General features: G+C 47.0%; 1 protein-coding gene and 1 long non-coding RNA gene across 3 annotated transcripts; one reads left to right on the top strand and one right to left on the bottom strand.

Moving 5' to 3' along the window:
* Positions 1–1650: 1650 nt before the first annotated feature.
* On the bottom strand, positions 1651–10437 carry LOC103658530. The gene is made up of 3 exons (XR_567199.2): positions 9913–10437; positions 2763–2872; positions 1651–1863 (listed from the first exon to the last, which is right to left on the bottom strand). It is a non-coding gene; the product is annotated as an uncharacterized LOC103658530 (long non-coding RNA).
* A 10692-nt stretch (positions 10438–21129) lies between these two features.
* On the top strand, positions 21130–59424 carry CDRT4 (CMT1A duplicated region transcript 4). Of its 2 annotated transcripts, XM_040630061.1 has the most exons (4): positions 21130–21210; positions 44409–44490; positions 55203–55277; positions 57255–59424. In XM_040630061.1, exons 2-4 carry the CDS (start codon positions 44421–44423, stop codon positions 57710–57712), a joined length of 603 nt encoding a protein of 200 aa, XP_040485995.1. In that variant the 5' UTR covers positions 21130–21210; positions 44409–44420; the 3' UTR covers positions 57713–59424. The 2 variants fall into 2 exon arrangements, with proteins under 2 accessions (XP_040485995.1, XP_040485996.1); XM_040630062.1 differs by lacking the exon at positions 55203–55277.
* Positions 59425–71576: the final 12152 nt, after the last annotated feature.

Raw genomic sequence — 71576 nt, 5'->3', positions numbered from 1 at the left:
ATCTCCCATGTTCCTTCCCGCTGACAGCACCGGCTCTGGAGACAGTGTCTGAGGTCAAGTCCCATCCCTGCCCCTGTGTGATTTGGGGGCAGGTTATTTAATCTCTCTGAGCTTTGGTTTTTCTATAGGAAAAATGGGGATAATAATAGCATCAACCTCTTTGGATCGTTGGTTGGATTCAATGAGTTAGTACATGTAAATTGCTCAGTGAGGGCTGGATACAGGGTGGGTGTTCAGTAATATTAGTTAGTATTCACATCTTCCTATGTTACCCTAATCTGGCTCTCCTCTGGGAGTCCTGTTCTGTGGGAGAGGGAATGGAGGTGACAGGGTCATTTTTCACCTAGACCTCTAGACCGATGGTTTCCAAAGTGGGGTACCCCTGAGGGTGGGCAACCACTCTTTGGGGATAAGGAGGGAGTGGGGAGACTTGAACTTCTGTGTCAGAGTTTGTTATGTGTTCCCCAAACCCCATTGCCTTTTCTTCCCAGGCACAAGCCAGACTACACTTCCCAGCTCCCCTTGCAGTTAGCTGGGACCACGTGACTGCATTTGGACCCATGGAATCAGGGCAGCCTTGCCGCCACGATGCTGCCCCTTCCAGGTCTGGTTCTTACCCCCAACCTCTACCCCAATGTGCAATCTTCAAGGCTCCCTCTCTCTCCCCATCTGTTGGTAGAATGAAGAGGATCTCAAGGCCCCAGAGGAGGGAATGTAGTGGCTCCAGCTGGTCTTAAGGGTTAACTTGCTTCAAGGTCATACACTCCTTGCTTGATGACTTAAGGCCCTTGATCTGTAACGGAACTAATTTACTTTCTTTGAGGTTTGCAGACCACTGGCCTTGGGGAATGAAGGACCGAAACGTCCCCAAGCCACAGAGGCCAGCAAGTCTGTTTGAAGACCCCTTAGCTTTCTGATTGGCTTAGCAATCTTTCAGCAGAATGTTTTTCTTTTTTAAGGTCACACAAATGACTTTACTGACCTTCCTTTGCGCATCTGGAGAACTTGCCAGATTTCTGCTCTGCAGAAAGGACAGAGTACTTCTGCACAAAGTCCTGGGTGCCAAGCAACCAGACCTTCTTGCAACCCCCCACTCTGGGCACCAAGGAACTAGAACTTCTTGCACAACCTCGAGCACCAAGGTTTCTGTAGCTGGCATCATAGGCTCTGCACGGAATCAAGAAATGTCACCACGGCCCTCCCTTAACGGATGAAACCCTTTAAAAATCTCTGGGCCAGAGTCAGGGCCTTTGGACAAGAATGTGCCTTCTCCCCAGGTGGCCGGCCTCCTGAATCAAGCTCACATTCCTTTCCAGTCAAAACTCATCCCTTGAGTATTGGCCCTTTGAGCCACGGGGCAGCTGAACTTGGGTTTTGGGGACAGGAAGAGCCATGAGATAGAAGGATCCTGAATCCTCAGATGAACGCAAGGAGCAGAGCCCTCTTGACCAACCAACGCTGGACCCTGACATGAGCGAGGAGCAAACTTCTTGCGCCGCCAAGCCAGTGAAATTCGGCGGATATTTGGTATAATGTTAGACTATACTAAGTCAACTTCTCTTCGGATTTATTGTTTAGAAATATCAACTTAGAAAAATGTCTATCTTTTGGTGCACCTTCTTCAATATATATAATATACCAGTACAGTAGTATGTGTCTATAATTTAATGCTCAAAATTTTAATGGTAGCTGATCAAAAACCTTTGGAAGCCCGTGATCCAGCTTATAGGGACCAGTTCTCTTTCTCATCTGGGGCCAGTGCCCCCCAGACTGGATCCCCTCGCCCCCTTCCCACCTTCTGGATCACACCGTTGTGCTTTCTTTCCTTGCTCTGTCCTGCTGTCATCCCGGAGGAGGTCAGTCCTGGAAAAAAAAACACACAAAAAAACACAAAAAACAAAACAGCAAAAAACAAATTCGACATTTGCTTTGTTTTTAAAAAGGGTTAGCAAAGAGGAAAAAACGATTCTGCACTAGGACTCAGAGGACCGGGGTTTTATTCCCAATACCTCCCTTGGTCACAAAGATTAGGGCATGTCATCTCTGGGTCTCCGAGCTCTTATTTGCAGAATGAGGTCGCCAGACTGGATAATTTTGGAAGCACGTCTCCGCTCTCACATTTGGTGAGCATGTTGTCTGTTGTTTTATGGGGGCGTGCGCCTCATTTGGGAGTAAGCTTTAAAGGTTGGCTTCGGAAATCACTGTGATTGTATCCTTACGCCCGTCCCTTCCCGCTCGCCCAGAGGGAAGGAGCCGTTTTGGTGGCGGCCAGGCAGTGGTCAGGGTGAACCTGACGCTTTCTGGGGATTTATGCGTGGATGGCAATTCCAGGACAGGATTTTGAGACTGCCTGCTTTTGACTGTTGAGAGGAACCCATAGACTCCTTGGAACTACTCTTTTCCAGCGACTGGTTTCTGTAAAGGAAATCCTAGCATTTCTGAGGACCCCAACGCCCAAATAATCTGTTCCAAGGAAATGTTCTAAATTACAGATGTTTTTTCTCAGTGCTGTCCAGTTGTCTCCGGGGCCAGAGCACTCCTAGCACAAGGCGGGGAGCATGTGATTGTGTGGTGGTGGAGAGGAGAGCCAAGCCCAGAAGAGCTGTCCCCAGCTTTAGGTTTTTAATTGTCTGTCATGGTCAGTGCCTCGAGGCAAGTATTCCCTCTCTGGAACCTTCTTCTCCCCACCCATCGGAACGAAATCCACACCTTCCTTTGAGCTGCTTCATTTCCACCAAGCTGGGAGGCCCAGGGGAACTCACGTTTTCCATCTTTGTCCTTGGCTTTGCAAACAAGGGAGCTCTGCATATTATAACCATTATATCAGTGTTATTAACGTCATTAGATTCTGGAAACCAAGGTTCAATTCCACCTGAGCATAGAAAACACAACCGTCACATCAGGAATTTTCTGTTTTTTTTTTTTTTTTTTTTTTTTTTTTTTTTTTTTTTGCTGAAGTTCAAATCTAAGGTTCTCCCACCTCCTTTGTCCTTCCGGAAAGGTGTCCGTCATCTGTTATCTAACATGGGCGGGGGGGCGGTGGGGAGAGGCATCAGTCCTAGGGATATTGTAGTCTGCACTGGTACCTATCTTTATCCCTATCCAGTTGCAAGTCACACAGTCCCTTGACGTGTGCTTTGGTGTCCTGACCCTTAGACCTCAGGGCTGCTGGTCCTCAGTCCCCTTCCTGCTCCCCTGGAGGCATATGGCTGCTTCCCTGGCCCCGCGGTGTGCAGGACTCTAGGAGGAGCTCGGCTGACTGGGCACCCCATGCAGGAGTGACTACTCAAGTCTCCCGGCAGCCACTCCCCCACTGGGGAATGGAAGTACTCTCACTGAAGGGGAGACTAGAAACTCTCTTTGGTATGGAGGAGAGAGATGAAGGAGAAAGCAGCCCGTTGCCCTCTTCCACAAGATTAACTCCACAGCATGGGATGGTGGGGGGTAAGGGAACCCCCAGATGGGTTTGGAAATCCAACGGGAGACAGCCCTCCCTGTGCTGGCCATCTGGGACCCTGGCAGGCAGCAAACCCACTTCGAAACCCTATTTGCTCCAGTGGAGATGTAGCTTTTGCCCTGAAAATCCATTCTCGACAAATCAGTGAACTACACCACCCTCTCAAGCCAACTGGCATCCCCAAAATGGCCTTTCCTAATGTAATTTTTTCATCAAATTTTAACTTCAGCACTCCTTTCCAAACCTCAAGAAAGTACTCTCCCCACCGAGTGCCTCTGATTTGCAGGGGTGGAGAAGGAGAACCAGGCACTTGGGCTCATCTCCTCGAGAGACGAGCTTAAAAGATGAACTTTCAGTGACCACAAGTTGACCGTATTCACAGTGTTCATGATTTATTTCAACACTGAGTCATGATGGGAGGAGACCTGTTGGCCTCTGTGCTTAATCAAGTAGGATGGCCACACAGACGTCCGATCCCTCATCATAAGGACGCCGAGATGCTGCGTGAACACCATGAATCCGAAAATAATCGTTAACCACATATCTTCTCCCAAAGCATGGATTTTCAAGGAAGGACAGAAGGAAAAGTCTTTAAGCTCTTGATGTTTCTCCCCTCCCCTCCCCTCTCCTCTAATTCCTTCCTCTCCCCTTCCCTCCCCTCCCATTCCTTTTTCTCTCTATCTTTCTATCCGTATAGCTGATTCCTATTCTGCACATGAGTGGTTTAGACCAGAGTTTCTCAACTTCAGCCCTACTGACATTCCGGGCCAGATAAGTCTTGGTGGTGGGGGACTATCTCTGCTTTGTAAGGTCTCCGGGTAGCATCCTTGGCCTCTACACATGGACGCCAGTAGCCCTCCCACTCTTCCTCCCTTCCCAGCCATAACAACCAAAAATATTTGCAGATATTTCCCAATGTCCCCTTGCTGTGTGTGTGGGGGGAGCAAAATTGACCTCCAGTCGAGAACGACTGATTCAGACAAATTACAAATGGAAATATCAATTGCTCCTATGCATTGATATTATGGTGTCCAACAGTAATATCATAAAGGAATTTACTAATACATTAAAATAAAAGCGTGCGATGTTATTCTAAGCCCAACACTTGTCATGATCCATAAGTCCTTCCCCACCCCCACCAGGATCTTAGAAATAGTGTGAACTGTTTTTGCTGCTCCAGTATAATTTAGAATGATTCCTCGACATTTGGTTTCCTGTTCACCTTTAGTGACAAAATCGTTTCTTTCCCCCTTTGGAAAATATGATATTGCACTTGCTCTATAAAATTCAGTCGATTTCTTTGTGAGTGATTTAATCGTTTCTTAACTGACAAGCCCTAGAGATTTGGGTGGATCTTCACACTGTTCCAGTGAAATTTAATTTTAAGACGCAAATTGCCATAATTCCTATTCATGGGTTTCCTTTTCTGGCAGTATATAAGAGATTAGTGAATTTGCAGATTTCCTAGTCATGGTACCTCTAAATTCTCAGCCCGTATTCCCATTGAGGCCATACTGGTAGTTAGTGATTATTATTTTATGCTATAATGTGGTCTGTGTTCCCATCACGTTATTCTGAGTATACTCTATGTCCCTGCTTCCATCACTATTTTTATTCCGCAGTGAATTGCTTTTGAACGCTTGGTCCATTTTTGTGTCTTGGGGGTATGCTGTGAGACAGTAGCAAGACAACAACAACAAAAAAGAAACTTACACCTGATAAAAAATAACCTGCAAATAATGAGAAAATGTTAGCCGAGCTGAACTACACCTTATCGAATGTAAGTTAGCCAAGATGAATAAGCAACAACAAAAGAAATCTACACCTTATCAGAAATAACCTGCAAATAATGAGAAAGTGTTAGCCGAGCTTAAACCACACCTTATCAAATGAAAGTGAGCCAAGATGAATAACCTTAACGCAGTCTGTGTAAGTCGTACCCAGACTTTGGGTTTCGCCATTTCGGTTGTAACAATGACTAGGAACATACCCTTAATTTTACCTTTTAAATATGTGGGAGGTGGTGAATGATCAGTTTCGTTACATTTTCCCAGGATAGCACCAGTAGCTTGGCCATCTTCTGGTTCCTAGCAGCTGGCCTCCAGGAGGGTCACTGGTTTTCAATGCCCATGTTAAGAAATGCTGAGTGAGTGTCTGTAATGTTAACAGCTATGAGAATGGTAGAGCTCAGGAGAGACAGCACTTTATTCTGCAATGGGCCCCTGCTCCAGGCTAGACAGCAAGCTCTCTGCAGGCAGGGGCTGGCTTTCTGATTCCCGTGGATCTCTCCACTGCCCCCAGCACAGGGCTCTGGCCTGACCCACACAAAACTCTTGGCATAAAAGGGTGAGATTGTGTATTGCTGCGTCCGCTCTGGATGCCTGTGAGACTGGAGGATCCCTTTCAGCAGAGCGTGAAGCCCGGTGTTGAAATGCAGACAGACAGGTCCACAATGCCCGAGCCCTGTGGGGTCTGAGCTGCACAAATCCGTTCTTTTGACAAAGACTAGTGCTCTCGGGCGCAGGACAGCTCAGCAGGGGAAGCTGGCCCCCCGCATTGTCTGTGGCAGCCACCCAGGGGCAGTCTCTGGACCCCATGCCCTGCTCCCTGGTGCCTGGGAGGGCACAGGCTGTCTGCCCCAGTCAGCTGCTGTCCCTTTTCCAGCTGATTAGTTTCTAAGCCAGGACCAGGCTTGGGTGGGGGTGGTCTGCTCCCTCCTGGGAAGGTCTTCAAAAACCCTTGTCTCCATTCCCCTCAGGCCCTTTGCTGTCTGGTCACACTACCATGCCCATTTCTCTTTCAGAATTTGGGGGTCCATTTGTGGGGGGCTCCAACATTGCTGTTCCTTTGAAGGACCCCCATGGTGACACCCCCAGAAGGGGCAGGGTCGTGATTGATGGTTTTCCATCTTTACCACAGTGGGTCTGATGAAATAGGCATGTGACAAATTGAGATTAGGTTCATGTAAGAATGGTTTTGTATTCTTCTGGTTTTGAAACCTCTTACAGAAGGGCATAGAGTGTTGGTTAGGAGGATGATTTCGTTGTGGTTCTGGGAGAAGGAGTTGTTGGGACATCAGGGTGGCATTATTATTACTGTTATTGTTATTATTTTGATGCTACCATTTATTGCAGGCTTACAATTGCCAGACATGGTGAGGCGCCTGGGTGGCTCAGTTGGTTAAGTGTCTGACTCATGATTTTGGCTCAGGTCATGATTTCAGGGTTGTGAGATCATGCCCCACTTCGGGCTCCATACTCAGTGCAGAGCCTGCTTGGGATTCTCCTTCCCTCTCCCTCTGCCCCTTCCCTCGATTGTGCTCTCTCTCTCTCTAAACTAAATAAATAGATAAAATCTTAAAAAAACCCTATTAAACAATTGCCAGACATGACATATATGGTCTCCTTTATTCCTCGTTGCCCTTCCGTCATCCCCACTTGATAGCTGAGGGAACGGAGACTCACGGGGTTGCGTGGCTTGCCCAATGTCATGAGCTGTTAAGCGGAGATACCAGACAACAGTTCTGGCTTTGGAAACTTTGGTGAGACTCTGAAGTCGTGGTCTTCCAAGATCAAGGGTGGAATCAAGGGTGGATTAGTTGGCTTCCAGTGACTGCTTTGCTCTAACACTTGTTTCTGTGTGTCACAATCTCTGAAAGTCCCTTCAGTGAGGCCACATCCTAAGAAACATGTGAAGAAGTGAGATCTCTCCATGCTCCCTCCCTTTCCTAGTCTTTCCGTGGCTTCCGCCATCCCCCGGAGGGAACCAGTGTTTTTGTGTACTTTACTGTTGGGTCTGCTTCCATCAGAAATCTCCTTGGATCCTTCACTTACGCCAGGAGTATGGGGATGATGGTAACTTAAACTATTTCTTTTCCACCTGATGATGGAATGACACGCATTAGCCAGCAAATCGTTGCAGGAAGTATAAAGGTCCTCATATCATTCCAGGTCTAAAAGTCTGTTCCATCTTACTCCTCACCCCTAATTAGGTATATGAGGAAATCAAGGTTCAGAGAGTGGCTTTGACCCGACGGTCAGTCGTTTGTAGGCCTGGAGCAGAATTCAGGACTCTGGATCCTCCGTTGGGAAATCACATGGAGGAATGAGTAACTTGAAGCCTCTCCCACCCTGGAATGTTCAGATGCCTGGCACAGGGTGATACGAGGGGCTTGGAACATTCCAGAGGAAACAAATGCAAGATGAGCAGAGACAAAGACCTGTTAACACCAGACTCACACAGTGCATGGGTGAGGGTGGCCGGAAACTTCCCAGGGGTGGTGGCCGCCCAGGTCAAAGGACACCAACAGGAAATGCTGACTCCCAGGGCCCCCAGGCTGGGAGGAAGCACTGGCTTTGCTTCCAGGCTGCGCTGCTGTGAGGTCTTCATGCTTTGAGAGTCAGCCCAAGGTGACTCAGACTTCCTGAGAAGCCTCTTATCTCAGCCAGCACAGACATCTGTGCCTTTCCTTGCTTGGGATGTCACCCATCCAGGGCCACTCCCTCCCCCTAGCCAGATCAATGGCCCTTCACTGCTCTATAGGGAGGGTCCTACCAATGGCCCCATGACAAATGCTCAGTGATTGTCTCACTAGGATTTCCATTCCCTGTCCTCCTCCCTCTGCTCCGAGGCTCCTGAAAGCCCAGGAAGAATGAACTCATTCTCCCCACGAACTTCTTGCTGCAGGAGAAACAGAGCCATCATTCTAGCGACCATTTTTTTCCAAACTAAATAGGGACAAGATGCCTGGATGGAGATAGGGTTCTAGTTGGTGGGACATGAAGATCACGTGTTTTCAATTAGCCTTATGAATGGGTTCTCTGGGTAGGGTTTAAACACAGGGAGGCCATATAGGGTAGGTGTGAGTCACAGTCAAGCTTTCTCCAACCTGATCACCAATGTGATACCCAACTGGGAGATTACTGCACATGTCCTCAAAGACCACCTTGAAGGGGTTTTTAAAGGGGGTTGACAATCTTGTCAGACTCTTCTTGCTGATGGTGATGGAGATTATGGAGCTTTACTGCATGAGACACCACTGTATGGTCTTTAGACTGTTTTAAAATAAAGTTCTCAGCAAATAGATACTGCGAAGGCTATTCCTTTTAAGTTGATCTTTAGTCTTAGAGCTGTTAAGGATCTCAGAGACCCTTTCATTTTGGAATTGAAGAAATAGTGTCTCAGAAGAGTTAAATGATTGATGCAAACCCTTACAATATTGGAAATGTTCAGACACAAACAGAAGCTTTCCATCTCCCATTTCGGTGCTTTGCCCAGCAGGTCAAGTCTCCTCCCACAGGGCAGGCAGTTTTTAATTTTCTAAACAGCTCCTTTGCTCACTAATACTTTAGTAGAAGATGTCAGGCTCAATATGACACAATCCTAGCCAGACCAGGTTAATTTCAGAATCCAGATCCTCTGATTTAAAAACAGCCCTTCTGTATGAATGGACAACAGGTATAGGAAAAAGTGCATCACTCATCATCAGGGAAATGCAAATCCAAACCACAATGAGAGATCACCTCACACCTGGAAGGATGGCTATTATCAAAAAGAACAAGAGATGAATGTTGGCGAGGACGTGGGGAAAGGGGATCCCTTGTGCACTGCAGGTGGGAATGTGAATTGGTGCAGCCACTATGGAAACCCGTGGGAAGGTTCCTCGAAAAGTTAAAACTGGAACTACCTTATGATCCAGCAATCCCACGTCTGGGTGTATATCAGAAGGAAATAAACACTAATCAAAAAGAGATCTGCACGCCCATGTTCATTGCAGCATTACGTACAATAACCAAGATATGGGAACAACCCGAGCGTCCGCTGATGGATGAATGGATAAAGAAGTTGTGAGATATATATATATATATATATATACATATATAAAATAATATTATTCATCCAGGAAAAAGAAGAGAATCCTGCCATTTGTGACAACACGAATGGCCATTTAGGGCATGCAATAAGGCAGCCAGAGAAAGATAAATACTGTATGATCTCATAGATGGAATCTGAGAAAAAGGAACTCATAAATACAGACAACAGATAGGCAGTTGTCAGAGGATGGGGGTGGGGAGTGGAAGAAGTGCGTGAAGGGGGTCAAAGGTACAAAGTTCCAGTTATACGATAATTCAGTCCTGGGGATGTCATGACTGCATGGTGACTATAGTTACCAATAGTATATTGCACATTTGAAAGTTATTAAGAGAATAGATCTTTAAAGTTCTCATCAGAAGAGAAAAATCATAACTATGTGAGGTGCTGGGTGTTACCTAGGCTTATTGTGATCATTCCACAACACATACAAATATCGAATCGTTATGTTGTACGCCTAAAACGAATACGATGTTATGCATCAATTATATCTCAATAAAACTGGGCCCAACCTCCCGCCTTTTTAAGAAATGCCAAAGACAAGGAAAGAGAACAGCTAAGAAAAAGATTTCTGGGACACTCACCCTTGAGTTGCCAGAGACACTCAGGAAAGGATGGACATGTGGCGTTCTTCTCCAGACTGCTTCCCGCTGTTCTGCTCACCACACAGGAGGTCCGCCTGCCTCCAAGACTCAGTTCCAGGAGCAAAGACACTGCCAGAGCCCAATGTCATGCTGGGCCCCTGGGAATCCCAGGCAGGGGAGACATCACTGCTGCCCTCCAGGGACTCATGGTCTTGGTGTTGGAGATGGACACTTGAATAGTTGCTTAGAGCTCAAGCAAGGACTATGATCTGAGCTTTCGTCATATAATAAAGTTCTGCAGAAACGAAGGGGAGCGAGACTTTAACTTAGAGCAGGAGATGGGGGAAGACTTCACAGGTAAGGCGTTGCGCCACTGGGTTCTGAAGCAACAGTAGGGTCTCTGCCCCCAGAGAAGGGTTGAGGATTCTGACATCATCATCTGGGGAGAGCATGAGATGCTTCTGGATTGCCACGAGTCCTGTTTGACTAGGGCGGTGTTCCTAAGACTTGTTCCAGGGAACTCTAATCCTTAGAGACGAGCCAGCAGAAAAAGGGCTGGTAGGTCATCTGTGACAGGGAGTGTCGCTGGCTCTATGGCCTCGTTAGGGTTCCGCCATGCTCGGAAGGATATTGAAAGCCCTTAGCAAAACAAAAAAAATGAAACAAACCGCAACTCGTTTAACCGTTTTTAAGCAAAGGAAACCTCCTCTTTTTCTTTTCTTTTTTTTTTTGGGAAAACTTTTACTTTCATTTTGGGGAACCAGAGCCACACAGGACTCATTCTGGCTTAGGGCAAGGAGGGGATGGGGAGTTGGGCATTTAGAAAAGCCAGGATCTGCTAAGGACTTTAGAATTTCATCCCGTGAGCAGTAGAGAGAAGTGGCAGGATTTTTTTCTTCCTTGTTAACATTCCTCTCCGCCCCTGACTATGTAAGTAAAGCATATCCATTGTAGAAATCTTGCAGGGGGGAAAACACCCCGGAAAAGAAATCTGAAGGTACACAGAAGGCGGCACCCAGAGATAGTCATTTCTTCACTGCAGACATATTTGTTTGTTGACTGCCTTCTGGATGCCCAGCTCCGTTCTAAGTCCTGTGTGTTCAGCAGTGAACAAAACCAAGGCTAATCCCCACCCTTGTGGGAGCTCACTATCCAGTTGGGACACGGGCAATAGAAAAATGGATAAGGACGTAGGGGGCTCGATGGTGAGAAGGATAATGAAGAAAAACGAAGCAAGATAATTGGTTAAGGGAGCGGAGTCCCCTGTCACCATAGGAAGGTGTGGGGTGTCAAGGAAGACCTGGCTGGCAAGCTGACAAGGTGATGTCTGAATGAGGACTTGAGTGGAGTGAGGTGGTGAATTATGCAGATGAATGGAGGAAGAAGGGATAGCAGGTGCAAAGAGCTGGCGTGTGCATACAGGAGGGACAGCAAGAAGGCTGGGGCAGGAGGGTCGAGGGCAGGGTGAGAGGTGTAGAGATCAGAAAGTAGACCGTGTGAGCTGGATCGGGGACCTTGAACACCTTGGCTTCTGTCTGCATGACAGGCAGCCATGGCAGGGCTTCTAAATGGCCACGGAGGCTATAATTTATGTACCATAGAATTCACCCATTTAAAATTTACCATTCAATGGTTTTGAGTGTATTCAGAGTTATGCAACATGACCACTATGTGATTTCTGGAACCCCTTCCCTGTCAGCAATCGCTGACCATTCCTTCCTCCCTCCAAACCTCGGCATCCATCAGTCCACTTTCTGTCCCTGTGGCTTTGTCTATTCTGGCCACATTATACACAAGGAACACATAATATGGGGTCTTTGGTGATGGGCTTTCTTTCCCTTAGCACCGTGTTTGCAAGTTTCATCCACGTTATGGCGCATATCCGCACTTCGATCGTTTTTATTTCTGAAAAATATTCCATTGTATGGGCACGCCACATTTTGCTTATCCATTTGTCCCATGATGGTCATCTTGGTTGTTCTCCACGGCAGTGTTTTTGAGCATAGGAGGAGCAGGACCTGACTTTAATTGGACCACGCTCGCCACTGCGTGGAGAATCAGCCGAAGGTGGGCAGGTGTGGGACCTGGGAGGCTGGCTGGGGGGCTGTTGAAATGCAGGTGATGGTTGGTTCTGGAGCTGGGTGTAGCAGTGGAGGTAGTAAAGGGTGATGGTTGGAGGACCCCTGGGCTACATCCAGGTTCTCTTCTCCATCTGTACTTGCTAGGCCATCTTGGTCAGCCTTATGACTTCCAGTATCTTCTCTATACTAAGACTCCCAACTATATCTCCAGCCCAGACTCCTCCAGCTGCCTACCTGACATCTCTGTTCATTAGCTCTCTAGTGGGCATCTCCGACTTGACACCTCTCACACCTAATTCCAGATCCATCTCACCTTGGACCTGCACCCCCCGCATCCTTCTATGCAACATGGGGCTTGAACTCAAGACCCTGAGATCAAGACCTGAGCTGAGATTGAGAGTCAGTTGCTCAACCGACTGAGCCACCCAGGCACCCCACATCCTTCTATATTTCAGCTGATTACAAGTCCAGGCTTCCAGGTGTTTAGGACAAAAACCTTGAAGTCATCTTCGATTATTCCTCTCTTTTGCTCACCATGGCCAATCTGTCAACAGGAAAACCTGTTGATTCCATCTCCAGCATATATCTACAATGATGCTGCTATCACAGCTTGTTGAATCACTGTAGTCATTGGCTAAATCTCCTTCCTTTCAGCCTTCTCAACAGACGAGAGGGATTCTTTCAAAATGCAAGGGAGATCATGTCACTCCTTCACTCAAAACCTGTAACAGTTCCCTATTCCATTCAAGAAAAGTCCAAGTCCACACCTTAGTTGACAGGACCTTATGGGATTTGCCCTCCTATCACCTAGGACCTCATTTCTTACTCCTTTCTCCCTTGCTCTTTCTCTGTTCCAGCTGCTTAGCCTCTTTGCTGTTTTTCAAACTTTCTAGGAACTTGCCTACCTCAGGACCTTTGCACTGGCTGTTCCCTCTCCCTGGGATGCTCTTCCCCTGCTATCCACATGGCTATTCCCTCCTGCCCTTCAATCTTTGCTTAAATGTCACTCACCAAAGAAACATGCCATGGCCTTCCATTTAACATCACAAACTGGACACTTTGCTCACCTTACTTTACATTTTCTTTTCCCCTAGACCTTTTTAGCATCCAATATAATTTACTTGTCATGTTTGTATTTTATTCACTATTTCCTCCTCCCAGGATATAAGGCCGAGGGGGCAGTAATCTTAGTCTGTTTTGTTCACAACAACAACTACAGTGCCTGGCACATAATAGTAAATCATGAAATATATTTTTAATCAATCAATGAATTTATCGTGTGGCTTTTTATATAAATGCCACAACACAGCATATTAGCCCTTTGATTCATTTACTCAACAGATATTGATTAAACACATATTTAACTCCAGGAACTGGATTAAACCCTGAGATGTGACTTGCTCCAGACAAAGGAATATGATTCAGTGATAAAAAGAAATGAGCTCTCAAGCCACATGTAAGAAACTTACACACACATGGTTTAAGTGAAAGAAGCTGGTCTGAGAAGGCTAGCTTGGTTGCCATGATTCCAATTATATGATATTCCAGAAAAGGCAAAACTAGGGGGCATTAAAGAGATCAGGGGTTGGCAGGGGTTTGGAGGGAGAGAAGGAGGATGAATAGTTGAAACACAGGGTACCTTTAGGGCAACAGAACTATTCTGTATGGTGCTCCAGTGTTGGATACGTGATGTTACACATTTGTCAAAACCCCTAGAAATATACAACACCAAGAGTGAGCCCTAATGCAGACTATGGATCTCAGTTAATAATAATGTTTCAGTATTGGTTCATCAATTGCAACAAATACACCACACAAGTGCATGGTGTTAAAGATGGGAAACTGTGGGAGATGAGTGTATTGGAGCTCACCGTACTTTCTTCTCAGCTTTTGTGTAAAACTAGCACTGCTGCTGCTGAAAAAGAGTCTTTTATTAAAACAACAGGACCAACACTCACCAGCTAACTGCTCCTTAAAACCTGCTGTTTTACCAGTGTGCGTGTCTCAGTTGGTGTCATTGAACATCTAGTTATGCCAGGGATCCGGGAGTTGACCTTGATACCTTCTCACACTTGATTCTGAGTGTCATGTGCTGCTTTGATCTCCTAAGCAGTTCTGAAGTCACTGTCTTCATCTCCTTCAGCATCCCAGGTCATCAGCCTTCACATGGACTACCATAACAGCCTCCTCCATGGTCTACCTGCTGCCATCTTGACCCTTCCATCCTTTTCCACTGGATCTACCATGACTTCAAAACACAACTCTGAGAGTGTCAGTGCCTGCTTAAAACCTTGATACCTTCCTATTCCTCTTAGGATGAAGACAATGCTTCTTCATGTGGCTTCTCTTCAATGTCTGCCCCTGGCAACTCTTCCAGGCTCATTTCCCACTGCAACCCCATGTGTATTTCAGGCATGTCGAGGGTCTCTCTTTTTCACGACTAACCATTCTGTCCCTTCCCCTAATGATTCCTTCTCCTTTCTCTTCACTGGATGGCTCCTACTCAATCCTTTCAATTTCAGTGGGATTATCACTTCTTCAGAGAAGTCTTCTCTAACCTTGGATCAAGTCTCCACCTTGTTGCTCCTAGCAACTTGAGAGTGTATGGTTATTTGTGATTGATGCCAGGCTGTAGGCTGTACAAACCATACCCACACTCCCTGAGGGTAGAACAGAGCCTGCTTTTCTGATCATTGTTTCTCATGTTGACCACAGCCGCTCAAATACTATTTGTTGATGAGTGAATAAAGAAGCAAACAAAACGTCAAAACATCACTGATGATTTTGAAGTAGGTGAATATCCACTCAAGCTTTCACCCTTGGCCGCCATCTTTGCCTTTGGCTGAAGGCAAACAGAGAGACTGTGTCCTTCACTTGGGGAACAGGGACCTGTTGGGATGATTCAGAATTTCAGAGGGAGCTACATGTGTTGAATCTGTTATTTTAGAATTCTGCTTTTTCGGAAAGCTCACCAACTCAGCTGCAAGTACTCACTCCATCCGTGATCTCATTCAGGGAGGGAGCATTTTGGATTTAAACACATTTGGCTGTTGAAGAATACTGATTGCAAAACACGGTGACTTCATGCTCTTCATCCCCCCCTTAGAAGCAGCACAGTTTTCTTTACACTGGGCAAGCCTGGTGAGAAGTTCCCTGAAGGAACAGAAAAACAGCATTTAAGAGACATCCAGTTTTAGCTTCATAAAAGGACCATTGTAATAGGGGTTTTACATGTCCATTTGTAATGAAATTTCCATGTGTCTGCTAGAGAACGTCACATCATTAGGCATTAGGTTTTCCAGTATGGTTGAGGTTGTTTATTTTCCCCTTCCTGGGGTTCAGAGATCCACCTGCCTCTTTTCCTACTGAAGTCCTGTCCCGCATAGCATTTGGGAGCCTCACGATCCCCTCCGTGCACTTCCAGAGGTAGCTGGAGTTCAGCTGGCAGATCCATTTGTTCCTACTTCCATTTATTTATTCACTCAACAAACATTCAGTGCCCACAAGATGGCATTGGCACTGCATGTGCCACAGTGATTTCCTTGGCTTTCAGTGGCTTACTCTTCCTCCTACTAGGGTACAAGCTCCAGGAGGGCAGGGATCTTTGTTTTGCTCACCGTGTGTCTCAAGTACCTCAAATAATGCCTGGTGCTCAGTGAACACTTGTTGGTTGAATGAATGCATGACTCTCTTATGTCAAAATGTATTCCAGATTGTTTTCTATGTTTTTTACCTGTTTAGCATTCAGCATCCATTTCTTCCTTTTTGGGGGATTAGAACCCTGGTTTTCCATGGGGGGGAAATCCCCATCTCACTCTCAGACCCTGGGGTGGGGGTGGAGGCCAACCCGACGGCCAAGATTCAAGTCACTGGGACTGGCTTCCATGTCTTCTGTTGGAATTCCTGAGAAGGGAGCTTGAAGCAAGAAAGTTGTATGTCTGTTGTGTCTGAGGGCCACTGTAGACTGACAGCTTGCCTGGGAGTGGAGCCCAGACTGGGAAAAGCAACGCGTAGAGAAATCGAGAAAAAATGAGTTCTGATGACATTGCTTTTTCGGCTGCAGCTAGTGTCTATCTGTATTAGTTTCCCAGAGCAGTTGTAACAAAGTCCCACCAACTGCGTGGCTTAAAAATCCAGTCATTTGGGCTTAAGGCCCACCCTAATGACCTAATTTTAACTCGATTACCTCTGTAAAGACTCTGTTTGCGAATAAGGTCACATACGCAGGTGCGGGCGGTTCGGACTTCCAACATTTCTTCTTTATTTGGAACACAGGTCAGCTCATATCATACTTCTTGCAGCTGAGAGATTTACATGTTTCAGTTCCATAGAGCAAATCCTGTATTTTGCGGGAAGCCATCCAAAAACAGAACAGACATTTCCATTTATTTTCATGTAATTTTTCTATGTAGTTGGGAGGATAGAGGCTGGAAACAAAACAACAAAACAAGAAGCTGGATTTGAGGGAAAGAAGGCAGCATATATATATATATTTTAAAGATTTTATTTATTTATTCGGCAGAGATAGAGACAGCCAGCGAGAGAGGAAACACAAGCAGGGGGAGTGGGAGAGGAAGAAGCAGGCTCATAGTGGAGGAGCCTGATGTGGGGCTCGATCCCGTAATGCCAGGATCACGCCCTGAGCCGAAGGCAGACGCTTTAACCGCTGTGCCACCCAGGCGCCCCGCAGCATATATTTCTTGATAAAAAAAATATATGTATACACATATAAACACACACACACATATATTTATATAAATTCTATATAATTCTATCATCTCTGTATCTCTGTATCTATCTATCTATGTATCTATGTATTTATCTATCATCTATCTATCTATCTATCTATCTATCTATCATCAATCATCTATCACATCCATGCTTATGGTACAGAATGTTTCAGAGTGTCTATGCTTTCTTTCTCGTGTGTTAACCCCAGGATAAAAAACAACAGCAGAACGACATTTTTTTTTTAAAGATTTTATTTATTTATTTGACAGAGATAGAGACAGCCAGCGAGAGAGGGAACACAAGCAGGGGGAGTGGGAAAGGAAGAAGCAGGCTCACAGCGGAGGAGCCTGATGTGGGGCTCGATTCCAGAACGCTGGGATCATGCCCTGAGCCGAAGGCAGACGCTTAACCACTGTGCCACCCAGGTGCCCCAGCAGAACGACATTTAACCTGACTAGTATTCCCCCCCACTCCAAAGGGATTCTCCTTATTTCCCTGAATGCTATTAAAGTCTCCCCCCGAGACTGCTGGTCACCCGGCCCGGCAGCTTGAGATCTGGGAAGGGAGGGGCAGAAGCTGGAGTTGGGGGCTACCCCAGCATGGGGGAGTTGATGTCACTTTCATGTCAGGCACTGTTCTAGGAGCTGAGGACACAAAAGTAAACGAGAGAAACACAGCCTTGGATGTTAAGGAGATTACATTCTAGTGGGATTGGTGGCCTCTCCATGTCATCCTGGGGAAGCCTGCCTGATACAATAAGCCCCTGGCCCACGTTTTGTGAGCACGCAAGGCGGAGAAAGGTCTTATTTTCATGTTACCTTTGCGGACTGTGCCCACGCTCTTCAGCGTCTCTCACCAGGCTTCCTTGGGGTTTTATGTCACTTATTTCCCCTTCTAAAAGGATACCAAGTCCACCAATGAGTCTGATTTTTAGTTGTAGTTTTTGCTGCTGTTGTTCCTATAATATCAATATATCTCCAGTACTTTCTGCACCTCGAACCAGCATATACTGCGAGAGCCTCTATCCTTCTAGGCTGAGCAGTTTTAAGCTCCATTGTGAAGGAAAATTTTTCAGTCATTAAATGGACTACATCCGACGCGTCCCATGCAGGGAGTTTTGAAATTTTTTTGGACTTTTCCGGTTGGGCTCTCAGGAAGATGGAACTGAGCTCTGCTCTGTCCCAGGAAATGAGAGTTCAGAGTGGCTTCTCACCGAGAGTTGACCAAGTGAATGGATGTCCCCAGGAATCTCAAAGATACTCTCTGGGGTGCAGGTGAAGTCAGGCCGGAAAGACTGTGGCCCCGGAGGGGGGAGAGGTGGGGCAGCTGGACTTGGGTCTCAGTCTGGCTGCTTCACAGCTGTATTGTTCGGGGGCAGGTCCACTGGACTCAGTTTCCTCATCTAAGAACATTGAAAAAAAAAAACCCCAATTTCACGGGATCCTTTAGAGGTGACGCAGGAGGACTCCATGGGGCTTGGAGTGGGTACCAGCAGGGGGCGTCTGAGACCCAGTGCCCCCAGAGCGGCTATTTTGTGGGGACTTGCTGCCTCATTCTGTGCCCGGGGTGGGCTTCCTATTTCAGAATTTTGGTCTACAGACGTTCCAAAAGGTTAATCCATGGTTGAATGAAAACGAAATTGAACTTGATTCAAACAACCAGTGCTGTGTTAGGGGGTTGGTTAAACCTATCAGAATTGAGGGACTCAAAGTCTGGCTCCGTCACTTTCTAGTTGTGTGTCTGGAAGTGAATTACACACCCTTTCTGTGCTCAGGCTCTTTATCTGTAAAATTGAGCATGTATCTTATAAAGTTGTCGTTAGTTGCTAAGTTACACCGATAAAATGTGCCAGATCAGCTCCTGGCACATAATAAATTTTCAATAAATTCTAGCTATTATTACAAATCCCCAACTTGGAAAGAGCTAATAACCCCAAGAGTGGCTTTCAGCTGGGGAGGGTGGGTAGGGGCTCATATTGAAATCATGATATGTAATTGCTGGTATTTATTTATTTGAAACTTCAAAGAACAGGAAGGATTTCTCTTTTCGTTTTTCAAAAGAAGTATTAGATTAAAGAAAGGTTGTCCTGCTGCGCGGTAAGATTAGGCTTGCCTATTACTGCGTACATTACTCAGCTCTTACTCCGTATAGTAGCGAGTATACTCTATGTCAAATGCTTTCTGCGTGTAAATGGAGCTGTTCTCCATACCAAGCCTGGCTGATTCGCTTCCAAAGAAGCAGCTGATAGCAAAACTCTTACATTTGCACGGTCCTTGGGCAGTTTAGGAACATTTTCAAATCTGTTCTTTAATTTAATACTCAAAGCATCCTTGCAAACTGAAGAGGGCAGGTGTTACTGCGATCTTTCTTTTATAAAGAAGAAATCGTGCCCTTCGAGAAAGAGAGGGATATTCCTAAGGCTCCTAGGTAAGTAGGAGCTGCCTGGAAGAGGTATACTTGCTCCCTGGGGCTTCCAGGTGACCAGCGGCCAGGGGAGAAATATGCTAGGAAGAGACCTCTGTCGTGCTGGGTCAGTAGGTGGAGACATGCCTTATGGGATTATTATAGGCACACAACATCCTGTCATCTAGGGCCGGAAAGGAAATGGAAAGATATCAAGTTTGTCTCCTATAGAAAAGCCACCATCTCCTGGCGTTGATACATCTTCAAGGAATTTGGCAACAAAGTAGCAATTTACCAGCCGTCACTTCCCGAATGCTTTCTGTGTAGGACTTTGATGTAGGCACAGGGGCTGTCGGAGGTCAAGAGAGCCACAGGCCACTCCAGGGTGCCTAAAATAGTAAAATGAAGAAATGACAAGTTTCCAAACATCTTTGATGCTCGCATTGAAAGTGTAATGCTTCTATGCTCCACATTATGGGTCATCGGGGAACTGCAAATTCAAACAATGAGAGACCTACCGCTAGACACCTATTAGAAGGGCCAAAATCTGGGACACTGATAACACCAAATGTTGGTGAGGATATAGAGAAAGAGGAAGGCTCATACATTGCTGGGGGGGGGGTGGTGCAAAATGGTACAGCTACTTTGGAAGACAGTCTAGCGGTTTCTTACAACACGGAACACACTCTTATTATTCGATCCAGCAATTGCGTTCCTTGGTATTGATTCAGATGAACCGAAACCCATGTCCACACAAAAAGCCGCACACAGATGTTTCTAGCAGCTTTATTTATGATTGCCCAAACTTGGAAGCAGCCACAATGTCCTTCAGTAGATGGATAGATAAATAAATTGTGGTCCATCCAGACGATGGAATGTTATTAGCATTAAAAAGAAATGAGCTATCAAGCCAGGAAAAGACAGCAGGGACCATAAATGCATATTAATTATGAGTGGAAGAAACTGAAAAAGCTGCCTAGTGTGTGATTCCAACTTTATGATATTATGGAAAAAGCAAAACCGTGGAGACAATAAAAAATCAATGGTTGACAGGGGATGGGGAAGGATTTGTAAGGCAATGAAAATATTCTGGATAATATTATACTTGATCTTAGCCAAAAGGCCGAAAAGCGATCTGGATAATATTATAATGACAGAAATATGTCATACATTTGTCCCAACCCATAGAATATACGATACCAGGAGTGGACCCTAAGATAAACTGTGGACTTGGGTGATGCTGATGTGTCAAGGTAGGTCCATCAATTGTGACAAAGACACCACTCTGCTGGGGAATGTTGATCGAGGAGGTAATGCACGTGTGGGGGCAGGCGGTGTATGGGAAATCTCTGTACTACCCTCTCAATTTCGTTTAAACTGGAAACTGCTTCAAAAAAAAAGTCTTAATAAGAAGTAATGCTTTTCACTCTACTGAGAGTGTAGCGCAATATAATTGAACTATTTTATTTATTTATTTATTATTAAAAAAATTTTTTTAATTATTTTTTAAAGATTTTATTTATTTATTCGGCAGAGATAGAGACAGCCAGCGAGAGAGGGAACACAAGCAGGGGGAGTGGGAGAGGAAGAAGCAGGCTCATAGTGGAAGAGCCCGATGTGGGGCTCGATCCCACAACGCCAGGATCACGCCCTGAGCTGAAGGCAGACGCTTAACCGCTGTGCCACCCAGGCGCCCCTAATTGAACTATTTTAATTAACTACGGGATTTCTAAAAAAATAATCATTCGACAATGCACAGCGGAAGTGGGGCAGGCACATTGTCAACCCTTTATGTCTTGGACACAGCAGTAACTAAAATACGGTTGCCATCCTCAAGAAGCCATTGACCCACTAGAGTAAACAGACGTGAAGAGCCAACAATATTACAATGAGATAAATATGAATGGCACGTTAGGGGAAGTCCAAAGAAGGAGTGGTCAGCTTTGCCTGGTGGGATCAGAGAAGGCCTCACAGAGGTGGAGAAGCTAGCATTGAAAGACGGGTAGAACTTTGCAAAGGAGAGGAGGAGACAGCATTCCAGACGGAGGGAACAGCATGCACGTTCCTGAGGGAACAGCAAATGGTGAGCGTCGTGGACTGTCACACTGATACCGCTTACTTGGCTCATAGGGAAATACTATGATGTGGCTTTAGTTCCTTGGGGCAAGATTTTGTTTTCGCTTTCATGCTTCCAACCTCTTAGGAGGCGCTGGAGTCCGTTCTCCTCCTGCTTGGTTCTGGGGACTGATGAATGAAATGGTAGTTGTCCCTAGTTGATGGGTCAGTGAGGGTCCCCGATGGCGGCCATCTTGATTCAGGGTCCCTTTCTCTCGGCGCTCCAGGACTCTTGATTCAGGGAATCTGTTCTTTCTCTTGTCTTGCCTCCCGTTCCCTCTGCCGGCGCCCTGGGTAACTTCAGAGTTTCTTCTGGGAACGAGAACTTATATTATCACTTGCCAATGAAAAATGGAATTAAGCATGTGGATCTCTTGCAAAATAAATTACGCAAAGCGTTCCAAAGATAAAAGAAATTCCGATGGGCTTGCTGCTATTCTGGGTAACTATATTACAACATTCTTTCTTGAGTTGAAAGCTGAAGGTTGACTAGGTGAGCTCCAAGCTGTCTTGGGCTCCAACTTGATACCACAATTCAAAGCTGGGAGTTTTAATGCACATCTAAGAGAAGTAACAGGCAGCCCGAAGAACTGGGGACACCAGAGCTGGTAAGAAAGTGCTGGAGGAGCTGGTGGAGGAAGACTTGAGTCTCTGTGGCCTGGGGTTTACTGCTGTTTTTGCTGTTTGGCGTTTCCTTAATAACCTAGCAACGGCCATGATTTGTTGAGAGATCTACTACTCTCTTGAGCTGCTGGCCTCAGAAGGGAGAACATGAAGGAAAAAATAAAGAGGAAGCATGTCTCAATCTATGTACGTATCTGTCCTCTATCTAGATCTCTCTCTACTTGGCCAGCTGTCAAGTCTATCATTATCTGTTATTTATTATGTGTACCTTTCACCTATTCTTCTCCTCTAATTCAGCAGAAAGTTTCCTTTTATTAAAAAAAAAAGCTTTACTGAGATATAACTCACAATCCATACAGTTCACCAACTTAAATTGTACAACTCAGTGGTTTTTTGTATATTAACAGAATTGTGAAACCATTGCCACAGTCAACTTTTAGGGCGTTGTCATCACCCCAATGAGAAACCCCATAGGCTTTAGCTGTCCTCCCCCACCCCCAGCCCCCCGTCCTTGGCAACTACTATTCTACCATCTGTCTCTATGGATTTGCCTATTCTGGACATTTATATGAGATGGTGTCTTTTGTGACTGGCTACTTTCACTTAGCCTAATATTTTCAAGGTTTACCCACATCATCGCAATTTTTCTTAAGAAGCCCTTGAGTTAGGTGAGCTGTAATAAAGCGTTCTCCCTGTCATTGAGTTTATGGAAATAGGGACGCAAACTCTGCATGCCGTATTGCCCAATAGAGTATCGTTGAATTAATTTTGCCTTATTTAAACTAAAGTGTTATCACTGAATCTCCCACTAGGATTGGGACACAAGTCCTGTCTTCCAAAACGAAGTACTGGGAAAGCAGGTAGGTTCTGGAGCCAAATTGCCTTGATTCAAATTCTAGCTCTGCCCACCCACCTCATTGCTACTTGTGTGACCTTGAGCAGGTGATCCAATCTTTCTGAGACTCAGTCTCCTCTTCTGAAAAATGGGGATTCAAATTTGTACCTAATTTCTAGGGTGTCTATGAGGACCAAGTGAGATAACGTAAATGCAGAGAGATGTAAAGCTTTCGGCATATTGCCTGGCCCGTGACAAGCCCTCGGTGAAGGCTGACAACCATTGTCATTAATTTCTCAAAGAGTGACAGCCCTTTAGGCACAGGAATGACTATACTACAATATAAGTTCATCGAAAGACCTATGATCAAAGAGCCCAGGGGCACAGTGAGGGGAGCAATCAATTTTGTGCAGGTTGGGGACCAGGAGGAGGGGAGGCTTTTTTTCCCCCCCAGGATTGCAACCTGGAGCCAAGGTCCAGACTTACTGTTGTGTTTTAAAGATTTTCAAATTCAGGGGCGCCTGGGTGGCTCAGTCGCTAAGTGTCTGCCTTCGGCTCTCCTGGGATCACACCCCACATCGGGCTCCCTGCTCTGCTGGGAACCTGTTTCTTCCTCTCCCACTCCCCCTGCTTGTGTTCCCTCTCTCGCTGGCTGTCTCTCTCTCTGTCAAAAAAATAAATAAAATCTATACAAAAAAAAGATTTTCAAATTCAACACTTTTGAGCAGGCACCCGCCGCTACCACTCCTTAATGAATTAGGCTCATTTGTTTGGGATGTTTATGTACCCAGCCTGCTCCTCGAGGCCCTTGAGTTCTGTGCCCCACGGTGGAAGATGGCCTTTGACCTGGAACTTAAAGGCTGGCTCTGAATTAGGTAGACAGGAAGCGGAAGGGGGCAGAATGAGGGCATGGACATTTCTTATGGACTTACTTCGAAGTATACAATCCTGCCTCATGACTGGTGCCCCTCTTTTCCATACTTCCTTGTAAGAATTAATTTTTCTATAATGAACAAGTCATGTAGGCACATGGTAAAACGAACTACAGAACGAAAAGCGAGTCTCCCATCTTTGGCCTGTGTCTTCCTGTCCTTTCTTGGTTGCAGTTGGAATTTTGCAATTTTGTAACTCTCCAGAGGCCGGTCACCCATGCAGATCCAAACACCTAACTATGCATCTATCTCCTCTCATCCCTTTGGGCCCCCCCCCACCAAGGGCAGCACTTTGAAAATATTCTTTAAAAGAAAAAGTGAAAAAAAGCCACAAAAAATGAAAGCAGAGCCCAGAACCCTGTGGTTTTTTGTTCTCACTTTTATTATTACAGAATTTTCTCCAATGGACACATGAACAGAGACGCAAGTACAATGAACCCTCACGATGGGTACATCGACCAGCTTCTGCAGTTATCTATCCTTGCCCATATTTTTCATGTATAACCTGCTTTCTTTGATTTTGCTTGCTTTCCCTTGGGGTTATAATATTTTAAAGTCCTTGCATTTTTTTCATAAATATTTATTGTGATCCTTGTATATAGAGATTTGCCTCATTCACTTAAACAGAGACATAAAATTTCCATGACATGGGTATTCCATATTTTAGTTAGCCCCCCTTCCCCTCTTTGAGCAGCACTGAGTTCCTTTACAGATTCTTGACATCATAAACAATGTCACCAGATGCATTTAGCTTCAGGCTATTGTGTTATTATTTGACCTTACCCATTCTCCTGCCTGGGAAATAGAATTATAGTGTAGAATTAGTATTCCCCACCAAGAGCTGGAAGTTCTGTACATAGTTCAGTGGAGAAGACATTGCATTGAATTTTGCCACCCCACTCCCTTGATATGAGTTTTATCGGCTAGGATTAGGTTCAATTCTGAATGGCAGGAAATCCCAAACAGTGGCTTAAACCAGATAGAAGTTCCTTATAGAAGTTCATTCCTGTCTCATGTGAAAACATAGATGTAATGGCTCCAGAGTGGGTGTGGCCCTCCACAGGGTCAAAAACTTGAGCTCTTTAACTTGTGGTTCTGCTGTAAGTGGCTTCCATTCCCAAAGTGATCATATGGTCCAAAATGGCTGCTCTAGCTCCAGCTATCATGTCTGTATTCCAGGCAGCAAGAAAGGGGAAAGGACAAAGGTACACTCCTTCTTTAGTGACCTTTCCTAAAAGTCGCACATACCACTTCCACTTACATTTCGTGGGCCAAAACTTAGTCTTATGGCCATCTAGTTGAAAGGGTGGTTGGGAAACACGGTCTTTATTTGGGGGTGAATGTGAACTCAGCTACAAATCAGATATAAGCGTTGCACTGCTAGTGTGTGAACAAGATGCTGTGGGAGCTACCAATACGCCCAAAGGGAGATCAGGAAAGGCTTCGTAGAGGAGATGATACTGGGGCTTGCCTAAGACAGGCAAGTTTTGCTTTTTATGAGATTAAACAAAAGTAAGTTGGAAATTAATGGGAATTCAACTTAAAAAACTGAAATTGTTTCCAAACCTTTCTCATTTTCTAAGAAATTTTGTATCCAGTCCTCAGCAAGAGTTACTAGGCCAACTCAGGAATTATTTGTTGAGTGGTTGAATGAATCAAGGGAAAGTACTGATGGGGACAGACTCCCAAGGCTGAGACTATGTGTAGTTACTGTGGCAGATTTTATTTTCTGGAGATGGCCACAACAATCCCTCGCACCTTGCATGCTCTTCTGTAATTTGTCCTTGTCTTTGTTCCAGAAGGTATGATCTATGGCACCACCCTTGTAAATCTGGGCAAATGCTGGGACTCCTCTGGCCAATAGAACAGGGTGGAGGTGAAGCTGTGTTAGTTCTAGGGAAGTCCTTAACTGGCCTTGGGGTTTCCACCTTCTGTCTCCTGTGACTACCGTGCTGGTGAGGAGCCCAAGCCATGTGGACAGGTCTGGAGGATGAGACATTATGGGGAGAGAGAAAGTAAGGGAGAGACTAGGGAGCACCAAGATGCCAGACAAGTAATAAAGAAGTCATCTTGGAAATAGACCCTCTAGTTCCACTGCCTTGGCTGATGCCACATGGATCGGGGAACAGTCCAGCTGAGCCCTCCCTGAATTGTGGACCCACAAATGCTCAAGTGAAATAAATGTGGTTTGTAGGGCAGCCATGGATCTCTGGAAATCTGCCTTGAGACACTATGTTATGGGGCATGCTGGGTTGTTCCTGGCAGAGCCCTGCATGCAGGGCCTGTGAAGAACATCTGAGGAGGGCTGTGGTTGTGGCCAAACATAGCTGTGGGAGTGAGTCTCGTGTGGCTTCCAACAACCATTCCGCACCAAAGGAAGAGGGCTCCTTAGAGAAATTATCTTACATTTTAGATGCACCCAGAACAGCCTGTCATACAAACAGCAAGGGAACTATCAAGCACATTCAGGCTCATGTCAAAAGGACTCAGGAACCAGCTTGAAAAGGTTCTGACTGGCTAGAGAAGGGACAGTTCACGCATTTGGAAGGATAAGGACCGCAATGGATTGAAACATTGCAAATTTGTTTAAATCTGTAAGTTCATTACAGAACTTCGGTCACGTGTGGAGCACGCAAAATATCCAATTTGTTATTTTGAAGACTGATAAATAAAAGAAAAAAATCCATAATTTGTCCCACTTTTCCCATGAACTGAGCCTCAGTGTAAGCAAAGAGTTGATGAGAAGTGTCTTCTTAGAGATGTATTCTGCATAAAAAATAGAGAAGGAATGACAGAATTAAGATATCATCAATTTGAAGCTCCTGATGAAATAACTTTTCTCATCAGCAATCATTAACCTTTGCTAACATCACAAAAGCAGAGATAACTCGGCATTACGTTCCTCCTATTTACAACACCGTCTGTGGAAAAGCGAAACAGGACCTGGTCCAGGCTTCAGATCTTACGGCCAATTCGTAGGGGATGGAGGAACCAGTTAAAGGACACCACGGAGCTGTCATCAGCACACTCTAGACTGTAGGAAACTCTTTCTTCTACAAACAAGGACACAACATGAAAGAGGGAAGGGGAACCTGTGCAATAAAAGGGATATCAGCTGATTGCAATGCAATCGTGATTCCACAACCCCTCCAGGCCTTTATGCCATTCAGGGCATGCTTTAAGCTTTGGCACTGTTGCCAAGTGCCAGTTCTTTCTTAACCTGCTATTTGTGTTCTTGAGAGAACTGGATTGTTCCAGGCTATGCCACAGGCCAGAGGCCAGGCAGTGGACTGCCTGACTTGATTGTATGGCCTTTTCTGACTTATTCAACTGGAGATACAGGGCTGTGGGGGGTCTTACTAGGATGGGTTGATGTGTGCTGGTGTTTAACACCCTGGAAGTAAGCTGGGGGCCCACAGGGGTAGCTGATAAACTTTTCACCCAAAGTATTGAATGTGGGGCTCGATCTCACAACCCCGAGATCATGACCTGAGACAAAACCAAGAGTCAAACACGCAACACACTGAGCCACGCAGGCGCCCCTGATTTTCCGTCCTTAATGGCATACTTGCTGAGGTTGGCACGTCTGATTCTTCTACTGAAGAACAATGTATCTGTGGGCTGCTCGCTTGACTTCTCTGTGCCTCAGTTTCTTCATTTGTGAAACGGGGATTAAAATAGTAGCACCTACACGTTAGGTCCGTGTCGCAGATTTTGAACATTGGATCGGTTAGTGCGTGAGAAGTTGAGAATAGTCCTTGGCACAGGGTGCATGCACAGGTGACCAAGAGCCAGCTCTTGAACCCCCTGGGTGCCTCAACTCACTCTGCACTGAGCGAAAACTGGTCTGGTACACTGAGGGACCTTGGCAGCCTATGGGCGTCTCCGGGCCAATGAGCACCAGGGAGGCACCGAGGCATGTATGGCCACTCGCTTGGCTTGTCCCTCTCACAGCCAATGGAAGCCGGTGGGTGAGCCCAGAGACCCATCATGCTGACTCGTGGGGAATTTGCTGCCCACAGAGGAGGGAAAAATGCACCTCCCTAAAGCCAACAAAGGCCAGGCCAGTGCTGTGGGAGGAAAATAACTCGGGCTATAGATTTTCTTCCCGAGACTTGGAGTTTCGCCATGAACAACATAGACATGGATGCAATGAGCATCACGGCTTCCTGAAGCACCGTCTTTGTGCTTCCAGGGGGCGGGGCTGATGTCACTCCTCAGTGTCACTCTGGTTCTTTCACTGATTGGTCCAGGGCTCTGGCTCCCAGCTGGGCCCCAGCCCCTGTTATCTGCGGTGCTAGGCCCACAAGCAGCTCAAACAACCCCTCTGAGCTGCGAAAGGCTTTAAAGGTTTCATATTTGGAGGCTCTTGTGAAACCTAGGGGTAGGTCACTTGCCATCCCCCGCACTCCAAACCTATCCCTGCCCTTGACCTTTGCATACAAAGATGTCCACAGTCTTCCCCAGACTTGCCAGGAGACAGGATGGAACTTTCTTAGACCTCATTTCCTTTCTTGCTCATGCAGGCCCTAGGGCATCTCCGAACAGCTAGGGATGCTCCATCCTTGTTTGGAGTATCCTCTGTGACGTCTGGGGGGAGGCTGGAGCCACAGCCCCACCCGCGTGGGAGTTATGGGGTGGGAATGGATGCAAAGACCTGATGTCTGGAGAGAAGGGAGGCTGGCCAGGACAAAGCAAGGTGACAAGGAAGGGTCTGAGTGGGGCTTTGGTTCCTGGGCAGTCAGCGAGGGTGTGCTCATGTAATGGGCAGAGAGGATACATGTCAAAGACCAGTAGGGCCAGATGACTCTGTAACAGACCAGTACAGCCTGGCTCTGGGGCGCTGTCCCAAGTTCACACCTGCAGTGATGCCGCCATGTTTCCCAGCTGGTTCTCTGCCTGTCCTCCTTGAATCTTGGAGGATCTTTCAGAGTTGGGGGTCACAGGTGAGGTTAGAAGCTGCACGCACGCCCCATTGCACATGTGGACCGGTCACTGGAGTGGAGGGGGAGGGGGCTGCTTCCAAACAGCTTCTTGGTGACAGCAGTTCTCTCTCCTGGTCATCCAAAGAGCATTCTGTTTCAGAAGAATGCTGTAAGGACCTTGCCAGAGAGGTGAATTCTTGGGCTCCACCCTTCAGGTACGGAATCAGAAACTCCAGGCTGGGACCAATATGTGTCCTAATAAGCTCTCTAGATGATTCTGGCACCGAGGAAGTTGACCACCAGTCTCATCCATCTCTGTACCTGGCCAGGTGTGGTACAGAATAAATGTGTGTTAAAGTGAAGAAAATCCAGGTCTCGTTTGCTCCTCTGCCATCAGAGATCCCAAATGAGATCATAGTAAGCGTTTCGCTGAGGGGGAGGGAAGGATGGTTCCAGCTCCGGGGTTTGAGGACCGTGTGGCTCACCAAGGAGGGAGAGAACAAGGACAGAAGATTCATGGGTGGGGAGCATGGTGACTGCTGATGTCACAATGCCCCCATTTACCCTGACGTCAGGCTCCTGGACCGCCTGAGAGGGTGGCAGAGAGAGGATGGCTGGCCGCAGTGAGAAGACCAACGGGGAGGTGGGATCGAGGACTAGGGGGCCATTTGCAGACAAAATATAAGCACCGGGCAGGAGAAGCACCAGGGAACTGGAGGAGGCATGGGGAAACATGGAGACCTGTCAGGTAAGAGTCTGCGGGCCACAGCAGGTGTCTCCGATGGGGAACATCCAGGGTGACAGCGAAAAAGCACGCACCCAGGAGGGCAGGTCCTTCACGGGAGCCTTCTGCTTGTTTGAGGATTCTCGGGGTGTCAGACAGTCTTTTCCCTGAGCGGCTCCCAATTCTGGCCGCACACCCCCTGGGGACTTGGTCAAACAGACTGACGTCCAAGCCCCACCATCCGGATCCTGATGAACTGTTTGCAGAGGGCTCGGGCGTGGGTACGTTTTAAAAAAAGCCAGTCAGGTGACTCTACTCCGCTGTCAGGATGACAAATCTACTTAAACAGGAAAACAAAACAAAAAACACACACTTACACGATATACCCATGTTTCCTCCTGGGCGGTGGGCGGGAGGGATCATGCGTCCCGTCCCCCCAGAGACGCACGGCCTCTGGACAGAGCTCGGCACCAAGAGAATATTAAGTGAGGTTTGGAAAATGCCGTCATTGTTAAGAACCTATAGAAACCTATAGGGGAAAAGATCAACAGCCAAGTGAACCATGGATTAAAAAAAATTATGAATATTCAAGTTGCTTATTTAAAAATAAGAACAGGGTATAAAAGGTGACATTAAATAAAAATAATGTTCAGGGGGCATCTGGGTGGCTCCGTCGGTTAAGCGTCTGCCTTCGGCTCAGGTCGTGATCCTGGGGTTCTGGGATCGAGCCCGGCATCGGGCTCCCTGCTCAGCAGGGGAGTCTGCTTCTTCCTCTCTCTCTCCCTCTGCCCCTGCTCATGTCCTTTCTTGTCTCACTCTCTCAAATAAATTAATAAAATCTTTAAAAAAAATAACACTCAGAGACCTTACGATCAATGCAAGTACTGCGGTGTAGACGGGGTAGTGAGGAGAACAGGTGCCTCTTTGGGGCCCCCATGGTGATGTTTCTGGTGGCTGCAGCCCCATTGGCCACTCTGCGATGGCCGCCCTGGTTCTGCACCTGTGTGAGCTACCCTGGGTCAGTCTGAGAGCAGCAGAGAGGCAAGGACTTGGGAAGCCAGAGTTCTTGGGTTCAAATTCAGACTTGAGAGCACTTCCCTCCCTCTGTTTTAGTGGACGTTAGTTCAGGGATGTCTTCCAAGTGCTTGCAGCTGGGACTCGTGCAGGACACAATGGTGGCTTCCTCCCCAGGCCGTACAACGTTCTGGCCCCACAAAGCCCTGGTCTGGGTGTAGCCATTCTAGCAGCCTTCTTGGCCCTCTTGCTGCTGCCACCGTTAGGGGTCTGGAGTGCCCAGGCTGAGCCACGGATGACCCTGGGCTTCCCTCCTCGTTCCTTCTAGTCCAAGCGAAAGCCCCTTGGGTGCCATATTGGAATCAGTGACTCAGTGTGTGTCTGTGTGTCTGTGTGCCTGTGAGTATGATTGTATGTTGGTGTGTGTGTTTGTGTGTGTGTCTGTGTGTCTCAGTATGTGTGAATGCATTTGGTTTTGTATTTGTGTCCCTGTGTGTGTCTCTGTATACGTGTGTTCCTCTGTGTGCACGTGTGTATGTGTGCGTATGTCTGTGTGTGCGCATGTGTGTGCCTGTGTGCAGATGCCCGCCCCCCCCCCCCTTTCTGGAGTCCCCGATCACTGTGCTTTCTGCTTACGGGTCACCCCACTAGCTCCTTCCTGCCCAGTGGCTGTCACCGAGCTGTGACGAAGGACACCAGGCTGCAGGGCCTTGGGGAGCGAGGAAAAGTGCAGCGCGGCTGGTACAGGCCACTCCCTGGGGAATTTTGACTGAGAAAAGGAGAAAAATAGAAGTCAGGGAAGCTTGGGGTCAAGGGAAGAATTTTTTAGAGGCGGGGATCTGGGGGGATGTTTGAACGCAGAAGGGGAGGAGCAGAGGAGAGGGACACTTGGAAAACTCTGGTGGGGAGGCTGGGAGTGAGGCTGGATGGGAGAGGCTGAGGAGGGTGGGGACCAGAGGCGGGAGGAGAGACAGATGTCCCCACCCACTGCTCTGTTCCCAGGACTTGCTACCAAGCCCGGAGGTGGCGAACAGCCCCAGCATCTTGTGCTGTCACTACCAGGAATGAGCTCCGACCTGCAAAGGGCTGGGCAGAAGTGAGCTTTGAAAAGGCAGCAAACACTCAGTGAGGTCCATGGTATTGCTTGTGTACACGGGCAAGTTCATTTCCTCGTCTCACTCGTGCTAACAGCTGGGCTCGGTCCTCGACAGGCTCAGGGTCTTTGAGGACATACATGTATCCATGTCTCACCTCTGAAGGCTTGCCTGGCTCAGGGGTCTGAACCCCTTCCTAGGCCCATCCCCATCTCTGTTCCCCATGCCATCTCCCACTCTGTGCCTGTCCCCATCCCTAACCCCAACCCCATGCCCGTCCCCATCCTTAGGTCTATCCAATTCCCACTTCGCCGGAGAAATATGAGGGCAAGAGAGGTCAGTAACCAGGTCAAGTTCATACTGCTGGCTAGCCAGGTCCAGGGCTGGACCCTAACACCACCGGTCACCAGTGTTCAAGCTCTGAACTCCCATGCCAGAGTCCTACATGGCTTGGGGTCCCTGGTCCCTGGCTCCTGTATGACTCTGATCCTATTGCCCGCTTGACCTCCTAACATCACTTTGCTGGCTCCTGACTTGGTCCTTTGCGGTTCAAACTTCAGCCAGACTGTGTGTCTCCGCTCAGACTTTTGTACCAGCTACTGGCCCCGGGCTGGCTCCTAGTCCTGTTGCTTCCCCAGGACCTCACGGGACTTTCCCAGTCCTAGTCACCCCCAGGCCGCCATATCTCTGATGACAGGACAGACAGGCAGGTAGGACAGGCTCCGACGAGGGTGTCTGGGAGGAGGTATTTTAAGTTGGAATGGACCAACTTCACGTCCATGGCCTACCACAAACGGCACAGTGGGGACTCCACTGCAGAGAGAGGAGATGGGCCATGGAGCCATGGCTCCACAGAGGGCGGGACTTGTAGAATCAATGGGAAAGGAAGAAGAGGTTTGCCAAGTGACAGTGAGTGCCTAGTTGAGGCCAGATGTCAGGAATGTGCAGCAGGTTGGGCCTGCAGCCTGAGAAACACTTGGCCTACTTTGATTTTCAATTTTCATTGTGTACCTCTAAAATAAATGTGTATTTTACCTTTATAATTTTTAAGGTTTTTAGGAACATGGGAAAGAATGATTTTGTTTTTGGTTTTAGAGGCTTACTTTTGGCCTTAAGGAGACAAAGGCCAATTGGCTAATTATAGCCTACAAGTCGCTGGCTGATGGCCAGGCCTCCTTTGATCGGTGCAAGCCACCTGCTTTACATTTCCAGGCCGTGTTCTTTTGCTAATGCGTTCTCTGGCCTAATGATCCATTATTTTACTCATACTCAGTCATGAAGACCCAGCCCCCCCGCACGCACTGCCCCCTTGTGTTTCCACCCGTGAAACCTGATCCTCTGTACCCTCTTGTGTCCCCATCCTGCAGTATGGGTCTTCTCACTGATGCCACAGAGACTCGTTCACAGGTGCGCACACACGGCTCCCCACACTCACCCCACCTCATCCCTCCTTTAGCAACTTTTGCCCCATTTCTACCCTCCTTTGTTTGTTTCTACCCTCATTTGCCTATTGTCTTTTGTGATGATACTATTCAAGTTTCTCCGCTAATTTTTTGTTTTTTGTTTTTTTTTCTTATGGATTATAGGGCTTACATTTTATTTTTATTTTTATCTTTTTTTAAAAAAGATTTTATTTATTTATGTGACAGAGAGACAGCCAGCGAGAGAGGGAACACAGCAGGGGAGTGGGAGAGGAAGAAGCAGGCTCCCAGCAGAGGAGCCCGATGTGGGGCTCGATCCCAGAACGCCGGGATCACGCCCTGAGCTGAAGGCAGACGCTTAACGACACAAAACTTAACGACACAAAACTTAATGACTGCGCTACCCAGGCGCCCCTATTTTTATCTTTTTAAGATTTTGTTTTTAAGCATTCTCGACACCCCATGTGGGCTTCGAACTCACAACCCCGAGACCAAGAGTCCCATGCTCCACCAACTGAGGCAGCCAGGCACCCCTAAAAATTTTAAAAAATATATTCTACATACAAGCCCTTTTTGGTTATATGGAGGACCACAGTCTTCTCAGACAGGCTTGTGTTTTCATTCTCTTAATGATGTCTTCCAGTGAACAGAAATTCTCAACTTTAAGAAATCTATTTGTACCCGGAGGGCATGAAGATATTTTCCTCTGTTATCTTCTAGAAGCTTTATTGTTTTACTTCTAACAGGTAGAGGTACGTCCTACCTGGACTTGAGTTTTTGGGTATCACGAGAAGGTAATATTTTTCCAGGTGGACATCAAGTGATCTAGCACCATTTAATGAAAATACCATCCTTCACTCACAGGTGTGCGGAGCCATTAGGTAGGTCTTTTCTGAGCTTTCTGTTCTATGCAATTGTCTATTTATCCAGTGTTGCACACCGCAGACAATGCATTTCTACACTGTCTTAATTATTTGGGCTTTATAAGTTTTGAAACCCAGCATCACACATTCCTCAAGTTTATTCACCTTCAAGGTTACCTTCACTATTCTTAGCTCGTTCTACATCGAAATAGACTTTGAAATCAGCGTGTCAGTTTCTACAAACAATCCTGTCGGGATTCTGATTGAGATTACATTAAATCTACGACCCAACTTTAAGAGAATTGACATTCTTTACAAGGAACATGGTCCCTCCTTTCACTTACATAGATGTTTAAACATGGTTTTTCAATAAGGTATAATTTTCCGTAGAGAGGACTCGCACATCTTTTGTTAGATTTATTTCTGACTTTGATATCTTTGAAACAGTTGTACACAGTATCTCTTTAGACATTTTTTTTTAAAGATTTTATTTATTTATGTGACAGAGAGACAGCCAGCGAGAGAGGGAACACAAGCAGGGGGAGTGGGAGAGGAAGAAGCAGGCTCCCAGCGGAGGAGCCTGATGTGGGGCTCGATCCCATAACGCCGGGATCACGCCCTGAGCCGAAGGCAGACGCTCAACGACTGAGCCACCCAGGTGCCCCGAGAACACTGGTTTTAGAATCTGACTGACTCGGTTTTGAATTCTTTTTCTAAAAAAATTAATTAATTTATTTAAAATAGGCTCTATGCCCATTGTGGGGCTTGAACTCACGACCCTGAGCTCGAGAGTCACGTGCTTTACCAACTGAGCCAGCCAGGCCCTCCATTGGTTTTGAATTCTAATCCCATCATTTACTTGATGTAGGACATTGAGAAAATTGCTTGATTTTTCCGAGGCTGTTTCTCTCTCTGCAGAGCGGTGATGCTGTCTCATAGGTTCACGGTAAGGAATGAATGAAAGGAAGCACGTGTCATCTTGGGGCAGTGCTGGCACGCCTGAGTCTCCATTTGTGATTTGTCATCGCATTCCTTATCCTCGATCCCCTCTTTCCCACTTAACGCCATAGCTCCCCCAATGCTGGCTTTTACCCTGTCATTTTATGGAATCGCTCTCATAGGTGCGTTCCTAGTGTCAACCTTAATGGACTGCCCCATTTCAGATGCCAGTTTCAAGTCCCAGGGACCACCTGTACATCGGGCTAACTGGCTCTACATTTGGGGTTTCCCACAACTGCATCTGGGTGGATAATTTGCCAGGATGACTCATAGAACTCAAGAAAACGCTTTACTTATATTTCCCCTATTAAATAGGATATAGTCAGGAACCGCCACATGGAAGAGATGGGGGTGCTGGTGGCCCAGAGCTTCCATACCTGTTTCAGGCACATCACCTTCCCAGCACATAGAAGCTCTCTGAATGCCATCACTTAGGGATTTTCATAGAGATTTCATTTTGTAGCCACGATTGATTAGATCAATGGCCACTGGTGATTGAACTTGATGGCCAGCCCTTCTCCCTTTCACGGAGGTTGGAGGTTGGCGTGGGGCTGAAAGTTCTAACCCTCTAATTACCTGGTCAGTGTTTCTGGTCACCAGCCACCATCCTGACGCTCTCTAGAGCTCCCCCATGAGTCAGCTCATGAGCATACAAGAGGCAATAGGTTCCAAAGGTTTTAGGAGCTTTGAGCCAGGAATGAACAAAGAACATTTAAAAAAAATTATACCACAGTCTCCTTGCAGATACCTTCTCTTGGCTTCTTGCCTACTCCCTCAGTTCTTCTTCCTCCTCTCTGGGGTCTCTGCCCAGTCTCCTCATGGGCTCTTCTGTCCTCCCATTCCTTAAATATTGATTTTTTTTCATGGTTCAGTTCTTTGGCCTCATCTTTTTACCAAATCTGTATATCTATAACCATGGGCATTTTCTTGGATACAGGTTCATACAGACAATTGCTCAGCAGGCATGACTACCTGCCTTTTCTATAATGCCCCAAGTGAAATGAAGCAGACTTTCCCCAAGCCTTCTCTCCCCCCTGTTGCTTATGTCCACCCCCCAACTCAGAGACCCGAGTATCCTTCTAGACCCCTCTCGTTCCTTCAGCCCTACACTTAGCTGGGGCCATGTTCTGTCCCTGATGCTTGTTCTCCCTGTCATTAACTTGGTTTAGATTTTCATAATCTTTCCCCCCAGTTGGCAACACCAGCTTCACCTGGAAACTTGTTGGATTTGCAAATTCTGCAGAAACCCTGGGGCTGGCACCCAACAGTCTGGGTCTTACTAGGCTCTCTAGGTGAGTCTGGCACCAAGAAAGTAGACCACTGATCTCACTCATCGACATAACTGGCAGGTCTGGTCCCAGAATAACTTTGTTGAAATGAAATGAAGTCAGTTCTGTCCCCAGATGTCATCCTGACCTTCGTAGTCTGGGTGAGAAATCACCCCTGATGTTCTCATGACACCTGTGTCTTCTTTTGTCGTAAACCCCCTCGTACTGTAGTGGGATTGCAGATCATGGCACCCAGATGGGCAGGAATCTGCTGTATTCACCTTTCTCAGTGAGTGTTTATACGCTTTCAGGTCCCGGGATATATGTGGGAAAAGACAGACAAGCTCTTTTGTCCCATGGAACTGAAATTCTAATAGGGCAGGCAGAAAATTCATTGCAAACAAACTTTAGATAATTTCAGATGGTGATAATTGCTATAATGAAAACAAAATAAGGTGATGTCTTGGAGATGGGTGGAGGGGCTAGTTTAGATCGAAAGCTAGGGAGAGCCTTTCTGAGAAGCTACCACTGAGCTAAGGTCTACAATGATCAGAAGCCAGCTATGGGAAAACCCGTAGGGAGGACCTTGCAGGTGGAGGGAATGGTTGCAATTTGGTGAGTTTGAGGACAGAGGGAAGGGCCATGTGATTGGAATGGCAAGGGAGAGAGGCAAACTTCACAGGAGTTTGTATTTCATTCCAAGGGCTATGTGGAAACCCTCCAGGAGGGATGTGAATACTGGTGCGTGTTTTAGAAAGACCACTGTGGCTGCTGTGTGTATAAATTGTATGGAGACAGGAATAGAAGCATGGAGGCCAGTTTGGAGGCCGCGTGAGTATCCTGGTGGATATGGAGGCAGCACTGCCAATGTTTAATCACATGGACCCTGGTGTCCATGTCCAAATCCTGGGTCCACCACAAGACGTATAGCTTTGAGCAATTCACTGAACCTCTCTGTGCCTCCATTTTTCCCTCTGTAAGAGGCTATCACAGTAGCACTTAACTCCTGGGTTTGTTGGGAAGGCTTAGTGAGTTAATACATGGAAAACCTGGCACCATGCTGTGAATTATTATTATTATTATTATTTTAAAGATTTTATTTATTTATTTGACAGAGATAGAGACAGGCAGCGAAAGAGGGAACACAAGCAGGGGGAGTGGGAGAGGAAGAAGCAGGCTCATAGCAGAGGAGCCTGATGTGGGGCTCGATCCCAGAACGCTGGGATCATGCCCTGAGCCGAAGGCAGACGCTTAACCGCTGTGCCACCCAGGCGCCCTGTGAATTATTATTATTATTATTAGTTGTCATCATGATAACATGGAGACAAAGCAATGGATTCAGGATATTTCTACAGGCTGAGTTGACATGACTTGATGATACGTCGGATCTTAAGGATGAAGGGGAGGGGAAAAAGACTCCCTAGTTTTCTGGCAAAAGGTTTGTCCGTGATGCTGTTTGATAAAATGGGGAAGACCGGGGAGGAGCAGGTCTTGGTGTGTGTGTGTGTGTGTGTGTGTAGACCTCAGTGTTGAACAGGGTAGTTCAGAGGCACCCCAAAAACATCCGAGAATTGATGTCTGGCAGGGGGTTCTATATATGAGCCTGGAGTTGAGGGAAGAGCTCAGGGAAGCCTGGAGACACACATGTGGGAGTCGAGGCAGAGTGATGGTATTAGACCAGGAGGCGCAGATGGGGAAGAGAAGGGAACCCAGGACAGAGCACCGGGCTCTCTATCGCGTTTAAAGGTAGAGCAGAGAGGGGTGTCTGGGTGGCGCAGTCGTTAAGCGTCTGCCTTCGGCTCAGGGCGTGATCCCAGCGTTCTGGGATCGAGCCCCACATCAGGCTGCTCTGCTAGGAGCCTGCTTCTTCCTCTCCCGCTCCCCCTGCTTGTGTTCCCTCTCTCGCTGGCTGTATCTCTCTCTGTCAAATAAATAAATAAAATCTTTAAAAAAAAAAATAAAGGTAGAGCAGAGGAACGGGAGCTGCAAGGAGCCTGAAACAGCGGGCAGTGGGGCCGTGAAACCAGGAGAGAGGAGAGGAAGTTTGAGAGTGGCCAGTGGGATCCATTGTTATCAATAGGTCAGACAAGTTCGGTACTAAATGCAAAGTAGATGATTGAGTTTGGCAACATGGAAGTGATTTGCTGAATGGATGAACAAAATTTAACTTCAGTTGGTCACTTTATTTAAAAATCAACTCAATTAGGAAGTCTGGTTGTGTCCTCTCCCTGATGGCCAATATGCATTAGCTGAGTGGGGAGCCCCAAAGACAACAGAGCAAACAGCCTTCCCCAAAGCTGGGGTGACAGATCCCACCTGCTTCATCGCTCACCAGTGGAGAGACAGCTCTCGCCTCTCCTTCAGAATAAACTTTTAGGACCCACCAGTGACCAAACTGACGTGGAAAAGTGTTTCTGAAACTGGAATCGAAAATTTCCAGTGACACCACAGTTTGGCACAGCTGTTTTGAATCTAGGAGCATATTAACCATTTCTAAGCCTTTCCAGAAGCAGACCATTAACCTTTTAAATTAATCTTTTCCCTATTACCCAGTAAAGTGGTGACAGATCAGATCAGTGACTCTCACACTTCTGAGCACATCAGCGGAGGGCTCATTAGGATACAGGAGGCTGGACACCGCCCCACAGTTTCTGACGGAGTTGGCCAGGGTAGGGCCGGAGAAATTGCATTGCTCGCCAGCTTCCAGGTGATGCCACCATGGCCACTGCTGCTGTGGTCCCAGGACCGCCCTTCCCAACCTCTGGTCTGGATTATATGCTCCCTGAAAGCGGGGATGGCGTCCCTCTTGTTCACCTGGTTCAGTAGGAGGAACTCAATCTGTATTAAGTGAGGCATTTAAATACCCTTTCTGTGGATCCCTGGGAGCTGAGAAATGGGGTGAGTGCCATGGTCACGGTCAAGGACAGACAAGCTGTCACGTGATTTGTTGCTGCCCTAAACTCCCCCAGCAGCCCCACCATGATTCTTCTCAGAGCTTCCGGTGGCCAAGTCACCATGTAGGGCTCTCCGCGTTGTTCTCCTTGAACCGTTCCTAACTTGCAGGTTCTGTCCTACATATTGATTGTTAAGAAAACTTTTAACAACTCGGTTCCAGCCTTCATCAACATGGGTGGAGCTTAGGCAGAATTTGAGGCAGAGGGACACAGTGACACAAATGATTTAATGTGTAATGTCTTTCTTGGACCCATTATGTAGCCCCTGGGTGAAGCCAGTCCTTCCTCTCCGCTCTCCAGGGCCAGAGGAGATGGGGTGGGGACCTGGCACGGGGCTTCCGAGAGATGGAACTAGTTAAGTCTCAGTCCAAGCGGGGTGAACACTGGTGGCCACATCCCATGGAGCACACACGTCTTCTGGTTAGAGGCACTGCACCCTCGCCCGGCACACAGAGCCTTCTTTCTTCCTCGAGGAAAAGTGCCCCTTTCACAGCCCGCCACCGGCCAAGGAAATGGAAAATCCCAGAGCATCCCGAGCCCCCCTCAGTTTCCAAGGGCACTTTGCCTCCTGAGCCTCTCCCAAGTTCAGGGACAGGACAGGGCCTTTGCACGCAGGCTGGGTCCAGCAGGGAAGTGGCCAGTTCTGCGGCTGGAGGCTGCGGGCAGCACTGCCCATGTTTGCCCAGGCGGGGAGAGGCTCCGCGTGCTGACCTCCCAGCCTTGACCATTGTCTCAGTCAGAAAACAGCTCCAGAGCCCCTCCTGGCCCTCCTGGGCCACAGCCCCAAGCTGAGCAGCATAGCGATGGCTTTTCTGAGAAGCTGCTGATCTCAATCCTGCTGGCTCTACATTCCTGGATGATGAGGGAGGGATTCCAGCGTTTGCTTTGAACAATGTTTTCCTGTGTCTGAACCGACTGGGTGTTAAATTCTTCCAGATTTCTGGCTCCATGTTGCAACTGGAACGGGACAGAAACAGGTTTACGGCGGTTGGCAGGGGAGCAAAAGCAGGGTCCGTCTGGGCACCTTCTGCGTTTTGAGTTTCCACTCGGTGGATGGAAAGACTTTCAGCGCCGGCTCCGTGGGCTGTGCGCCTGGAGGGGTTTGTTGTGGTCCCAACTCCGAGCCCTGGGCTTGTGCCTTTCACATTTCCCACCCTAGAGGGCAAAAGTTAGCTTTTCTTTTTCGAAACACAGCAGGGAGTGAGAACAAGCTGAATTTTGAAGGTCAGGACTGCAGTGTTCTCTCTGTTAGTATAAACCCAGAAGTAGAGCTCATAAGGAATTCATTTGGTGGGATATTGGGAAACCGGAGTGCAATCCGGTTTCTGGGGCCTGCGGTATGAGTAGGTTTCAGAGATACGGGGGAGGACAGAGCTGGACCGGAGATGGGACACCCAAATCCTTAATTTTACACAGGGGGAAACTGAGGCACAGAGAGACCTAGAGACGTGAGGGCTAGAAAGTTGGGCTGGAAGGAACTGTCCCCAACAGAGCTGAATGGATCTCTCCGAACCACAAGGGTTGGGGATTGTGGCGACTTGTAACTACCGCTATTACTTATTGCTTAGGAAGGAGACCACACAACCACATGCGGCCGTGGGAGACATTCTTCATTAAGTGTTGATAAGTCAATGGTTTGAAAGATAGACTGCTTCAGGAAACTAACGGGATCCATGCAAAGATAAAGGTGCTCTTCCTTTCCACCGGCCGCAATAAACACTGTCTTCATTCTTGTGTTCTGAGCTGATGCAGGGAGAACTCTCATGGGACCCCACAAGGACTTGCTCTCCGTAGAGTATTGGTGAAGCTCCGGCCTCTGGACAGGTGCCTTTCAGCCTGTTGAATTGGAACAGCCCAAATCCAAGTACGGCGTAGGGCAGACGGTGGCCTTGAAATTGGCAGCATTTTAGACCTTGTGCTTTTGGACCCAGGAAACCTGCTCCTGAATCCCTTTTATATGTGTGTGTGTGTACGCACGTGAGTGTGTCATGCACAAGCAGGAGAGAAAAATTGGTGGCAATCCTCCTATCTTCAGGACCGAGGTGAAGCCCAAAGAGTATTTATGTGGTGGCCTTGGATAAAATCGTTCCACGATAGAACCTGACCTTTTGATCTGGTTGCTTTCACAAAGCCATATTTATGCCAAGGACCTTTTTACCTGGTCTTAAGAAGAAATCTCTACAATTTTCAGCTTCCTATATCTCTCAAGTGCTATGCAAGGCAAGCGCCCCAGCACCGCCTCTGAGACCCCCTTCACACCCTACTCCATCCCTTAGTCCATCCCTGACCATCTGGCCACATCATTATGTCTGCTATGTCATCAGTAGCCTTATCAAAATTGACTTTTACAGGATGGCCTTATTTCTGTACTTTAAACTAAAAATTCTTCACTTAGATAAATTCCCTTCTTCCAGTAGAAATCGCATGGTCCCGTAGAGATGGGAGTGGGACGATGCAGTGATATCACTCCCACTGCTGGCAGGGTAGGAAGCTGTCTTCCATGTTAGTCTCAGGGGCTTCATCTGGTAGGGGCCTTGTATCAGTTATCTCTTGCCGTGTAACAAATTTCCCCAAGACTCAGTTGCTTCAAACAAACATCTGTTATCTCACAGTTTCTGTTGGTCTAGAATCTGGGCATGACGTATCTGTGTGCCTCTGTGTCAAGGTCTCTCCATGAGGGTGCAGTCATGGCTTTGGCTGGGGCTGTGGTCCCATCTGAAGGCTTAACTGGGAAGGATCCGCTTCCAATCACACTCACGTGGTTATTGGCGATGTTAAGTTTCTCACAGGCTGTTGAACTAAGGGCCTCACTTCCTTATTGGCTGTTGGCCACAAGGCTTCTCCAGTGCAGTTCATAATATGGCAGTGGCTTCCCTCAGAATGAACAAGAGAGAGCATGAGAGAGAGAGCACACTCGAGACAGAAGCCACGGTTTTTTGTAAATTAACCTCAGAAGTGACATTCCACCATTTTCCCATATTCTGTTTGTTGGAAGTGAGTCGCTAGATGCAGCTCATACTCAAGGAGAGGGGATTTCATGAGGATGTGAACACCAGGAACATTGGGGGCCATCTTGGAGGCTGCCTACCACAGGCCTTTGGGCCCAGTTGCTGTTGAGTCTGTTCAATGTGGGTCCTGCCACCCCAGTAGTTCTGATAAGCCAGTGGCTGTGAGGGGCGGAGGGGAAAGAGCTTTGTGTTCACTCTTACTGCTCCGGAGAGGAGGTGGGTACCTTCACTGGCATAGCCTTCTGAGGACTTCTCAGGGGCAAATGATTCTAAACTTCTAAACTAGATACGCTTAAACTACACTCTCCCATCCCATCCCCCCTTCACTCCAAGGAAGGCAGATGAGTCCAAGACAGCCCCCTCTCTGTGGTCTTTGTCACTTCTGAACAAAGCTCCACAACACAGCTGCCTTCATCTAGTGCTCACCTTGGGGGCCAATGTTATTTGGTATTCTTGTTACCAAAACGAGCATAAACCAGAGAATAAAATTTATATCATTAGGGACGCCTGGGTGGCTCAGTTAGTTAAACATCTGCCTTCGGCTCTGGTCATGATCCCGGGGTCCTGGGATTGAGTCTCGAATCGGGCTCCTTGCTCAGCGGAAGCCTGCTTCTCCCTCTGCCTTCCTTTCCCCCCTCTTTTGTGTGGGCTCCCTTTCTGACAATTAAATAAATAAAATCTTTAAAAAAATTATACCATTAGTTCAGGATTCTTTGTCTTCTACCCAAAAGCAGACTTAGAAAGATCTTTATGGGTCATGAAATACTTTTGCCTGAATTAATTGCATCATCCTAACTTCCATGGGGCAGGCTATTTCTCATCCTGGAAGTGAGAAAACTGAGGTTCAGAAAGATGAAGTAACTTGCTCAAGATTGGACATAAAGAAATGAAGCTGGATTTTAAAACCAGTTCTCCCGACTCCAATTCTGTGCTCCACCCTGCGTCCCTTTGAAAGTTGTTTGCATACCTGAGTCTCCAGATTATTCCTACTGGGAATCTGGCGAGACTTCTTGGCCCAGGTTGCTCATTAAGTCATTTTAGACCAGGGCTGCAGTGACCTGAGAAGAGAAATAGAACACAGCTGGGACAGGGGATGTCGAAGCTGAAGTTTACATGGTAGACATGGCCAGTGATTTTGGAGAGTTACACAGTGTTTGTGTATGCATGTGTGTACATGTGTGTGTGCATGTGTGTGTGTGTGTGTGTGTGTGTGTGTGTGTGTGCAGCTCATAGACTCTTTCTCATCCCAGGGACTCTACGGGTGTTCTACTCAGGGCTATGTGTGTATGAGTGCATGTGAACACACGCACATCTGCAGGTGGACACAGATGTCTCAGACCTGCCCGGGCTCAGGGATGATCTCCAGAAGGTGTCATTTTGGTGAGCAGATGGTATAAGCAGGGCTGTTGGTACCCGAAAAGTGGGGTGGGATGGGTGAGATGTGGGGACAGCAGTTGTGTCGGAGGGGCCCCTGAGCCCATCTCCTGACCTCTCACTGCTCCAATCTCTTCCCTGATCTTCAGCTTATTGTCCATTTTTGAAGAAACCCATTTGGTTAATTTCTCCAGCCTGAAAACTGGACCACATTGCTTCAGCATTGTGGAAAATATCACAGTCCTGCATGCGTAGTGATGACCACAATCCAACCAGTGGGCTCTTGCAATAGGCCCAATGTTTTATATGAATTATCTTATGATGAAAATCCTCATGCCATCCAAGCATAGTTTCTGTGTACTGCCCCTCTTTTATAGATGAGAACACAGGGATTAGGAAGCCAAAGTATCTTATTCCTGGTCACACAGCTAAGCAGCAGCTGGACTGTCCTGAGCTCATGCTCTTCATTCTATGCCATGCTTTGCTGCAAACAATTGTTTAATATGCAGCTTTGCCTTTTTAGGAACTTTGGCTAATTCTCTTATCAGTTGCCCTCTTGAGATGTTGAAATACACAATGATATCACAGAAACACAACAAGAACAGCAAGGACAGAGCTGGTTTTCCTGTAGTGCTGCACGAGGGTAGATCTCAAAGGCCAGGCCTTCGTTGGACAGAGGATGTCCGCACAACGCACTCCGTGAGGGGTCTGTTCCCAGATCTTAAAAGCATTCGATGCATCCCTCTTCCATGCCAAGGAGACACATTACAGCCCTCTTTGTTTAATTGGGCTTCTGACTCAACAAAAACTCCTTTTGTCAGAACTTCAAAATTTCCTGGCATGTTACCCACACATATTTTCAATGTGGATAGCAGTGATGTTTCAATTGTATACTACTTGTGTATATTTGTGCCTAGAAAGATTCATTTGAAACCAGTAACTAAATATTTCTCCCCAATTTCAAGAGACCCCTCCCTCCTTGACCTCTGGGGGATTGGCAATTGCTATTGTCTTTTAACTGTAGGTAACAGTTTTCTATACATTCAAGTGTCCACTTCCACCAAAACTACCCATCTTAGTTACAATATATTAGGTTTTACAAATTTACCTTTCTCTTTCTATTTTCCCTAGAAACCTAGGTAAATGAACTGCACCAGAGACTTGCAAGAGCTTCCAGATAGGAGAAGGGAGGACAAGAAGAGATCAGAGGAAGGTAAGCAAGTCTGGCCTTGGATCTTGACTATAGTCTTCAAAGTAGGCAATATGTGGGCTGGGAGTTGACTGGATATTAAAGATCTTACTTCTGAGCTTTAGGAAACACAACGTAGGAAGAGAGAGAGATGTATACCAGCTAAGTAACAGACAGTGGGACAAGTGGCCCTGACTGTTGAGGTACAAGAGGGATGCACATGTAAGCCCACCTGCAGGGCTGGCCGGCCTCCCAAGGGAAGTGTCACTAGACCAGCCCTGGAAGGAGAGATAAGGAGACCAGTGGGGTGGGGGGGGGTTGTTGGGGGGAACGTGCATCTGATTTATAATCATTCTGAGGGAAGAAAACATGTCTGTGAAAAGGCAGTTACATCCAGCATCACAGATGGAAGATACCCCATATATGGCATCCCGTGCAGGGGAGACCTGACCATGTCTGGTAGGAGCGGAGGGGACAGAACGTGGAATGGGCCAGATAGGGATGCACAAGCACGTTGGGAGGGAAAGCAGAGTAGGGCTTGAATTGGAATTCGGTACACTTAGGCCCTGTGGACTTTTCATATTAGATAAGGTTTCCCTTGGTCTCTTCATGATGCCTGAATGCTGGATGGTTATGGCTCCAAATGCTGCTCCTTCTGAGCACTTTGCATGCGGCGTCTCGTTTAATCTTTACCAAAATCCTACGAGGGAGGTGTATCATTCCCCTTTTATAGATGGGGAAAACCTAAGGCTCAGAGAGAGGGAAAGGGACTGCCCACTTGGAAGCAGGAAGTGATGGTGCTAGGACTTGAACCCAGCTCTTCCCATGAGCCCTTATCTGTTTGTCATATTTATTAGGGTGATGTCCCACCTTTGCCCATCGAATTCTCTAGTAGTAGCTATTGTCAGGTCAGTTAGTCCATGGTTCCCTTTGTGCCCCCTGCGTGGGTGCGTAGCTGCCTGATGTTTGGATTTCCAAAAATTCTTAGAAATTCCAGGGGCAACTGTTGTGGCAATTGTAGGAACATTCATTTATCTAATGATTTTGATCTAAGTGCCTGGGGACAGAGAACGCGATGAATGAGATCCCTGCTCTTATGGAACCTACCTTCTAGTTGGTTAGGAGAAAATAAACAGATGAATGAATCATAGGATGCATCAGTCAGAGATGGTGCCATGCACAGCATTAAAATAGGAGATTTGGTAGTGATGGTGCTACCCTAGGTTGGCATGGAAGGCCTCCCTGAAGAGTTCACTTTTCGTCTGGATTCTGACTCTTCAGAAGGAGCGACCCACGTGGGAATCAGGGAAAAGTGCATCCGGGGCAGAGGGAGAGGGTGGAGAAGGATGCTAACATGGGAACAAGCTTGGTGGGCTTGAGAAGAGGAGGAAGGCCAGTGTGGCCTTGCAGTGAGTGGTGGGGGAGTGAAACTGGCTAAGGCCAGAAGGATAGGCAGGGGCTAGATCACGGAGAGCTTTCTACGCCAAGGTAAGGAATTTGCATTGCATCCCAAATGGAATGGGGAGCCACTGGGGTATTGGAAGTGGAATGATTTAATCTGAATTATATTTTAAAATGACCACTCTGGGTCTTCTGTGGAGAAGGAGTTATAAGGGCATAAGAGTGGAAGCAGGGAGACCAGTGAGCAGGTGTCCAGTGTCCAACGAATAGATGTTAATATCTTGGACTAGGTTGAAGATGCAGAGAAGCTACATAATGGCAGAGTGTGAGTGGGGAGAAGATAATGAACTGGATTCACTAGGTGAAGAAGCAAGAGGAATCAAAGACAAACTTGACATTTTCGAATCGGGTGATTTGGTGAACGATGGTGCCTCTCTCTGAGATGGAAAAGCCTGGAGACGAACATTTTAGGGAGTAAGGTGGAGAGTCACGCTAGAACCATGACAAGTTCGAGGTCCTATTAGACATACAAATGATGACGTAGAGTTGGCAGTTGGATATATATGTTTGGTCTTTGGGGAAGGGATCAGGTTAGTGCTAAGATTTGGCAGCTAGATGAGCTGGGAGTAGTGCTTGAATAAGCATTCAGTAAATGTTTGTTGAATGGATGAATGAATATATTTATGAATGATAATTCTTGTGGCTGCCATATGGAGGCTGAGCGAGAGGGAAAAAGCATAGAGGTGGGAAGACATATTTGGGGAACAGAGTCTGAACTCGGGGTGTGAGAAGGAAGGAAGAGTTGAATTTCTACTTTGAGTGTCAAGAAGAATGGTGATGTCATTGAGAGATACAGGGTATGGAGACGGAGGAGATGTCTGTGGAAGTAGGGGTGAAGTAACAGATACTGACTTGGTTTTGAATAGGTTTAAATTTGTTGAAAAGATAGAACACATGCTGTTGGAAATAAGAATCTATTCTCAGAAGAGAGATGGGTCCTAGGAGCATGTTTTGGTTAACGATCAAAGTCCTAGTGGTATCAAAGAGGTAGAGTGATACGGCTTTGGGGAAGTGATTGGCCACACTCAATGGAAAATGATTAATAATTCAGGATGTCAATATAATAATTTATAATGGGACATATACCTGAGTAATTTGATATGTCAATTTTCAGAAGATTGCTGAGTAAGCAAGAACAAAAGGGACCACTTTTGTCAACCCATATAACCAGGGAGGCCCGCCCTTTCTATTCAGTCACTTTTCAGAGAACAAATATGGACGTTCCCAAGTTCACGGCACCCTCTCCTTTGCACATTGCTGGAGGAAACTTGTAAACTTTGGAAAGATCTTTTTCATACTTCCTTGCATTCTCACTAGAAAATAGGGCACACAATTTGACAATTTCTTGATGACTCAAGGACCTTATCAAGAGCATATATGACTTCAATTGGGAGCGATTTCACTGGAATGGTCTCATTACAGCTGGACGGTGGATTGGGAAGTTGGAATTGGTGGCCCCTTCACTAAATGGCTCTTGCTCATTGTGCTTTTACAGGCAATTGGTTTGCTTTTTGAGGTTCTTGGTTCCTTCTGCAGCCACCCAGTGTCTTGACAGTTGGCTGGAATATTTCATACCTCCTTGTTTGGAGACAGTTGTTGAGTGGCTTTCACTTGGCTCCTACAGCTTGAGCTCTAGGCACTCTACCTTGAAAATATAGAGTATTTTTTAATTGATTTCATTGCTATCTCCTTGCTTGCACATACAGTCTTGAAGCATTGCAGCATGCAGACTGCTTTTTGGGGGCAATTTCCCTGTGCAGGGCTGGTCTTGTCCCCAGGGAGCTGATTCTTTTTAACTTCTCTCCCGACCCTTCCAGATGGGGTGGCAGAGGGGGGTTTTAGCTTCAGTTCTCCTGCCTGAAGTCTGCCTCATTTTGGCACTGGGAGAAGTCGCTCACAGATTTTTGTATTATTTTCTGACCTCATCACTATGGGTTGTGCTCCAGTGAATGAAAGACCTTGGAGATGGTAGGACCCCTCACTCACGGTAGAGACCGTGGCCTCAAATGTCCTAATTGCTCTTTGTCCATGAAGACAGGGGAACAGGGAAGACACAAATCACCTCTCAGGGTTGAGAGGGGAGTGGCTTTGGCAGTACTGAGATCTTTGGGAGACTAAAAACCAGCAACCAACGTTTCCCGAGCACCTTGCGATATACGGGTTTATAAATAACAGAAGGGCACCAATGAATTCTCCATTTTAAAAGACACTGCCATCGCTTACAGCGGCTAAAATTGGAACACCTTAAAATTCCCAAATGCAGGCATGATTCATAATAGTTCATTCACTTGATGGATCACTAAGCAGCCTCTAAAATAACCATGAGGACTCTAAGAACATAAGAAAATAGAATCTTAATGTTAGGACAACAATGATGGATTCAGAAGGGTATGTGCCTTTGGTGGCCATCACCCTGTAAGCCAAGAATGAGAGCACAGATAAATGTTGTGTGTTGGTAAATGGGATTCTGAGATTAAAAAATAATCTTTTCTATACTTTCTATAAGGCTGATGTATAATTTCTGTTATGAGGTCACATGCAAATAAACACAGCAAGATACAACTGGCCATCATCGATGACACATGCCTTGAATTGCTCTTCTAGGAAAGGTGATGATTTGTTGTGATTCCTCCCCATAATCTGTTCGTGCACGCAGGGGCTGGCCACATGCAGGAAGGATACCGGACTATACTAATCCGATAGAGCTATCTTGGCACAGCATTGAAATTAGCCTTCTTCACCCCACCTTCCACCTGTAAATGTGCTGTGTATCCATCTTCAAAGCTTTCCTTCCTTTGCCTCAGTCCCAAATGTCACCTCTTCCTTTTGCTTTGTTTGCATTTATAAGTCGTTTTAGGTCTAAAGTTGTTGCTGGCTATGAATGAGGAGATCCGGGACAAAGCACAGTCATACTCTTAGCTTTCAGGAGGATGATTTGTTTGGATTGTGGTTCGGCTGAGGACAGCTCCACCCCAGACATCAGAGGCCTTTGATTTAATTGTAATTGAGAGTTGTCTGTGGCCCAAGAGTTGGGTGCAAGCAACGTGCGATGCATGGATTTTCTCACATGCTGGCATGAACTGGGGTAACTCTGTGATACTGAGGACATGCTCTCAGTAGGCTGATGGGATAATCGAGTCTTATAAAAGGCAGCCACTTTAGTGCTTTGCTTCAAAGCCAAGCTCAAATGCAAGTCACCTTCTTCAAAACAAACACTGGCCTGGATTCCTAGTGCTCTGAGCATTTCAAAAGGGGGTGGCCTGGCCCATTGATGGAGGCCAGTCCTGGGAAATGCCTGCCTGTTTCCCCCATGTGTTCTCTAGGTTCACAATGCCCCATTGTTTCAGTGAAGCAGGACTTCCTCTTTCTGATTGATTAAACATCGTGGGGCCACACATTTTCATAGTCCCATGGCTCATGAGCCAGCCGTCAGGCAGAGAGAAGGTCTTTGAACGCAAATCACTGACAGCCTTTCATATTTGGTTTCCTGAACATGAAATTATAAGATTACTTCTTGCTGCCTGTTTTTCCACATCTTTCCTACCTGTCTAGCTTATCCATGTACAAGTGTCCCCAGAATGTCCATGGAAGGAAAAGGTTGAAAAGCTCTCCTCTGATTATGCCTGTTTGGCTTGTTCTGGAAATTTGATGTTAAGATTTGGAACTTGATCTATAGATAATATGACCGCATGTGCTTTGTGCCTAATGGGTCTTCATATTACATCTTAAAATGGAAATTTTAATATTTATGACTGAATAGACCTTTGGTAAATATAAAATTCAGATCCATAGCTCTACCTGATAGGTATACAGTGCCCAGTGATTCTTCCTGTAGTGAATTTGTGAAATGTTCATTTAGCTGACTCAACACTGTAGTTTATATGGAGAAAGGGTACCATTTGCAAACAGCCTCTGTGATCTGCATACTGGAAGAAGAATGTGGGCCCTGAGCACATCACTCAACATTTGAAAACATTAAGGCCGGTGTTTAAGCCATGCCTGTTGACCATCATTTCCCTTGTCTTTCAAGACTCAGCACAAACACATCTTCCCTTCTTGAATCTGTTTCTTGACATCTGTCCCCACCCAGGCTGAGCTAGGAAGCTTGTGGTCTGTCTTCCTCAAGGGGCTGTGAGTTCCTTGACCCAAGGCTGTGTCTCATTCTGCTTAGTGTGTCCAGCACTCACCTGGTACGTGGAGACGCTCAGTAACCATCTCCATCTGCAGAGTGGCTCCTGGGATTTGCCTTGGCCTCTGCACAGAGACTTCTCTGCTTTTTTTTCTTGATGATGAAGAAGACATGATTATTCTTGTTTGATTTGTTATTGGCACAGAAAACAAATTTGCCTTGTAAGCCTTCGACATTGAGGAGGGTAGACCCAAAGCAAGAGGCGAATGTGGAGAATTCATAAGGTGTTTTGGGTGAATGCAACCTGCACACATTAAATGTAGTGTTTGGAACTCAATGTTGAATGCATGCATGAATGAATGAACTGATATTGCTTGGCCATAGGTACCGGAACTTTATTTCCACTCTGTGTCTCTCAAGGTACATACATAATCGTTAGAGAAAATATGTAGAGGACAGAAGCATTTTCGAGAAGCAGTGTATCCCCCTCCCACTCCACCATACATGGTGAATCAGTAATGTCAGGTCTGTGTTAGAAGATGGGCAATTCTGATTAGACTCCCATCTCCCCACCCCAGATGTAGGTAGAGATAGTTGCTTCCCCCAGAGAGAGGCATGGTCTATGTTAGGACATGCTGACAACTACCAACTATGCTGCCTGTCATGTTCAACTTAACAGAGTGCAGTAATGGGCTTGTTTCTCCTCTCTTTGGAGTGGAGTGTAGGTGTTTGGGGAGAGGCAGAGATGAGGATGGAAAGGTGGCCAGCACATTGTTGCGTAAGGAGAGGGGGAGACCAGCTTGCCTCTCCCCACTTTCACTCTCCTCTGTCTTAAGAGTTCTAGGTTTCCCCATGCTCCCCAGCATCAGTGTCCTTAAGGACACATCAAACCATTATCGTGTGTGTATCCCCCTAGAGCCCAACAGGTAGAAGTGAGGCTACGACAAGAGTTTCCATAGCGTCCACAGGATGGGGCAGGGTTGAGAGGTGGAGAGAGTCACGTTGAGGCAGGGCTAATGGGAAGCTTGTTAGATGTGCGCTCTATTTCCCTGGAATGCAGGGGGTCAGAGCGTGCATTTGCCCTGTAAGAGGGGGCTCTGTGTGTCTCCTGGGCAGGCCACTTGGGATGGAGTCAACATGTCAACCACACACTGTACCAAGGTGATTTACCCCCAGGAGCATTTCTGCTGATCTTAGAGATAAACCTTCCAAGATGCTAATAGTCTAAGTGGCAGCTTCCTCTGCATCCAAAATAAATGAAGAGTAGCCAGAGGGCAGAAAAGGAAACAGAGGGCAAGGGAGGATATGCGAGGTGGGGGTAGGGGATAGCAGGTACAGGTGAAATAACACCCCACATCAGTTTCCCGTTTGGGAAATTGTTCTCCTTCTGGGGCCAGACAAGACTCGTAGGTATGGCTCGAGGAGAAGAGAGCGAGATGAGATGCAGGCAAGACAAGACGCCTGTAGACTGGAGCAGGGGAGAGAGGAATGAGGCTGAACAGAGGAAGATAGGTCTAGTTTCCAATGGAGCACAAGGCCCTCACGCTGACTTGTTCTTCTCGGTATGGACGCTTTCGTGGGACTGAGCTTCTGAGGCTGATTTCAGAGGAAGTGTCGTTGAAGAGCTGGCTCTACCTTGAGCAAGTTCAACCTTCCATCTTCTTATGTCATCACTGCCTCTGATGCTCTAAGTTCCAAAACAAAGATGCAGGAGGACATTGCTTTAGAATGCACACCAACGTCTACTGCTTACTAGTTCCATGGTCTGCTCTACCTAGTGAATGAATGGATGGACGGATGCATGAGGCCCTGGTCAAATGAGATGAGGGGATACTGCATAGCAATGTCCCTTTTAGAGGGTTACAGAGCAAGGTAGTGTATTAGAGTCTCTGAGAAGTGCTGCCCTAAAGGAATTTGTTTAACAGATCATTCTTCAAACTTCCCTGACTGAGGGCAGTCCTGCTATGCCCCCTGGATTACACAATCTATGTAGCCTTACAGGGTGACCTTATTTCCCCCCTTTTTAAGTAACACCAATTAACATCTTGAGAGACTCTTGCATTCTATGGGACATGGTTTAGGAAACTCTAGATTAAGATAATGTTTTGCCCATCATGAGTGTGCAAATGGCGTTAAGTCCGCAGCATTAGTGGGCTAGAAAGTCTGAGTGGGGTTGACTTCTATCAGTGCACTCATCCATCAGTCTTGCCTGGAATCCACAAAATCCCTTTGCAAGATGGTTTCCTGAGATAAGGATGCAGCTTGTGGCCACAGACAGAGGGAGAGCTTAGCTTTGCATGAGGATACCATCCGCAGCCAGTTTTCCTAGCTCAGTATTTTAAGGCTCTGGCTGTCCTTTGATCCAGGTAAATTCTGGTATTGGCAGGTGGTAGTGGAAATGCACTATGGTCCTTTTAAATGTTTAAAGGCCGCTGACATTCAGTACCATGTATATATTTATACGTATACATGCAAGAATCCTTCAATGAAAGCATGTCTTTAAAACTGCAAAGGACTGAATGATCTCCCAAACCTGCTTCCTATTTCTAAGTAGCAAATACCCTATACATCTTCGGTGTCTTTTGATTTGGTTTCTAGAACACTGGTTCCCCAACCTTGCTGCACATTAGAGCCAAGCTTTTAAATTCTGATGGCTGTATTCCATCCCATTCCAACTAAATCACAAAGCTGCAGGTGGGAGCCAGGCATATGAATCTTTAAAAGATCCCCAGTAATTCCAATGTGCAGCCAAGTTGGAGGATGGTTGATTTAGAAGCACTTTAGTTTCTGGACAGTTTACTATAACAGCCATCACCTCTGTGAGAGAAACAGGACAGAGATTCGTCTTTATCTCCCAAGTGAGATAATGGAGGTCCTAAGACATTAAGGAACATGATCAAGGTCACAAATTTGTGTCAGATTCTAGGTAAGTGTCACTCCTTTGAATTTACGTAAGCCAAGTCCGGCATATCAGATGAGATTCTGGAAATGGTGGGACAAGAGATGGGTTGGGGTGGGAGGAGCTGGGCTTGAAAACCCAGTGGATTGAACATAGGCATTTGTGCCTGTAGGAGAAACAAGAAACCCACTTCAATGTTATGCCTCCTGCCCCTCCCATCAATGCTGTTTCTGTCTGTAGACTGCTGGTTTGCATTTCATTTATAGGGAGGCAAAATGGAACCTTTGTGCCGGAGTTGAAGGAAATTATAAAAGCCCACAGCTTGTCTTCAGACTTAATGTCAACTATTTGTCTCCTTTATTTTCAAACAAACAAGTCCTTCCCATGAGTTCTGAGGCCTTCTCAAACATTCCCTGCCTTGGGTTTGTGGTTCCCTGGCTCCTGCATCAGCAGGTACGGCAAAAACCTACCATTCTATAGAATTGTTTATCAGCCACAGAAGGTTAGCCTAGGGGGTCCCGTGAGATATGGTGAGAGGCTTTGAGCAAGATGTTGGGTTATCTGGATGCGCGTGGGCATTGAAACAAACGGTTCGCTAAGAACTGAGCCTCTTTGAGGCTTCAGGGTTTATTAGCTAGAAACTTAGAAGCAAGGATGATAGGCATTATCCAAAATTCCCTAAATGTCATGAATTGAAAACATTTTCCCATCATCTACCGTGATGGATTAATCCTATCGTACATTTCCAAAAGTTCTGCAGATACGGGGGCTAAGTCAAGAAGTCTCTCCCATTGGAGGTGAACAGGAATGCTGGGTGAGCACTGGGGTGATAACCTCTACATTACTGGGGACTTGGGATGGGTGGCCTGCAATCCTGAGATCCATGGTGGGTCTTAGAAGGAGATATAGAACTTTCTTTTGTTGTTGTTTATTATTACCTAGGCTAGAGGTCTATGTGAACATTATTTCTTCCCTAACCTGTGAATTCTCCCAAGACTGTGTTGTCATGAAAGATTGTCATTACGATGGAACAGTAGGGACTCCCTAAGGTCTGGATCTGGGCAGGTTTGACCAAAAGATAGCCTTTTTTTTTTTTTTTAAAGAGTACGAATAAATGTCTAGGATGCTATCCTTTGTTAGGTGTGTTATAATAAAAAGCTGACATTGGGAATAACTTACTTTAGAAATATAGTGAGATTTAAGGTTGCCCTTGTCAGTAACCTACTCGCATACCATAGCGGTTCCTTGGTTAGGTGAAAAAAAAGGAGGTGGAAAACCTGGGAATTTGCTTATCTCAGGGGAATGTTTCACACACGAGCAATTCAACTCCTGCAGATGCTGCTGTGGAAAGAAACCCGAAGAATCATTATTCAGTTAAAGCAGCATTACTCCGTGTGTGGTCGTCAGACCAGCAGCCTTACCTGGGAGCTTCTTGGAAATGCGAATTCCCAGGTCTCCCAAGCAGACCTACTAAGTCAGAATTGCAGGGTGGGTGGGCCCGGGTGTCTGTGTTTTAACAAGCTCTCCAGGCAATGTCAGTGCTCGCTAAAGCTTGAGAAGCACTGCCCTAGACTGGTGATTCTCAAAGTGTGGCCTCCTGACCCACAGCGCCAACATCACCCGGGGAACTTGTGAAAAACCATCTGAGACTTTTCACTGACCTTGGCAGGTGACAGTGGGAATGCTCCACGGCATTTCAAATGCTCAAGGGTCACAGGGATGGCCAAACGGGGCGTACAAAATCACGAGTTCTTGGCTACAAATTCTCAGAGGTGCATTGTCCAGTCTGACAACTGGAAAGGACCTACAGAGATCTCCCGGACCTATTTCTTGTCACTGGGATTTACTAATAAAACCTTACAGCCCGTCCATATTTCCCTCCCCACCTCTGGTTTAGAGCGTTGACTGTTGAATCAGGAACTCTGGAGGTGGGACTCAGCACTCTGTGCTTTAACAAGCCCTCTGGGCAGATGGACTCTCCCGTTTGAGAACCACTAGACCCCCCATTCCCATCAAACTGCTCACATGTGTGACCACCTGCCCCCCGATGCCGGCTGAGAAGTGCCACCAGGAGGCAGAAACTCGGCCCAGTAACATGACCATGCTTGGATCCTGGTAGAGAAAATGACGTTTCCTGTGACCTCTTGTCTTGAGCCCGCCTAGCCCCCCCTCAACTCCATGGAGAATGCGTCCTCTTCTCAGGCCCCTCTGGAGCAGCGCTGGCTAACAAGTGTTATTTTCCCCAAGGTCTTTGGGACTTCGATGTGAAGAACTCTTTAGTGATGGAGGTGATTGGTGCAAGAAAGATAAAGACAGAAGAAGGTAGGGCTTGGGATCTTAGCCATGGGAGCTCCTGTTGGAGTTGAGCGCTAAAGCTGAGAGGTCTGGGTGGGGAAGACGTAGAAGTAGGGCTCAGGGCGGCCCCTCATGTTACACAGGTGGGAGTTTACAGCATGCCGGGGAGATGAAGGGGGGCTGCTCTTCATTATGTTCCAGACGAGTATAGTTTGTGCCACATACAAGCAAATGCCTTAACCTGCAAGATCTTTGTAGTTTTTTTTTAAACTTTATTTTTAAGTAATCTCTACACCCAACATGGGGCTTGAACTCACGACCCCTAGACCAAGAGTTGCGTGTATACTCTACTGACTGAGCCAGCCGGGCGCCCCTAGATCTTTGCATTTTGCATTTGCTTGGAGGAGACAAAGATGAACCATCGAGTCCTCACTTGGAAGCTTCGATGTGCATTTTTTTGGTGAGAGGTGATGTCACACATCTTGCCTTCCTCAGGCAGAATCATACACAACTCTTGCAGGGATTTGGAGCCTTTCACAGCACATTCCTTACTGACAGATCTGTCCCTAGATGAGCTCCAGCTCCTGAATGTCCACAGGGCAGCCTGGGAATAACTGCACCATCTGAATTTTCTCTGATTATCCCCAGCGATAGTGTTTTTCACGGAATTTAGGTTGAAGATGGCAAGATCAGCCTTTTAACTTCCTTGCTTCCCAAACCCCTATGGAAATGATCGAAGTATGCACAATTTGAGAAAACAGGCAACGTAGCACTATCAGGAGAGAAATCATGAGGCATTTCTGCTAGCCAGAGTGAAGCTGCAGAGGGAAGAGGGAAGGACCAATGTGCCAATGATTTGGTATCTACAAAGGAAGATGCTTGGTAACCTCATGAATAGAATTTTCTAGTAGAGCCTCCCTACCCTAAATACCCAAAACTTCTGGCCAGCACTATAGTGAAAAGCTTATGGATTTCGGAGCCCGTTAGATTTGAGTTCAAACTCACCGTTTGCTAGTTGTGCAAGCTGGTCAGCCTCGGTCCCATTGTCAGTTAACTGGGGGATTAAATAAAACAGTACAGGGGAGGAGAGATAGCCAAAATGTTCACAGTTACCATTTACTGATTATTACAGATCAGGTATGGTGCACAAAGCTTTACGTAACTTCTTTCCTTTAACCCACAAAAGGCTCTATGAAGTTGATTATATTCTTTTTTTTAAAAAGATTTTATTTATTTATTTATTTATTTATTTATTTATTTATTTATTTTAAAAGATTTTATTTATTTATTTATTTGACAGAGATAGACAGGCAGCGAGAGAGGGAACACAAGCAGGGGGAGTGGGAGAGGAAGAAGCAGGCTCCCAGCGGAGAAGCCTGATGTGGGGCTCGATCCCAGAACGCCGGGATCACGCCCTGAGCTGAAGGCAGACGCCCAACCGCTGTGCCACCCAGGCGCCCCAAAGTTGATTATATTCTAACCACGATTTTACACACAAGGTAGTTAAGGTTTAGAAAGGCGAAGGGGCTTCTCAGGTTCACAGCGATTGTGAAGGTATAGAAGGAGTTTGGACTCAACCAGTCTAATTGGAGAGCCCATGCTTTCAGGCCCTAAACTGAGCTGTTCCAAGCCCTTAAAATATATTGCTTTATTTAATCCTTACAATGGCCTCCTGGTAACCATTTTCGTTGGTGGAAAAGAAATAGAAGTCCAGAGCGTAAACAATTTAATATTATTCAAAGGTCTGAAGGCAAGCCTGCTGGACTGCCAAGTTCCCTGCCCTTTACCACCATGCTGTTCTTTAATTGATATACCCCATGGAACGTCATTCTGTCTCCTATCTATGGCTTTGATTTTATTCCCACTCAATACAAGAGGTGTAAGGCCAATTTCGCGCAATGGGGAAAAATTCAAAACGTGGTTCCGATACCCTCCAATTCTAAGAAGAACTGGATCATTGTATGTAAGCGCCTCTAAATCACCTGTATTTCTCTTTGCTGGTAGAGCTCACAGAGAACATCGGGCTTCCCCAGAGTGTGCTCGAGAAACACAACCCTTGGCCAGCCTATGTCACATATGTGTCCCCGATGGTGAAAAGACTCATCGAGAAAAGCAAAGTTAGAGATCTGGAAGGCACGCAAGGACTCGAGCAAAACCAGCGGGCATCGAGGCAGAGCAAGCTGGCCAACATCACGCAGCTGAAAAGGAGAAAGTCATCTAAGTGCTCTGGAAACTTGGCGTTGAAGGACGTGAGGTCGGAGACCATGTTATCAGTGTGGAGCTCATACTCCATACCGGCCGTGGGTCCCACCACTATCCCAGAGCCAAGGCACTTTCATACGGATTCCAGAGAAAATCCCACTGCAAACTATAACAAGATCATCTTCTCTCGAAAACCCATGATGAGGATACTTCCATACAGCTCCCTTCTAGCCAGCAAGGAGAAACATTCAAGCATTTAGCAGGGAGTCCCTGCAGTCACCCCCTCCAAGACTGTACAGCAATGAAGCTCCATTTGCTGCAAAATTCACTATGTCCTTTAAATGGGAACTTGCCCCTGCTTATGCAGAGGTGGGCTGAGATAAACCAGATCTCGATGTGGGCCGTGGGTGGGCAGGTACACCCCCTCCAGCATCACAGTCGGATGGGGTTGGGAAGCTCCAGGCTCTAGTTCCTGCCAGAAATGCTTAGAACCTAACTGAGGGTGAATGAGCCCCAGTCCAGGCAGGACACAGAAATCACACCAGTTACCATGCCGGACATAATTTGATAGAAAGAATTACCAACCAGGTAACTGAAAAGGTGGGAAGAGAACCCGAGGGTATTAGTGGAAGTAGACACCTGCAGGAAGAAGGGTTCCCAAGGCTGGGGGAACAAAGGGAAGATATTGGACTTATTAAAAGCTAGGCGCTTGGAGAAGGGGCATGTGGGCTAAATCTCAGATTTCTGAGACTTGGCAGGGGGCTGGGGAATGCTCCTCGGTTGGTTGGTTTTGGTGAGCTCGGAGGAAATTTCCAGTGGGGATGGTACCTGAGGAGGGGAACCTCTTTGGCTGACATTGGTTCGGTGATTCTTGAGAAAACCAAAAACTAGACTCAAATGCTTCTGGAAGGAATTGTCACTGTCTGAGTGAACAAGAAGTGTTGCCAGTGGAAACAGACAGGGACAGGAAGCCAACAGAGGGGTAAACAGGAAGCAAACCAGGAGAGAATTCCTTCCTCCTCTTTCAGCCTCAGAGCTCCCCCCAACCCCACACCCCCTGTGGGCAGAGCCTATCAGGGAGGAAAGCAGGAATGTGCTTTGCAGAATCCTGAACCCCTAGCATCTTAGCATAGGATAAAAGGATAGACTTGAAGCCAAGAGAACAGTAGCTTCAAAACTAGCATTGTGGTGTTTTGAGTGAGCCCACTTTGCTCCACCTGGCACCTGAACTTGGTACTAAGATGTTTTCTCCTTGGTGGCTTTGCAAAGTGGCGGTGGGGGTGTGAGTGTCCCCTGCTGAAAAATGGAAGGATTTCCTCCCCTGTACTATTTTAAGGCTTGCCTTGTGGAGTAGAGTTGGCGGGGGAGAAGTTCCTGGCTGGACCCCAGCTGTTATTTGTCAGACCACACTTAGCATTGGTCCACCCGTGCTCTGGGCAGCTCCCAATTGGCCCCAAAGCAAGTGATGTTAAACTTAGTCTCAAAGTCTTTAGATGCAAGGGGAACCTGGTTACGATAGGGAGACTGAACTGATCGCACAATTGGAGTTTATCTATCGAGCATAGCATGGTTCCATGGGTAACTTTTCTTTGACCTCACCTGAATTTCTGTATTTGTATTCGTGAAGCGGTTAATATCCATCTTGCTTCCCTCACAGAGATGTAGAGCATGGGATGGGCAAGTTGCTATAAATGCCAGTTGAAGAAGTCAAATTTGCCCCACACAGGCATTCTCTCCATACAGGAACCTTGCAGAAACTTTGGCACTCACCTCTGACTGCTGTGAGCAGTGTTGGGTCGGCTGCACACATTAAGGTCTCCAGACCCATTCCTGGGTTGCCAGGTCTTGGCCAGCATAAATTCTTGCAAAAATATAGGTGGTTCCCAGTGAATCTGAATGACTGCGTTTTGTGTCCATGGATCAGTTATAGACATGGAGGCAGGTGATCAATTCCTCCAACAAGAATTTCTATCTCTTCTACCCTTTCGTGGGTGTTTAAAGCCAGAGTAGATTTGGAGTAGATTTGCCTCTTCTGGGAGCACCAGCGATGTCTCTCATGTTCTCATGAACAAAGCTAGTCCCACCAAATGTCTAACATTGAGTGTTACAGTTTATAGAAATTTGGGATTATTTCTTTCAATCCCTTCGAGGGCAGGGCAGTTACGGTTTTTTAAAATAAAGTTTTCTAGGTGTTTAATAGCTTTTACAAAAGTATCTGTATATTCTCTAAATGAAAATGATGGCTTTATAGATGACTGTTTAGATTGAGTTAATTCTCAGCCCGTTATAACAACGCGAGCATGAGCGGAAGGACATTATTAACACCTTACGTTGTGATTGAAAATTGCTTATATCTGTGACTCTAGTCCAGACACACTGCCTCCTAAGACACTTTTAAGAAAGAAAAGTCTAATTCCTTTTGAAATGGGGGAGTCTGTTCAAGCCCAAGCTAGGGTTCACAGACCCCGCCCCCACGGGGATTTGAAAGCCATGACTCCGTTTGCATGAGCACCGAGGGGGCTGCAGGGAAGACACAGTTAAACAAGACCAGCTGGACCCAGTAAGGAAGGCTCCGTCATTGGGGGAGGGAGGGTGAGCCTCAGTAATCCGTGTTGCTTAGATTTGCCTTCTGCGGCAGACCTCCCAGCGCGCGATGGAGGTGGGGACAGTGAGACAAACTCCTCCTAAAAGGCTCTTTTGCTAAAACCCTAGAAAGCCCTGAGTACGCACAGAAAGGGGGAGGAGAGCTGCTTGATTTCACAACAGCCCAGCATGCAGGATCCCACTGTCCTGGGTCTGCCAGAGGCCAGCGGACACTTGGCCGCACCAGCTTTGTTCATGAGAACCTGAGAGGCAGCCCTGGTGCTCCCGGAACAGGTGTGCAGCCCTTCCGGGAGGCTGAAATCTGACCCGAGCAGGTGGGGCGTGGAATGGAATGGGGATTCTTCCTAACGTAACCTCATCGGCCTGTCCAAGCTGGAGGGGTCTGGGCTATCCCCGGTTCCTCTGAACACATTGAACTTCCATCTCTAAGAGGGGACTGGCTTTCTCTGATGTTCCACAGACCACAGCCCCTCATTTATCTCCTCAGCATCTGGAATTATTCTGTGTGTCAGGAGAGCTGTTTCACTCAGTCTCCCGGCCCTGGTAGGTTTACGAAACACCGGAATCCGTATTTTGTTGGCCCTTCTCCGTTGCTCTGTAACCAAGGCCTCCTCCTGACACAAACTGAGTAGCTTTTTTTTTGAACAAATTCTTTGGCTTCTGCGCACAATATGGTATTTACCCGTTTGCAAATTCCACCGTTGGTGTTTAAACATAATGCTTGACCTCGGCCGCTGGTCGTTTTCACTCTGGTGGGTCTGTTAAGGACATCAGAGAGTCCTTGCATGCTGGGCTCATGTCTCCGCTGTGGCCTGGGAGCACGTCTTTGAAGATTAGGCCACTTGGCCGATCAGATGCTGCCGGGAAGCCCTCCAGGTGGTTAAGTGCAGGTGCGTGCAAGCCAGATGTTTGGGGGTGGCCTGGGAGCTCTCTGGCCGGAATGGGAGGCCTGGTGGGACCAAGACAGAGGGGCCTTCAACAGTGGTGGACTTTATTAACAGCCCACGTGACCAGCACAGCACGAGCCCCTCATCTCCCTCTTCTTGACCCAAGGTCCTCACGTAGGAGCCACAAAGACCTCACGGTGGTCCTCCTAAGCCATTTTGTTAGGACATGGAGAGCAAAACACGGGTACCCCGAGGTACGGATTTTGACCCTTGGGCTTTTTGATAAGGGACCCTTTGATGAGGGTCCTCAGAGGTAGCCGAGAAATTCCACGGGGCAGGGAGTACAGCACAGGCATCCCAAGCAGGGATGGGGTGGAGACAGAAAACCAGAAGCAGCAGGAATCCCAGGCCTGCAGCCTCGCTCCATATGTCAACAGAGGTGGTAAAGAGATCATAAAAGTGCTTTCTTTGTGAGATGTGTGCGAGCAAAGGGACACATCTAGACAACGCGGCTCTTTTCAGCCTTGGCTGAGTCATTCATTCCTAGAAGCTTTTTGGTAGCCCCACCCTTCTCGAGTGACCGCACATTTTCAGAGCCCGCACTTTATCGGTGTCAGATAAGAGAGGACAGAAGGAGAGAGTCGTGGGGGAGGGGGTGGGGGAGGGGAGGGAGTAAACAGAGACCTGAGATTTACTGTGATCCCGTGTCTTCCGAGCCCGGACTGAAGCTCAGGCCTGGGTTTATGCTTGTCGAGTAATCAGGAAATCCTTCGTCTTCCTCCCTCACCACCCCCGCCCCCATCCCAATCTCTTACTTGGGACCCAGAGCCTCAGCCAGTGTCCCAAACCCAGAGCCTCGGCTAGTGGCTGGGCTAGGCCTGTTCCTGGAGTGACATGTGTGTGGGATTTCTCTGGGGCTTTGGGGGTGGGGTGTAGTCAGGGCCAGCAGGGATAGAGGAGCACCTCGATTTTAGGTGGAACCCACTGCCACCCCCATATTCTGTGCCTTGATCCCAACCATGACCCGATTTCCATATGGGACAGGGCAGAATAAACAGTGTCATGAAAAAGTATTGGACTTGGTGTCGAGACCCCCATCTCTTCTCCCAGATGTTCTATTCCAGGGCAAATAAAAATCCCCACCCCACTGGATGCCCTTCTAAGAGGCGCATCTTGCCGGGGGCCTTGCAAGTCTCGTGGAAACAACTCACTTCCTCTCCAGATTCACTTGTTCAGCCACCCAGAACGTTGCCTTATTTGGGGGAGACACGGGATGTGAGAAGACACAACATTTCAGGCAACCTACCTCGTTGGAATCATTTCTGTGTGTCTGCCGGTCGGGAAGATTCTTGTGGAGAGCAAACTTAGTACCAGAGAAAGGGACAGCTGGAAAGAAGCTCGCCTTGAGTGTGCCAGGCTCTCTGCTCACACTTTTGTATCTTACAGCTTGTCCTTGTCCATTTTACCGTCAGAGGATTATATTCTTGCTCCCTTAGCTGGCTAGCTAACACTGGGGTAAGTGAACTCCTTTGAGATGGGAACCTGGGCTTTCAACTCCAAGCCGGGCTGGTCCCTTGTGCCCACATCCTCTCTCCTACCTGGGCTTCAACGAGGCAGTCCGGCTGGTGGTTGCTGACCTGAACTTCAGCTATGATACCCTCTGCTGTGAAGCAGCTTAATTGGAAACCCCTCCATATGGGGCATGCTTCCTCTCGCCCTGTGCCGTTGGACCAGCAGAACCTGGGTGGAGAGTCTGAGAGTGCCATGAGATCCAGACAAGGTCAGTCCCACCACCATACTCCCAGATCCTGGCACATAGTAGGTGCTCAACTAATTTCTTGAGTAGATGATTTGCAACAGCAAGTCCTAACACCCGAAACTAAATGCTCTGGGAAGAGATGGTTTCTTTCCTAATGTCCAGAGGCTGGAAAAACCACTCGACCAGGTTTTGTAGAAAGTTTGCTTTGAGTAGGCAGCTTTGCTATAAAGTTCCTTCTAGTCCTGGTTCTACGATTCAGGCAAAGGATGCAGCACGTACCTCGGATGGACCCTCCCTTATAGGATATTGAAGGGCTAACAAGCAATCTCTTAAAGAGGAATGTCTGGTGTTCTGTTTAATGACCAACTCACGTCTATATGATGGAATTCCAAGTTGACCATATGTTTTCTCGAACCTTTGTCAGAAGGGATGAAGTTTCACAGACCTACCTCTACCTTCTCATTCCCACTTTTGCAGCCATGCCAATGGGCACTGAGTGCTTGCTTTGCCAGGTGCCATGCTGGGGGCCCGGTCGTGAACACGGCACACTCAGGCTTACACCTGGCAGTGTAGATGGCAGACAATCGCAATCATGGTGCATGTTACAAAGAAACCCAGGCTTCAGTGACAGCATATTTGCTTTAGGCTCCCGGCAGGTTCTCTCTAGTCTCAAGAGAAAGAAATTATGGAAAGAGGCAGGATTAATATGAGGACAGCTGCTCATAAAAAAAAAAAAAAAAAAAAGTGAGGTCATGGCAAATTTTTGGCCAAGTTGCATTTTTTTAGTGGCCTGGTGAGTTTTTCAAGCTTCACAAAGCTGCCTCTGGTTGTTGGTGGGCCCCTAACTTTCATGTTTGTTTCTGTCGCACCATGGAGCTGTCATCCAGCTCAGGCATGCTTCGGGATCGGGCTTCTCCTTCATGACCCCTTGAAGCAACCCAGAGGCAGTGCCCACGTTTGTACACTGCTTCTCCCGGCACACTCACTTCCTGCCTGCCTTTCTGTCCTGAAGGACTGGGCAGCTTCAAAGGAGACCTCAGGGGTCCCTTACTGTCCCCACCAGACCCTGGGCCAGGGGCCAAGACCAGGCCTCCAGCGTTGGCCCTTGGCCCACTGGCCCTGAATGCAACTTCACCAGGTCTCCAGAGCAAAAGGATCGGGTCTACCTTTCCTCTTCTCTACGACAGACAGACTTGCTTCCTACCAGCTTCTCCAGGTTTTTGTAGGTCCCTCTGTGGGCTTGGGACAAGGGGTGCATTTCGACCCAGGGAGAAAGCAGTGTGATGTTTCATGGCTCCCCCTGCTTGTCTTTGCTCTTGGTCCATCTCCTTCCTCCCTCTGGTTGTACCCATGGAGCTCCTCTCCCGCTCCCTTCTCTTCCTCCCTCCACTTTCTTCCCTTCCATTTGATCTTCCTTTTTATTTATTTATTTATTTTGTCATTTCAAAGTTAACTGATGTTTGTTTCAAGTGACTCAGGCTCCCTGAAGCATAAGTGACCAAGATGACCTTGAACTCACAAACCTTGGGAGAAGCATGTCCCCTTAATGGTCAGATACCAGGAGTCTGAGCCTCCAACCTGAGGACAACAGGAAGCCCCCATGTCCTTTGTGGGGGAGCTCTGAGGAATGCTTGCATATTCCACAAAACCTTTCTCGTGGCCACCTGTCAGACTGGCCACCCGTCTCACCCCAGAAGCATTGTCCCAAAATCCTAGGTCAGTGTTGACTGGCTTCTTCCCAACCTAGCCTTTGGGGGGTCCCTGAAGCCTCTTGAAACACAACTCTGCCCAGATGGTAACAGTCAACAAGTCTGCTCTGAAGACTAGGGATCACAGAAGCACGACAGTGTAAGTAGCAATTGCTACCAGAAGCGTCTGCTTTGGGAGGCCTACAAGTCTCAGTCTGTCTTCTGTTCCCTGGTGAGGCCCGGCTCGGCCTCCAACACAGATCTCAATGCATCTTCATTAACTCACAATCCAGGCCCAATTCTACCGTATTCCTGGAGATAAAAGAGCCACCTCCATCCTACTTCCCCCTATCAATAGCCTCCCTCTGTTCTTGATGGCAAACAAAATTGCCACCAGGAATACCAACTGCCTCATTCATGAGATATGGTTTAGTTTTCCTGGCCTGGAAAAGACAATCACAATATTCAACAGAACACAGTGCATTTGGGGCTTCAGAACTCTTCAGCAGAACAGAGGGCTTTTGTCTTGCCCTCTTTATGGTCCTGCTTCCAGAGTGTGGGGAAGTTATACCTTCTGATGTCTAAGAGTGAGTAGCTCTTGGACAGAACACATACAATAGGAGCCAGTCCACTCCCATGACCATCACCTTCACCACCATCACTATCACCATCTCACCATCACCACCGTGACCATCACCTTCCCCATCACCACCACCATCACCACCGTGACCATCACCTTCCCCATCACCACTGTGACCATCACCTTCCCCATCACCACTGTGACCATCACCTTCCCCATCACCACTGTGACCTCCCCTTCCCCATCACCACTGTGACCTCCCCTTCCCCATCACCACTGTGACCTCCCCTTCCCCATCACCACTGTGACCTCCCCTTCCCCATCACCACTGTGACCTCCCCTTCCCCATCACCACTGTGACCTCCCCTTCCCCATCACCACTGTGACCTCCCCTTCCCCATCACCACTGTGACCTCCCCTTCCCCATCACCACTGTGACCTCCCCTTCCCCATCACCACTGTGACCTCCCCTTCCCCATCACCACTGTGACCTCCCCTTCCCCATCACCACTGTGACCTCCCCTTCCCCATCACCACTGTGACCTCCCCTTCCCCATCACCACTGTGACCTCCCCTTCCCCATCACCACTGTGACCTCCCCTTCCCCATCACCACTGTGACCTCCCCTTCCCCATCACCACTGTGACCTCCCCTTCCCCATCACCACTGTGACCTCCCCTTCCCCATCACCACTGTGACCTCCCCTTCCCCATCACCACTGTGACCTCCCCTTCCCCATCACCACTGTGACCTCCCCTTCCCCATCACCACTGTGACCTCCCCTTCCCCATCACCACTGTGACCTCCCCTTCCCCATCACCACTGTGACCTCCCCTTCCCCATCACCACTGTGACCTCCCCTTCCCCATCACCACTGTGACCTCCCCTTCCCCATCACCACTGTGACCTCCCCTTCCCCATCACCACTGTGACCTCCCCTTCCCCATCACCACTGTGACCATCACCTTCCCCATCACCACCGTGACCATCACCTTCCCCATCACCACCGTGACCATCACCTTCCCCATCACCACCATGACCATCACCTTCCCCATCACCACCACCATCACCACCATGACCATCACCTTCCCCATCACCACCGTGACCATCACCTTCCCCATCACCACCATGACCATCACCTTCCCCATCACCACCGTGACCATCACCTTCCCCATCACCACCATCACCACCATGACCATCACCTTCCCCATCACCACCATCACCACCATCACCACCATCATCACCACCATCACCACCACCATCGCTAACCAGGGAAGGCACAGTCTCAATTAAAGACCTATTTTATCAGTCAGACAGAGACAAAGAGTATAGGATATCACTTATATGTGGAATCTAAAAAAGCTGAACTCAGAGAAACAGAAGTAGAGTGGTCACCAGGGGCCCAGGGGAAGTGGGGAGATGTTGATCAAAGGATACAAATTTCCAGTTATAAGGTTAACAAGTTCTAGGGATCTAATGTACAGATGATGATTATAGCTAATGATACTGTATTATATACTTGAAAGTTACTAAGAGAGAAGATTTAAAATTTTCTCACTACAATAAAGAAGTAATTATGTGACAGGATGGAGATGCTAACTAATACTATGGTAGTAATCATTTTGCAATACATACATGTATCAAATCAATACATTGTGTACCTTAAACTTATACAATGTTAGATATCGATTATATCTCAAGAAAGTGGGGAAAAAAGACCAGGGGAGGCATCTGAATTTGGGTTATTTCACTGACACTGGACGTCCCCAAAACATCCCCTACATGTGCATGAATCAAAAAATTCTCCAAGGTGGTCCCTCTCCGAAGAAAAGGAAGAATTGCCCAAGAGACAAGTGCTGACCTTCTAGGTGGTGGAAATAATCAGAGTTCTTCAGTTGAGGTCCACAAATAGAATTCAGGAGTCCATGAATTTGGATGGTAAAAAAATTACATCTTTATTTTCACTGATCTCTCAGTGAATTTTAGCACTTTGGTGTTCATGGTAACTGTGACTTTGTCACCGGTAGGAATCACAGACATTTTCATACCCCACGATGGTCAGGGACATCTTGAAGTATTGTGTATGCTCATGGCTTTTTTGAAATGATGGTGGGCATTAGACTTGCTGCTACATCTTGTTATGTAATGCATTAATAAAACCCACAGTCTGCTTCAAAAATATCTGTTTTTAAAAATACTTTATTTAGTTTTAAAATAATTAGTTTCCTTTTTGGTCCTATGCATTTTATTTAAAAGATGTTAAGAACCCCTGACGTAAGTTCAGCTTTTGTGACTTCAATACATTTTAGATCTTGCTTTATTGAGCGTCTAACGTAAATAGTGGAAGTCTCTCTCCCTCGATGTCTACTCCAGCAAGCAGCCATTGTTTATGGTGGGCATTTAACCTTGAAGACTCTTTTTCAAAGCAGATACATTTAGTATATGTATATACATAATATATGCACATCCTAATACACACAGCTATTTTTAATGGAATCATTATACATATTCAGCAACTTGCTTTTTTCACTTCATATCTCTCCCTGTTGAGGTACATAAATTGCCTCCATCCTTTTGGATCACTTTGAGGTGCCAGAGTTCCTTTATCCATTCCTGATGGATATGCAGGTTGATTCCAACTTATCCCTATGCTGGAAACCTATTATTGCTGTAATGGGTCTTGATGTCTTTCTGAGGGATCCCTTCCCCTCACCTTCTCATGCCCAAGTCCTCGAGTGTCTCAGTCCCTTTTAAGGGCCTGTTCCTAAGTAAATTGAGGTGAGAGGGCTATCACGTATGGAAGACCCATATTTGAACTTCTTTTCTAGTAGGCTCTTGAGACAGTTATGTGCCTCTTGGTGGGAGAGTTCTGGCTTCTGTAACGCTCAAACAGAATGATCAGAGATCCTGGTGCTCAAGTGATCTCAAAGCAGGATAACTGTGAAGCAAAGCAGGGGTAGTGACTACTTCACCCTTCTTTTTATGTCCTCTAGCTACCCGTACAACGTCTGATTCAGGGCTCCTTGTACAGTTGCACAGGCTGAGAACTGCACTAATGATTGGGATAGAGACGCAATTTCACATAGACTCTCCTGAGATCGAAACTCCCTGAGTAATGTAACACGACAAGCCTGGCTTTATTGGTAGAAATGGCTAAATTAATGTTTCCCTAAAAAAAAAAAAAGTCGTTTTTACAAAGATGGGATCTTACAAAATATATTTATTTCAAGATTCTATTTTTAAGGAATCTCTACACCCAATGTGGGGCTTGAATTTACAACCCTGAGATCAAGAGTCCATGCTCTACCAACTGAGCCAGCCATGGGCCCCACAAAACACATTTCCTTGGCTTTTCTCACTTAACAATACATCATGGATGTCCTTGAAGTCAATAGGTGGAGATCTAACTCACCTTTTCAATAGCTGGATGACCCTTCGTGCTAATCAATGCTTCCTGATGCGATTAGCTTGTGTGATTTCCCAAAGTCTTAGAGCTCTTGAGTTCCTTTCTCCTTGACCTGCCCTCAGATTTGGCTTGGCGGAATAATGCCTTATGTTTGTGTGAAACATCGACTTTTTCAGTGTGTTCTCTCACCTTACTTAATGCTTCAACCATCCCGAGATGGGGAAGACCCAGGTTAAGAGAATGTCCTAGGCTCACGGAAGCAGAGAAATTGTATCTGACTCCCAGAACTCAGTTTTCCTCGCCAGACAGCATGGCGTCTCCATGCAAGCATCTATCAGCCCTGCCTGATTCACAGCTCCTGCCCTGGATCATCTCTGAGTTGGCAGCTCACAGCTCCTCCAGGGAGGGCGTGGGGCAGCCACTCACCTGCAGATGCATGTGCCCAGCAAACAGTCATGAAACTCTACCCTGTAGAACCAGAGCTCATGCTCGTCAGAGCTGCCAACTGCCTGAAAGACACCACATGGTCCGGAGCTCAGCCAGCAAGAGGGGTTTGGGCTGTAGGCCCCTCATGGGGGGTGCATGTGGTAGGAACTCTGCTCTGAGCCTGGGGCCTGGCAGCAGGCCATGCAAGGTGGGGCTGTGAGGTTCCTGAGATGGCTTCTCACCAGCCTGTAGGCAGACAAAGACTCCCCTGAAAATTGGAACAGATACCCAAGAATATAGGCCTCATACTTTCAGTCACCTGCTGAAAAATCGTTTTAATGAACACAAATCTACAATGACTACCAGGTGAATGGTGCCCCCTGGGGTTGTGCCATTGCACCACCACCCTGTGACCATACAGGGTAGCTTCTGAAAGAAGTGATGCTTGACTCGACGCTTGAAGGGCAAGTAGGATTTAGCTTGGCAAGTGTGCACTCGTCGTGTGTGTGTGTGTGGGGGGGGGGATGGGGAGGCATTAGGATTTAGCTTGGCAAGTGTGCACTCGTCGTGTGTGTGTGTGGGGGGGATGAGGAGGCATTTTACGTACTAAAATTGCATTGCTGAAGATGTTGAAGTAGAGCAGTATTTTTTAAAATGTATTTTTAAATTTATTTTTAATTTATTATTATTATTTTTAATAATAATTTTTTATTATGTTGTGTTTGTCACCATACAGGACATCCTTAGTTTTTGATGTCGTGTTCCATGATTCATTGTTTGCGTATAACACCCCGTGCTCCGTGCAATACGTGCCCTCCTTACTACCCATCACTGGCCTATCCCAATCCCCCACCCCCCTCCCCTCTGAAGCCCTCAGTTTGTTTCCCAGAGTCCACAGTCTCTAGTGGTTCATTCCCCCTTCTGTTTACCCGCCCTTCATTCTTCCCTTCCTTCTCCTACCGATCTCCCTGCTATTTCTTATGTTCTATACATGAGAGAAACCATATGATAATTGTCTTTCTCTGCTTGACTTATTTCACTTAGCATACTCTCCTCCAGGCCCATCCATGTTGCTGCAAATGTTGGGTAATCGTTCTTTCTGATGGCTGAGTAATATTCCATTGTATATATGGACCACATCTTCTTAATCCAGCCATCTGTTGAAGGGCTTCTCGTAGAGCAGTATTTTAAAAAATATGTCCACAAATCCTTTGATACTCCTCCCTTCAAGACACAGAGCTTGATTCCTTCCTCTTGAGTGTGGGGCTGAACTTAGTGACCCACATCTAATGAATAGAATATAGCAGAAGTGATGGTGTGTCGCCTGTACGATTAGGTTACAAGAAGACTGTGACTCTCTGCCTTGGATTGCTTGCTGTGAGGGAGATAAGCTGCCACCTCGTGTGGACGGCACTGTGGAGAAGCCCATGGAGCCTTCTGCCAACAGCCATGCAAGAGAGCTCAAAAGCAGATCCTCCAGCCCCCTCAAGGAACTGTGGTCTTGGCCAACACCTCTGAAATCTCATGAGAGACCTTAAGCTAGAAGCACCTAGCCATGCTGCTCCCCAAATTCTTCACCACCAGAAACTTTGTGATGTAATAAGTGTTGGTTGCTTTAAGCTGCCAAATTTTGGAGTGATTTTTTACAGACCACTGGATAATTCAGTGGGAAGGAGTTTAGTTCATTCGAGGCATTTAAAGAAGGTTGGGGTGGCTGAGCAGAAACAGTGGTTTCCACACCTCAGAGTTCTTACAAATTGCCTTATGCATGTGCCCAAAATGCAGATTTCTGGGACCCACATGGAGAGAGCATGATTTAGTAGGTCTGATTAGGGTCCAGAGAGATGCATTTTAAACAAACATCTCAGATAATTCCAATGCAGGTGACCTGAAAAGCACTTTGAGAAGCTCCAGTTTGGGAAGGTTGGTGGGCTCAGTGACCCACGTTGAGGCTGGGGGCAGGTAGGTACAGGGCGATGGTGGACCACCTCGAAGAACTAGAACATCTCTTTCCTAAGAGCGATGGACAGCCATGGCAATGTTTGAGGCAAAACAATAGCTAAATCTATCATCAGAGGCTAAAACTGGTTTGGATTTCCTCTCTCATCGACCTGGCTTATCAATAACTCAATGCTGAACCTTCAAGATGGAGCAGATGAGGGAAAGTAGGATATGAGGCTTGCCTTGGAGGAACTCACAAATAATTTTTAAAAAGTATATATAGGAAATTTCATACCAAGTGACAGCTGTCCCCTTCAAAGTCATCAATGTGAAAAGTTGTGTCCTTATTACAGCAAAGCTGGGCCTGGTCAGAGCTTTTGAGCTCCATTTTCAGTAACTCATTTTCTTTTTCTTTTTTCTTTTTTTTTTTAAAGATTTTATTTATTTATTTGACAGGGATAGCCAACAGAGAGGGAACACAAGCAGGGGGAATGGGAGAGGAAGAAGCAGGCTTCTAGTGGAGGAGCATGATGTGGGGCTTGATCCCAGAATGCTGGGATCATGCCCTGAACCGAAGGCAGACGCTCAACGACTGCGCCACCCAGGTGCCCCATGTAACTCATTTTCTGAGTTGGGTCATGGGCTATCCCAAAAACCAGTTGCTTTAGAATCATAGAATGATTAAGTGAGTAGATTTGCTTGAGATCGTTTTATAGAGATCCTTTAATCTCACGCAGTCGTTTTGAAGATAAAGAGACAGAGGGTCAGAGAGGCCCAGTGATTTGTTTGAGTATTTGATTTCAATACATCCAAGTCTTCCAGGTCCCCTGCTG

The sequence above is a fragment of the Ursus maritimus genome, unplaced genomic scaffold (assembly GCF_017311325.1).
Source record: "Ursus maritimus isolate PB19 unplaced genomic scaffold, ASM1731132v1 scaffold_14, whole genome shotgun sequence".
Classification (NCBI taxonomy): domain Eukaryota; kingdom Metazoa; phylum Chordata; class Mammalia; order Carnivora; family Ursidae; genus Ursus; species Ursus maritimus.
Note: the sequence above shows the minus strand (reverse complement) of the source record. Positions and strands in the feature narration are given on the sequence as shown.

What these genes read in the sequence shown, in the direction of transcription:
- CDRT4 (XM_040630061.1), top strand. Translation starts at nt 44,421, where the DNA reads ATGAACTGCACCAGAGACTTGCAAGAGCTTCCAGATAGGAGAAGGGAG. An exon ending in CAAGAAGAGATCAGAGGAAG is followed by an intron (nt 44,491 to 55,202) that starts GTAAGCAAGTCT and finishes ATTTTCCCCAAG; the next exon opens with GTCTTTGGGACTTCGATGTG. An exon ending in AAAGATAAAGACAGAAGAAG is followed by an intron (nt 55,278 to 57,254) that starts GTAGGGCTTGGG and finishes CTTTGCTGGTAG; the next exon opens with AGCTCACAGAGAACATCGGG.